The sequence below is a fragment of the Silene latifolia genome, chromosome 9 (genome assembly GCF_048544455.1).
Source record: "Silene latifolia isolate original U9 population chromosome 9, ASM4854445v1, whole genome shotgun sequence".
Taxonomy (NCBI): domain Eukaryota; kingdom Viridiplantae; phylum Streptophyta; class Magnoliopsida; order Caryophyllales; family Caryophyllaceae; genus Silene; species Silene latifolia.
This window is the reverse complement of record NC_133534.1, coordinates 177,986,762-178,058,850: the sequence shown is the minus strand read 5'-3', so window position 1 is coordinate 178,058,850 and position 72,089 is coordinate 177,986,762. Positions and strand designations below refer to the sequence as shown.

At 40.5% G+C, this 72,089-nt stretch overlaps 2 protein-coding genes across 2 annotated transcripts; one reads left to right on the top strand and one right to left on the bottom strand.

The window, feature by feature from the left end:
- Nucleotides 1-14,902: 14,902 nt before the first annotated feature.
- Nucleotides 14,903-15,493, top strand: LOC141601935 (uncharacterized). Its single transcript, XM_074422242.1, has one exon. The coding sequence runs from the start codon at nt 14,903-14,905 to the stop codon at nt 15,491-15,493; it is 591 nt and encodes a 196-aa protein (XP_074278343.1).
- A 17,029-nt stretch (nt 15,494-32,522) lies between these two features.
- On the bottom strand, nt 32,523-34,205 carry LOC141601934 (uncharacterized). The gene is made up of 5 exons (XM_074422241.1): nt 33,947-34,205; nt 33,673-33,829; nt 33,479-33,569; nt 33,199-33,413; nt 32,523-33,144 (listed from the first exon to the last, which is right to left on the bottom strand). The coding sequence occupies exons 1-5, from the start codon at nt 34,203-34,205 to the stop codon at nt 32,523-32,525; spliced, it is 1,344 nt and encodes a 447-aa protein (XP_074278342.1).
- Nucleotides 34,206-72,089: the final 37,884 nt, after the last annotated feature.

Genomic DNA, 72,089 nt, shown 5'->3' with positions numbered 1-72,089 from the left:
AAAGACTAGCAAAAAGGAGACCCACATCTTTTCTTGAGAGCAGCGATTCCTATAGGACTTAATCGTCATTTAAGCCCTTAGTAACCCTGATTTGTGCACCTAATCCCCACTATAAATACCCCATTAGTCTAATTAGGTTATCATGTTCATCTTATCAATCTTTAGTGTAGTTTATATCATTCTAATCTCTCCTTAATCTTGTAATCAACTTCTAATCAAATATTAATACAAATCTCATTTCCTTAATCTCTCTTTTGTTCATCTTTTATTTTGGGTAATTGAAGATTATTTGGGTTTATTTGGAGATTGACAACCTTCCATCAATCATCAAGTATTTCTTTTATTCTTTGCATTATTATTTTGAAATCATCATTAGGTATAACTCTCTTAATCTCTTTTTAATTATTGTTAATCATCTTCATTTATTCATCATGTTTTGCTTTGTTAATATGATTGACAACCTTGTTAACATGTTAAACTTGATAATGAGTGAGTAGTTTCCTTCACTAGGGTTAATGGGTAATTAGGGGAAACCAACATGGGGGATGATTCATGCTTAAGTTAATATATTTTCATAATTTATTTGCTTGTTTGTTGTTATCTCAACTTATGCACATGTTATGTTTGATGAAATGCGAGTCTATGAATCCTTGCATTTTTTACCCATCACTTACCTTTTCAATGAGACTTGTAAGACATAAACCATCTCGAGTCTCATTAGATCATGCATATAGTTGAGTAGGGAGGATTAAGTCGACTTGTATGTGTTGTACAATCTAATGGATTCGGCTCCGGGACCCAAACCTTCCTAGGATTGTAAGACATAAACCAACTCGATCCTATCACAACAATAATTGCTTGTTTATAATTTGAGAATATGTTTGTATGATCAATTCCCATGAATCCCCTATGACCCCATGACACCCTAGTGCTTTTAATCAATTGTTTACATCTCATTTTAATCATCTTGCTTGTTTACTTTAATTGCTATTTAGTTTAGTGATCTTCTTATCTCAACCCAAACTGTGACACCCCTAGACACCGCTACTTGCAATCGAAAATCCTACATCAATACCCGTCCCTTGGGATCCGACCTTTAATTGCCTCTTTACTAATAGTAGAGTTGTATGTGAAGTTATAAATATTGTTTTGGTCTAGGTGCTCCTAACGACAAGTAACCGAAATCTAAGCTCAAATCGGACCGACCAGGTATTCAGTTGGTGCTTATATGGGAGTAGACACGTGTGAGCTAGCGAGTACCTTGACCATCGGATTAGTTTTGCCTATTTTTACCCTTAGACTCACCTATTAAACATGTTTATTCGTGGGATATCTTTTCCCCTCGTTTACTAAGCTTGGTTTGTAATAACCTAAATTTACACTTTTAACTTGTTTATTTATGTGGTGTGACTCGGTGAAAACTAGGTCGTTAAAATACTAGAATTAACCTATCAAATTAACAATTTATAAACCAAACTCAACCCTACACTATGCTTTTAAGGATAGTACTAAAGGGAAGTAAGGGTCGAACCCAAGAGAAGGGATTTAAGACTAAAAACTTGAATTGTAAACTATTGACTACTAAGTAGGTCTTTACTACTAATCAAGATCCTAATAACAATTTAAACTTAACAAAAGGCAATAATCACACACAATGGCTATTAACAAAGATCAACTAGTAGGAAACATAGATGGAAAAGGATTGGTTTTGGGAAACAAACATGGGAATATGAGTAAAGATTGAAGATCTTCCTATTGAGACAATTTCACAAACAACTAGTATGCAAGATTCAATATAGAGGGGAAAACTTGATGTAATTCTCTCTTAGTAACCCAACAATGGTAAAGCTTGACTCTTTTTACTCTCTTACAATTATCTGCCCAATACTATCACCTCAAGATGTTGATACATGTAAATTAAACCATCTACATATACCCTTCAAGCTTAAGCAACAAATCATTAAACCATGAAAAGAGACTAAGCATGAGCATTAAGAATTTACCAAAAGATGAAGCTAGGATCGATTCCTCATAAGATTAAACCATACAAATGTTGGAAATCTATATCTCATTATTACAACATATTCATATATGTTTCAAAATTAATTTAGTCATAAAATTAATTAGATCTTATGCATGCAAACATAAGTAAATATTAAGGAGAAATCATCATTCTTACATTGATATTTCGGATTATTGGGCACAAGTGAGTTCTCCTACTCACTTGTTCTTGAGCACTCCAAAATGGATGAACAAAAGGATTCAAGTATAGAATCCCTCCCAAGTAATAATACCCAAGGTAACCACTTAATAAAATTAATATTATTAATACTAGAACAATATTAATTTAAATAAAATTGACCCAAAAATCTTTTTTTGTTCTCTTAATTTCGGTTAAGCGAAGGAGAAGAAGGAAGAAGTTTTTATCTCTCTAAAACTCAATATTTTAGATAATGAATGAATGAATAATTACCTTCACATTTGATGTAGTGTATAAGGTAAAATGAAAAAAGAAAACTCTTGGTCTCTTTTACTAGAAAAACCGGGTAGGGTGGGGTAGAAGGGGCCAATGCATGAGCAAGGTGCTCTTTACAAGAGGCACTAGGTTTGCATGGCTAGGTTTAGGAAAAATGATTATGTTTTCCACTTAATCAATCAACATAATATTTTCCTAATATCACCCCATTATTTCGGTCCATTTTAAGATAAAATGGATTCCATTTTATCTTTGTCAATTTGTCAATTTGTCACATATCACATGTCATGTAAAATTGTTATGCATTTTTAACATATTAAAAATCAACGCATTAATAAAAATACGTCATATACAAAATTGACTGATTAATTCATAATCACTTGTACCAAAATAATTTACCAATTATAAATCACAACATCTTGTGTTTATAATAAATTATTCATTCAAATGCAATTGTTTCTTTAAACAATAATTTCATCTAAGCAATAAAACAATTCGATCACTTAGACCGTATCTTATTTAATCAAATTATAATGAGATACGTAAATATTACTTCCAAAATCGTCCGTCAATTTTAAGTAATTTAATTGACCCGTATCGTCATACGATCAATTAAATAATCAATTAAGAGTGTTACCCTTTAGGTATGACCTAAGGGGATCAACTGATCACCACCGTCGCACGACAGTAATGTCAAACTCTAGTCAGTCAATCATTACCGATATGTGTGGACCAGTTGACACTAAAATATTACTTCCCAATTGTATCCTTTAAAATGAGACTTAAACATATGATCATCATGATCGACAGTTGTGATCGCATTATTGTCGGAGGACACATATTCCAACAATCTCCCACTTGTCCTCGACAAGTGTGCGTCACCAATTCTCTTGTCCTATTACTATCTCCCACTCAATACAAGGTGTCTTTCAGGCCGTACTTGCAAGTGATCATATCGAGAGTGGTTTCCTCGATCTGGAGAATAACTGATTGACCGGATTTATCTACCATAGATATCTTCCGAGCGTGGCCACGCATTTCCTGTTCATTGCTCCTCGAGTGGCACTGAGATATTGTTATAACCCTGACTAGGGGTGGACAATTCCTATCGCACTCATTCCCTTCAACTAGCCATAGCCATCATAACCCAAAATGTGCCCATTTGACCCCATTTACGAAGGTCGCAGTAACACAAATCAAAGTTAATCTGAAACTGTGCCATCTTAGGCGAACAGTCTTTAGTCAAAAGAATCGATTCATTAGAATACTATAGTAGCTCTCGCCACGACCAGGCTATATAAATTTGCCATAACTCTATAAGCGGTCATAAGGCCCGACAAAGTGTTCCTAACAGTCTGCCTATGTGATCGACTAGTCATTCTCATATGAATCCATGGCACTTGAACTTGCCATCAATCGCATCACATTTTAGTCACTTCGAGACGTCACCTCATCTAAGTAACTATGGGCGAATACAATGCTAATCCGTGTTCACTTTAACGGGGTTCAATTGTCACTACAACCCGTTTGGATATAACAATGTATAAAGAAAAGATAAAAGACAAATTCGATTATGAACATGAACAAAAACAACACTTTTATTTCATTTCAAAATCTAACATAAACTTGGTACACGTTTAAGTCCCATGGACGCAACATGTCCATCATTCTTGGCCTGCGATAAAGGTTTGGTGAGTGGATCGGCTATGTTGTCATCCGTCCCAACCTTACAAATCGCAATTTCCTTTCTTTCAATGAAATCTCTTATTACATGATATTTTCTAAGTACATGTCTAGATCTATTACTAGACTTTGGCTCTTTCGCTTGGAAGATCGTCCCACTATTATCACAATAGAGAGTGATAGGATCATTGGCGGTAGGTACTACTCTTAGACCTTCCGTGAATTGCCTGATCCACACAGCTTCCTTGGCAGCTTCTGATGCTGCAATGTACTCAGCCTCCGTTGTTGAATCCGCAGTCATAGCTTCCTTGAAGCTTCTCCAGCTAATGGCACCACCATTGAGCATGAAAACGAAACCAGCTTGTGATTTCTTGTCATCTCTATCCGTTTGAAAACTCGAGTCCGTGTATCCATTAAAACGTAGCTTGGTGTCTCCTCCAAACACTAAGATAGAATACTTAGTTATTCTCAAGTACTTAAGGATGTTCTTGACGGCTATCCAGTGACTCTTACCTGGATTTCCTTGATATCTAGTCGTCATGCTCAAGGCATACGAGACATCAGGACGTGTGCATATCATGGCGTACATGATTGATCCAACAGCGGAAGCATAAGGGATCATCTTCATGCGTTCAACATCATGGGGTTCGGAGGGAGATTGAGACTTGCTCAATATTATCCCAGTTACCATAGGTACAAATCCCCTTTTGGATTTGTCCATGCTGAACCGTCGAAGAATCTTATCAACATAAGACTCTTGACTTAGTGCCAATATCCTCTTGGATCTATCTCTATGGATCCGGATACCTAATATGCGTTGTGCCTCTCCTAAATCCTTCATTTGGAAATGGTTACCTAACCACTTCTTAACAGAAGACAACATTGGAATCTCATTTCCAATGAGTAGTATGTCATCCACATACAATATTAGGAACACAACATTGCTCCCACTAAATTTCATGTATAAACATGGTTCCTCAACACTTCGAGTGAAACCATTCTCTTTTATCAAATGATCGAATAGATGATTCCAACTTCTTGATGCTTGCTGAAGTCCATAAATGGATCTCTTAAGTTTGCATACCTTGTTAGGATTTTTAGAATCAACAAAACCTTCGGGTTGTATCATGTACACCTCCTCTTCTAAATGCCAATTTAGAAAAGCGGTTTTGACATCCATTTGCCATATTTCATAATCATGAAATGCGGCAATCGCTAACAAAATCCGTATGGATCTTAGCATGACTACGGGGGCGAAGGTATCATCATAATGGAGACCTTGGACTTGGGTAAATCCTTTTGCCACTAGCCTAGCTTTGTTGACATCATCATGTCCTTCAATGCCATTCTTGACTTTGAAAATCCATTTGTATTGAAGAGGTCTTGCTCCTTTAGGCAAATCTACCAAGTCCCAAACTTGGTTTTCATGCATAGAATCCATTTCGGACTTCATGGCTTCAAGCCATAAGGAGGAATTGGGACTAGAGATTGCGGCCTTGTAGGTGGCGGGCTCGTCACTTTCTAAAAGCAACACATCGAGTGTTCCATCTTCTTCGATAAGTCCCACATATCGATCGGGATGGCGTATAACTCGGCCCGTTCTTCTAAGAGGAGGAGGGACAACCGCACTAGACGACGAAGGAACATCTTCTTGCGTCTCTACATCGGTTTGTGGCTCTTGAATTTCATCAAGTTCAAAATTTCTCCCACTCTGTCTCTTAGAAATAAAACCCCTTTCTAAGAAGACAGCCTCAGAAGACACAAACACTTTGTTTTCTTGAGGTTTATAGAAGTAATAACCTCGGGTGTTAGAATAGCCTACAAAGGTGCATTTTTCAGATCGTGGGGTTAGCTTATTGTCATTTTTGGTTTTGACATAAGCATTACAACCCCAAATTTTCATGTAGGATAGATTAGGAACTCTTCCTTTCCATATCTCAAATGGAGTTTTCTCGGTGGCTTTGGTGGGACAGTTGTTCAAGGATCTTATTGCGGTTGGAATCGCAAATCCCCAAAAGGAGTTTGGTAACTCGGTTTGACTCATCATGGATCGAACCATATCAAGTAGGGTTCGATTTCTCCTTTCAGCAACACCATTAAGTTGTGGTGTTCCGGGTGGAGTAAGTTGTGAAATAATACCACAACCTTTCAAGTGTGAATCGAATTCAAGGCTAAGATATTCTCCACCACGATCGGATCGTAGTGCCTTAATTCTTTTGTTCAATTGGTTCTCTACTTCATTTTGAAATTCCTTGAATTTCTCAAACGCTTCACTTTTATGCTTCATTAAATAGATATACCCATACCTACTTAAGTCATCGGTGAAGGTTATGAAGTAGTCATAATTTCCACGAGCGGTGATACTCATTGGTCCACATACATCGGTATGTATGAGTCCCAATAGTTCACTAGCTCGTGTTCCTTTACCGCTAAAAGGATTACCAGTCATCTTGCCAAGCAGGCAATATTCGCATGTTCCATATGATTGAAAATCAAATGGTGTAATCACATTACTCGAAATTAATCTTTTGATGCGATTCTCGTTTATGTGACCTAATCGACAATGCCAAATGAACGATTCATTTGGGTCACTTGATTTGAGTTTCTTTGATTGAATGTTATAGATATCATTAGTCGGATTCGAGGTTTCTAAAATGTAAATGCCATTAATGGAAGAAGCTTGGCCTATAACCAAATAATTCCTAGAAATAGTACAACGATTGTTCTTAATGACAAAACAAAATCTGTCCATGTCTAACATAGCGATAGAAATAATGTTTTTAGAGAGTGTAGGCACATAAAAACAATTATGTAAATACAACTCAAATCCATTAGGCAAAGCTAATACATAAGTTCCTTTGGATTCGGCCGGTACTCGAGCTCCACTTCCAAGGTGTAGATCCACATCTCCTTTGCTAAGCCTCTTCATGTCTCTTAAACCCTATAAATGATTATAAAGGTGAGAACCACAACCGGTATCCAGTACCCATGTCGTAGTGGAAGTATAATTTATATCAATAACATAAATTTCCTTAGGAATTTTACCTTTTGGAACGATGATTCCTTCCCTTATATTTCGCAAATATACGGGACAATTCCTAAGTCAATGTCCCATGCCATAGCAATAATGCCACTCATCTTCAACTTGCTTGAAGTTTTTCCCTTTCTTTCCCTTCTTCTTGAACCTTTTGCCCTTTGAAGCAAGAACTTGATTGCTTGAGCTCCCACTAGTTTTGGCATCTTTATCTTCCAAAGACAAAGATCTTATAGATTTTATGAGGCGGTCTTCCTGAGACCGGCTCACAAGAGATCTTGTAGGAGGATTAGAATAAGTGATAAAGTTTAGGTTTCCATCCGAACCAATCCCAAAATGAAGTTCTCTAGTAGTGTCGAAATCATTGTTGAAGCAAACGTCGTCAAAAACATTGTGACATGACTCAATAGTTATCGGTGCGGTAGCGTTTGATGGATTCATTGTAATGAACTACAAGTATGGAGGAAAAGGAAATATTAACATTTGTCTTTTTAAATCATACTTGTAAATAAATTTAACAAGATATGAACATTTATATAGTGACCTCTACCCAACTATTATAAATGATTCCAAGACCCAAATTCATATTAACTTAGGCATCAGTAAAGCCGAAAACAACCCTTATCAATATAACTCGGTGGATTAACTTTTTAATCGATTCTACTTTTAGAACTCTTGGTCGATAAATTTACATTAAAATTCATCTCTAGCCTGAAACACATCCGGCAACCGTCGAGAATACTTTCGTTGAGTTCAACCCAAATTTCGAATAAATGTGTCCATGATCCAAATTTACATCAACTTGGGCATCGGTAAAGCCGAAAACAACCCTCATCTTTATAAACTCGGTGGGTAGACATTTATCACCCACTTCCCCTATGTAACAAGGTTTGTACCCCAGTAAAGCCGAGTGCACTCCCTCACGAAATAGGTTTTCATGGTTTTTACTTTTTGGTAAGGCTATGTCTCAATTGTTTATTTTAGCGAGAGGTCATGTCAATTTATTATCTATCACGTTTTAAGTGAACTAAAGCGGTGAACTACGATAATTATAATTGACATGGTCGATAAACTCGATTAAAAGATGATGCATGTTTTAGTTATGGCGATTTAGCGATGCATGAGACATATAAATAAAATGCAAAGCATAAATTAAATCCTAGTATGGCCTTCTTAAAATGGAAAAATCTAATTAACTATTACATATTCGGAAACCAAGTCCATTGGTCCCTTGAACATCGGTTTTGGCACGCATCTCGAGGTAACACCGTCTTTAATGTATCGCCTTCTTTAGTGGCACCGTCTTCAAGAAACTCCGGAATAAATAAATTACATAACAAATTACATAATTTCCTATTATACATTGGTAATTAAAATAAGATAAATCCATTAAATTACAAAACGGTGATACGAGATCACAATAAATTACAACCGAATCGATATTCCCATACATTTCGGGTAATACCAATTAAAAAACTAAGGCCATACTAAGTAAAAATTACATAATTCAAAAATTACATAAAATAAAATTATGACAATCATAAATAAAATGCAGCATTATAATATGTATGAACATGCCCAATTTTATGCTAAATCGCCTTTAAGGAGCCAATATCGTATATTAAACGGTTTATAAGGATTTGCGTGATTCAACCTTTTAAAATCACAATAAATTACATAAAATCATATTTATGCACAAGTTAATTACCCTAACCAACTTAGGACTCAAAATTAGTCTCCACTAATATATTGACAATAATTAACTTATATTTCTCAAAATTTGTTCATTAATGGACTCAAAATTACAAAAAAAAAAACCATAAACACCAAATAAATCATAAAAATTTCAAATAAATTCAAAATTTGAAATTTAAACTCATGAACATTCTGGAAAAATACCATGACACTCATAATGTTCAAAAAATTTAGGTTAAAAATTTCAAAATTTATCGGGAAAAACAATGTTGCGGTTTATCGGATTTAGCAAATATAATCATAAGAATATGAGAAAAATTATATTTATCAACTTTTCAATTTTAGATCTGAAATATATGATAAAATGCAACATGTGACGTTTTTCCTTAGTCATGATGTATGTTTTAGCAATTATTCACTAATTAAAGTCACTATTTATGCTATTTTTAATCAAAAATTCATAAATCATGCATAAAGACTTAATTATAGCCTATTATTCTACACACATCTTATAAAATTTCATGTGACAACATACTAAATATCAATGATCAGAATCGATATATTTCTCATATTAACCCATTTTATATTTAAATTCGATTTTTATCATGAAAAATCCATATTTTGAGCATAAGAACTCAAAAAATTATGAAACTTTACAGGTCATCTTAGAATAAAATATGTGAAAACATATCCAAAAATCACAGAAAAATTCGAAGTTTAGCTAATTTTAGTCCGAAAATGACATTTTTATCATAAAATCACATTTTAATTCCATTATTATATAAAATGAACAATAAAAATCCATAAATTAACCAAAATATCCTAAATACATTTTAGGACCAGAAACTTTAACATGCATAATGATTTCGTGATATATCATAATAAACACAAATTTATAAGTTTTATATGTTAATCGTATAACTCGGAAAAATTATAACCGATTTGCATGCAAACAACCTAAGGCTCTGATACCACTTGTTGGAAATCTATATCTCATTATTACAACATATTCATATATGTTTCAAAATTAATTTAGTCATAAAATTAATTAGATCTTATGCATGCAAACATAAGTAAATATTAAGAAGAAATCATCATTCTTACATTGATAATTCGGATTATTGGGCACAAGTGAGTTCTCCTACTCACTTGTTCTTGAGCACCCCAAAATGGATGAACAAAAGGATTCAAGTATAGAATCCCTCCCAAGGAATAATACCCAAGGTAACCACTTAATAAAATAATATTATTAATACTAGAACAATATTAATTTAAATAAAATTGACCCAAAAATCTTTATTTGTTCTCTTAATTTCGGTTAAGAGAAGGAGAAGAAGGAAGAAGTTTTTATCTCTCTAAAACTCAATATTTTAGTTGGTGAATGAATGAATAATTACCTTCACATTTGATGTAGTGTATAAGGTAAAATAAAAAAGAAAACCCTTGGTCTCTTTTACTAGAAAAACCGGGTAGGGTGGGGTGGAAGGGGCCAATGCATGAGCAAGGTGCTCTTCACAAGAGGCACTAGGTTTGCATGGCTAGGTTTAGGAAAAATTATTATGTTTTCCACTTAATCAATCAACATAATATTTTTCTAATATCACCCCATTATTTCGGTCCATTTTAAGATAAAATGGATTCCATTTTATCTTTGTCAATTTGTCACATGTCACATGTCATGTAAAATTGTTATGCATTTTTAACATATTAAAAATCAACGCATTAATAAAAATACGTCATATACAAAATCGACTTAGTAATTCATAATCACTTGTACCAAAATAATTTACCAATTATAAATCACAACATCTTGTGTTTATAATAAATTATTCATTCAAATGCAATTGTTTCTTTAAACAATAATTTCATCTATGCAATAAAACAATTCGATCACTTAGACCGTATCTTATTTAATCAAATTATAATGAGATACGTAAATATTACTTCCAAAATCGTCCGTCAATTTTAAGTAATTTAATTGACCCGTATCGTCATACGATCCATTAAATAATCAATTAAGAGTGTTACCGTTTAGGTATGACCTAAGGGGATCAACTGATCACCACCGTCGCACGACAGTAATGTCAAAGTCTAGTCAGCCAATCATTACCGATATGTGTGGACCAGTTGACACTAAAATATTACTTCCCAATTGTATCCTTTAAAATGAGACTTAAACATGTGATCATCATGATCGACAGTTGTGATCGCATTATTGTCGGAGGACACATATTCCAACAACAAATGAGCAAAAGACATGAACTTTCCTATTTGTTGTATGAATCCTTTAAACCAAATCAACAAACAACAAACTTGCTTCAACAATCCCAACTAAATTAAACCATTTCCTTAGGATTTGCACTAGTCAAGTAAACAACATGCAAGGATGATCAAACCAAACATACAATTACTCAACATAAGAATTCAAGCACAAGAAAAGAGCATTAGATAAATTAAGAGAGGTTTAAGAGTCTTACAATACCAAAGTTGGATACTTTGATCAAATTACATCAAGCAAAGGGAAGATTAGCCTTCCATCTTCTTAGAAAAAACCCAAGAAATGAAGAAAGATTAACATCCAAAGCTAAAAGATTACAACTTTTACCCAAAATAAAGTGTTCTTCCTACTACAAGTTTCTAGAGACTATTCAATAATTAGATGATAACTAGGTCTTCAAAATGAGGAGTATATATAGGGGTGCACTCCTTTCTAGGTTAAATCCTCCAAAAACAAGCCCAAAACCTGATTTGCTTAACTAAGCCCGTCTTTAAAATAACCTGGCGCAGAAAACTCTGGTAGCGGCGCAGGCTGCGCAGGAATGTGGCGCAGGCTGCGCCCCAGCTCGGGACTCCCCTATCAACTTCCAAGTTTTGCTTGCTTCTTTACTTTCCAAACTTCACTCATCATTGCTTGCTTGAGACGGACTTCTTATCTTGGTTGAAACAACATGAAATCTTCACCTTGACTCTTTGATACGGTTGCTTCCTTTGCCTCAAAAGGTGATCAATTCAAGACTAAGTCCTTTGTGACCCAAACTACAAAGAAATCGAGTAAGCCGGTATGTCCGAGATTAACGCATAAATTGGCTCCAACATTTGAATAAACAACCTAAAATTATCATACTAGACACGACTTATTTGATACTATCAAATACCCCCACACTTTGACTTTTGCTTGTCCCGAGCAAAACCCGAAACAAGCAATTGCACAAGCCCAAAGGTGAGTACGAGGGTAAATGACCGCTCTTCCTTCACCACGACCTTCTTATGTCTTCCTCATTGATAACCACCTATGAAAAGAAAAACAAAGACTAAAAGTTATCACACTCTCTCTTCTCTCACACGCCCTCCTTATGTCATCCCTTTAAACAAGATACAACACACCTTCAACTCCGACTCATCAACTTCACCCCCTTCTTGTCTCTCCAAAATAGCAATGGTCACCCTTGCCTTATCCCAAGACAAAAGCAAGGTGACCTACACAATCCTCCAAATCATTCATGCTCCCCTTATATCACCCCCTTATCACTCCAAGCAATGCAAGTCATGCTACTAAGTTGGCCAAACACCAATAAAGATCAACAACTTAGTAGCAAACACGAAACACCAATTTGAAACAATTTTCTTTGACTCAAAAAGAAATTAAATTCTATATCTAGCCTCCTTCCTAAATCCTCCTTATCGCTCCCTTCGTATCCCTCCATCTTTTTGGTGTTGCAATTTTTCAATTTTTCAATTTTTTTTTGGTGAAAATCCTTCATTTTGCCTAAGGTGCCCTTTCGGGTTTTCACCTTAGCTTTTCCTTTCCTCTCATCGGTGGCTCGCAACTCGATTCTTCATTTTGCCAGGAATGCCCTTTCGGGTTTTCATTCCGTCCTCGGCCACCTTTCCCAATCTTGCCTAGGCGCCCACCCTTGTGGGTTTTCACCTAGCCGGGATTTTCATTTTTTTTTTAGCACACATTCAATGGAAACGTAAATAAATGTACATATATTACAAATTCAATCATCTTACTCCCCCACACTTAGATTCCACATTGTCCTCAATGTGGAGGAGTACTCTCATCCTCTCATGGTTGGTAGTTGGAGGGACCCGAGCCTTCCCCTTGCTCATATGTCCCTTGATTTCTCCTTCTCCTGTCTCTTGCTTGCCTCACTCTCTTGGCCCTCTCATAGGCCTCCTCAACTTGTGGCTCAGTGATGGTTGGTTCGTAGTGGGGGTAATTTTGGTGGAGGGTCATGCCGAAACGGCCACGGATGAGCCCAAAAGAATCCTCTTGAGCTTGAGCATCTTCAAAGGAGTCTTCAACATATTGGTGGTGCCCCTCATTTTGCACCCCAAATTGTTGAATTGCTTGCTCTCTCCACGCATTTTGGGCCTTCCACATGGCTTGTTGTTCTTCCATGTACTTGGCTTGTTGTTGTTGCCAAGCATAGGCCTCATCTTGCCTTTTAGCCATCTCTTGAATCATCTTCATTTGGGCCCTTTCGGCCTCTGCACTCAATCTTTGGTGCTCCATGCTAGCTACCCTCCATTGATCTAAACTCTCAAGTCTTGGCGTTTGTTGTTGTTGCCAAGCATGAGAGCTATCAACTCTCCCACTAATTGCCTCCAAAGTCCCTCGAGTCTCCGTGCATTTGTTGTTGCCATGGGGCAATTGGTGGATTAGAGCTTCCCACCCCCCCCCCCGCCTCAAACATTGGTGTGTCATGGATGGGTGGGTCACGCTCTATGTTCCCTATCTCCCTCCCCTCTTCACTATCAAGATGGACAACCGAGCGTGTCGGGTGGGCAATAAAAGTGAATGGCATGGGTACCATGAGGAATCGGGCCATTCTTTGGTAGAATCATGTAAGGAGCTTTCCCCACTCCCAACCAATTGCATCGAAAATTCACGTTATCAAGGACTTTGATCATGTGTGTTTCCTCAAGTCCTTGGGTGTTGTAAAAATTATTTCCCCAAACGGGGAGTTGGTCATCCGACGTCGAGCCCACAAACTTCTCCACAAAAAGGGTGATTAAACCCCCACTATTGATGTTACCTCCCCTCCTCTTCTTATGCTTCAAACAAGAATCAACAAAAAGTCTTGCCCAATCCGGCACACCATTCCCTTCCGGGAGCATGGCCCAAATGCACTCCCTCACCGCATCGCTAACTTTTGTTGGCTCTCCCATGGATAAGAACCAACAAGCTAAACATCTTGTCAAAAGGCGGATCGCGGGATTGGTAATGGCGGAAAGTTTGTCATTATGATCTTGTGCTCGGCTCCCCGTGAGATGACACCACACCTCATGTAATAATTTATATTCTTCCCGTAAATATTGTCTTCTATTATTGTATATATACCCCATGTATTGTGTAATCTAACTTCATATTTGAATATATGGAAATATATCGACCCTTATACTCGAGATATGCTAGGAATATTATGGATACTCTTAGTTTATCTTACTGTTAAGCTTTGTATCTTTTAGCTTATTTAGTTTCCTTGTTTATAGGATATTCTCTAGGGTTCTTTGACTATTATCATATGTAGAATTGTATATATACCTGGCCTTGTATATTGTTCTCCATTATCAGAAATATACGGCCACAGAGCCAATCTTTCGACAACCATTATTTTCACATTTTATCATGGTATCATCGAAGCAGGTTTGATCCTTGCATCGTTTTTTTTATCTTCCGCAATTCATATATTTCATTCTTTTATATATAATGACCAAGATTGGAGATGACGGTAGTCTTGATAGAGGCAAAGGCAATGTAAAGGACATCATGGTTATACCCATGTCATCACCTTTATACCTATATCCTTCCGACAGTCCGAGTATTAAACTGACTCACACGATTTTTAATGGTGATAACTACGAACTTTGGGCTGATGCGGTAAAGAATGGACTTGACGCAAAGAACAAGTTGGGTCTTATTGATGGCACCGTGAAGAAACCCGAAGGATCCCCAAGGATCCGAAGCAGACAATTACCAAGTAGTCGCCTGGCGTCAATGTAACGCCATGATTAAGGCTTGGTTGCGGAATGTGATCGATGAAAAACTGCATCCAAGCATAGCTTTCAATGCTACTGTCGTCGAGATATGGAAAGAGCTTAAGGAACGATATGCCACAGGAAATGCACCCCGAGTGCATCAACTCAAGAGTGACTTGGCCGAGTGCAAGCAAGGTAATCGTTCTGTGGTTGATTATTATACTGATCTAAAATCACTGTGGGATGAGTTAACTACCTACAGTCACGTCCCTGCATGCACTTGCGGAGCCGCCACAGAATTTCTCAAAGAGAAAGAAGAGGAAAAGGTGCATCAATTCATCATTGGACTCAATACGGCTTTGTACGATAATCTACGTTCCAATTTATTGATGGACGATGACCTGACTTTCTTGAACCGTGTATATGACCTCGTGCTGCGAGAAGAACGCCACAAAGCCGTGACCCGTATTAGAGAAGAGCCGTCAACTGAAGTGGCTATGAGTGCTCGAAATGGAGCAGGTCGTGGTCATGGAAACTTCACCAATCCAGACCAACAGGAATACGAACCTCCGAAGTGCACACATTGTAAAAAGTGGTACCACACAGAGGAAAACTTTTAAGAGAAATTAGGGATTAATAGTAGAGGACGTGGCATGGGCAGGCATGGAGGCCGCGGTGGAGGCCGAGGTGGGAAGGGACCTGGTAATGCTTACAACCAGGTTGTTAATTCCTTATCCACTAGCAAAGGAGAGCCGTCAAAGAAAGAGTTTACCCTTGATGAGATGGAGCAGCTAAGAAGCCTTCTCACTGCTAAAGCCGAAGGTAACGAAAAATTAAAAGGTGTGCACCATGTTAATCTTACCGAATGGATGTTTTATAGTGGTGATTTGCATCACATCACATGTAGTCGGGAATTACTTTTGGAGTCATGGGCAGGAGCACCATCCACCGTCGGATTGCCGGATGGATCCACCATCATAGCAAAGGACCACGACAAAGTTGTACTTCATAAATTTTTCGAGTTACGGGACGTCTTATACGTTCCAAAATTGACCTGTCATTTAATATCCATACCTCAACTCATCCGAGAAAATAATTGCTTCGTGACTTTTAATGCTAATTATTGTATAATACAGAACCAGTCTACGAAGACGGAGATTGGACGGGGTGAGCTGAGAGATGGAGTATATTACATGGCACGAGTCGAAGAATTGGCAGCCCGTGTTGGTGTTAATGAAGGACGGATGTGGCATCAACGATTAGGTCACCCTTCCAGTCATATTTATCCATTCTTAAGCAATTTAATTAAGAAACCTTTATCTTTTGATTCCGAGTTTATTTATGATCCTTGTTGCCGTGCCAAACAAACACGTTCAAATTTTGCTCTTAATAATAAAAGGCATGCGATTTTATTTCATTTAATTTATTGTGACATATGGGGGCCATATCATGCCAGTAGCTTATCCTGGGCAGATTATTTTTTAACTATCGTTGATGACCATAGTATGAGTGTTTGGGTTCATCTCATGAAAGACAAAGGGGAAGTATGTGATTTAATCAAATATTTTTGCAAGATGGTTTACACGCAGTTTGGAAAACAAGTCAAGATCGTTCAAAGTGACAGTGGGACCGAATTTCTTTCGGGACCATTGAAACATTTTTACAATGAGAATGGAATTCTTTTTCAAACTAGTGCTATAGACACTCCTCAACAAAATGGGCGGGTAGAACGGAAACATAGACACCTCTTAGAGAAGGCAAGGGCTCTTCGTTTTCAAGCTAGCCTACCTATCAAATTCTGGGGGGAATGTGTTTTAACAGCTGCTTACCTTATTAATCGTACCCCTACAAAGATTTTAGATGGATGAACACCCTATGAGCTATTGCATGGTCATGCTCCTAATCTCGACAATTTACGAGTTTTAGGCTGTCTTGCTTATGCCCATAATAAGCAAAGACCGAAAGATAAATTTAAGGAACGGGGGACTCGATGTGTTTTTATATGATATCCTAAAACTCAAAAGGGATGGTGTATGTACGATTTAAAGACACACAGATAATTCGTTTCAAGAGATGTCCAATTTTATGAAAATGTTTACCCTTATGCTATTACAAATGACGACAATTCTCTTCAAACACCATCCTTAAATAATGATGTTTTAGAGCACGTGGACACTAGCATTCCTTCTTTTGTTGATGAATTTATTACTCATTCATCCCCACCTGATAATGAGAGGGGACCACGCGATGACCAGTCCGTACAGGACACATCCGACCAGGAAGTAGAGGAAGTCTCGGTCGATATTGATGTTAATGTCGCTCCTGATGATGACGTTGGTATTGAGGAGGAGACTCACACAGTATATGACGAGACTAGACTCGGACGAGGGAAAAGACAAAAAAATTGAGCCTGCTTGGCGAAAGCATTATATTTGCAAATCGACTCGTGTCCTACCCACAAAGATTGCTCACCCGTCTCAAACTCCGTCATCCATGACAGGTACTCGTTATCCAATGATTAATCATGTCACAAGTAGTTGTTTTTATTTGTGTCACAGAAATTTCCTTGCGGCCATAGACAAAGTTCGAGAACCCAGAACTTTCTTCGAAGCTATGAAAAACAAAGAATGGAGGAAAGCAATGGCAACTGAGATTGAGGCACTCGAAAGGAATGTGACTTGGAATATTGTTGATTTACCGAATGAAAAGAAGCCAATTGGGTGCAAATGGGTTTACAAAATTAAGCACAAGGCTGACGGGACCATAGAGCGATACAAGGCTCGATTGGTAGCCCAAGGTTTCACTCAAATTGAGGGAGTGGATTACCATGAAACTTTTGCACCGGTGGCCAAAATGACAAGTGTTAGGCTCTTACTGGCAGTAGCAGTTGCTAAGAATTGGAACATTGCTCAACTCGACATCAATAATGTTTTTCTTCATGGCGACTTAAATGAAGAAGTCTACATGAAGTTTCCTCAAGGGTTAGAAGCAACTGGGAAAGGAAAGGTATGTCGTCTTTTGAAGTCTTTGTATGGTTTAAAACAGGCATCGAGAAATTGGTTCGCCAAGTTAATGGATGCATTTAAGGGATATAGCTTCACACAATCACTAGAATATTATTCTCTTTTTACAATGAACAAGGAAGGTATTTTTCTTGGTATTTTGGTTTACGTAGATGATATGATCATTGTAAGTGTTCCGGGTGTAATTCCAGAGCAAGTATTGTTACCACCCGTGGCTTGTAGAATAATGTCTTGAGTTGAACCCTTCTTGTCTTTATCGTTCCTCTCGGCCTCTCCTGCAACAATAAACGAACTGAGGGCTTGGCTTTGTGCCAAGCGTACTCACTCCGACGCTCAAGTCAGTAAACTTAAAGGATTAAGTTGTGTTACTTGGCTAGGTATGTATTGTAGAGAGATAAGGAAGATATTACCAGATGAATAGTGTATTTAGGTTAAGTTGTGGATCCTTTCCTCAATGAAGGTTGAGGAGTATTTATAGGCTTTTACCTTTTGTCACGTAGTGGCCAAGTGGCCAAGTGGCTAGCAGGTGGAAAGACTGATCTACCCCTCGGCCGAGGGACCTATGGCAGGCCGGCGGGCCCTGTTGACTCACCGCCGAGGGGTCTTGGATATGAGTACGCGGGTATGTGTCCCGGCTGGCAAGTTGCCATGCCGAGACCCAGGCTGACAGGCCGATGGGCTGTATCGGCTAGGCGGTCTAAGTCGTTGACCTGCTGTGGGTATCTTTGACCTTGCTCAATATGTTGACTTGGTCAGCGGTGCAGAATATGCCCCATCAATTTGCCCCCAGCGTAGTCTATGCCGTGGTATGGGCTTCGATGTTCGTTTGAGCGTATATTCTGCGTAAGTAATTTGTAAAAAAATTTCTGCATCGGCTTCTTCTGCGGCGGCTTCTTTTACCTCGGCCTGGTTTTTCTTAGGCCGTACCATATCCCCCCTCCACATGGATGTGTAAAGGGCATCCGATGTGGAAAAGAAAGTGACGCTTGTCGAGACCAGGGTTGAGAGTGCCGGTTGTTTTTGATTGCCCAAGGCCGGCGCTACTTAGCTTGGTTGATCATGTGGCCGGCGGAGAACAGATGCTTGAGAATTTGTTGAGGAAGGTGAATAGGCGGAGAGATATGAATGGGCGTGTTGAAGACGCTTGGTCACTGTTGCATTGATTGACGTCTAACTGTTGCAACGATTGACATCCCGTGGTTGCATGTCCGACACGTGTCTGCACGCTGATTGGTTGACGCTTCATGGGCTGTTCGCTGATTGGTCCTTCTTTATGGGCTTTTCCCCATAAATAGGGCAGTTATTCCGTGAAATTGGCCACCAATTTCATTCTCCAAAATTTTTCTTCTCTCTAAACTCTCAAGGGCTTCCTTGTCTTCTAATTTTCAGAGTTGTTACTCCGGCGAGTGTTTTTCTTCAAGGTAAACAAACAAATTTCTTCACTTTTTATTTTGTTAAATAATTATTGCTATTATGTCTTCTGCTGACGCCGGAACTAGCACTTCTGCGCCGGAGGGTTCCCCGTCGCGTCTTGATGGGGAGGGGATACTAGACGCCATCCCGATAAGGTTTGGGGGCCCTAGGTCTCCTTCTCCCGTAGTCGATCCACCAATTTTGGAGGAAAGGGAGGATGAGGATGACGATGCTGATGAGGATGAGAGGACTCCTTCTGATGGTGGGAGGCTGTCTATCCCGGATCATGGCGAGCCCTGCACGACTGGTCTTGACCGTGCTTAGTCCCATAAGTTCGCCAGTTGTTCCGGCGAGACATTTTTCGGAGGCCATTTCTCCCTCGGTGAGGGGTACAAGATCGTTATCCCTAAGAAGGGTCAGGTGGTCTGTTGCCCTCCACCGGGTCACACCGGCGTGTATATCAGGCACCTGGAGTATGGGCTGCGGTTTCCTCTGAATAAATATGTCATGGCCATCATCAACGCTATGAACGTTGCTGTGGCCCAACTACATCCGCTGGCCATGAGGACGATAGTTGGCTTTGTGTGGCTCTGTCTTTTTAGGGGGGAGATCCCGACAGTCAACTTATTCCGCCGCCTTCATCATCTACGGCCGTCAATTGCCGGTAAAGTGGGGTGGTACAGCGTGCAGACGGAGCCTGGCTATATCTCCGTGAACAAGCTTACTTCTTGCAAAGACTGGCAACGGCGATGGGTGTACGTTCAAGTGCCGGAGGACTACCCATTGCCTCGGTCTTTCCAGAGCCCTGTTTACTTACGGTGTGAGAACCGAGAAGAGTATGAGGAGTGTATCTCCCGGGGTAAGGCAAAGATGGATGCTTCGTTGGTCCCTCTTACTGCGGATGAGCAGCGGGCGATGCAACTGTTCGATGCTGGGAAGGGATGGCTGCCCCCGACTCAGATTATTCTCCAAGATGAGCTGCTTTGCCGCGTCGGCCTCATACCGGCCCTCAACCAGGGTGAGTGGGGTCGGTGTGAGGCCCATCTTTGCCTGCTATGTTTCTGTTTTGGAGCTTTGTTTTACTTCTCGTGTAACCTTTGTTTGATTTCTTGCAGACCGGTTTGGCCAGGATCTGTCTGAGAGGACCTTGCAGAGGTTAGGGCTTGACAAGGACAGGAAGGTCGTTGAACAGCATCCTACGGCTGACTTGCGTGATCGTAGACCGTCTCCCAACGAACTCATGGATAAACAGCTGAAGTCGCTGGATCCGGCGGCGGCCCAGGCAAGGGTTCTCGGGGGCGTGCCAAAGAGAACAAAGAAGGCAGCGTCCAGGTTGGCGGCGGCGTCTGTGCCAGCTCCCTCTTCGACCCCAGTGGTTCAGGAGCCTGTGGAGGTCATCGAAATCGCTGATGGGGCGGTGACCGTTGCTAAGGCCTTTTCTCCTTCGAAGAAGAGAAAAGAGCCTCCGTCTGCTTCCATCGCTGCCGGGGAGAAGACTGACTCAGCCGGCCCTCAAACGAAGAGGGTCCAGACTGGTACGGATCTAACTTGTGGTTCGGATTTAGCTGGTTCGTTGGACATCCCAGATGACCGGCTTTCTGATGTGTCAATGCATGGTGACATAGATGCTCTGTGTAAATTTTTTGTAGATCCTCCTTCGGCAGCCGCCGTTCTCACTGAACGGCAATTAGGGAAGCAGCCTGAGAAGGTTATTGAGAAGGTTATTGAGAAGGGGGGTGACAGAAATGTCATCGTTGACTCCTCGGCTCAGAAGATTCCTCCCTCCGAGCTTGTGGCAGAGGGTGTGAAATTATATAAGAGGATGGCCAAGTGGACCCAACAAGCCGGCTCCTACATCTTGGAGCAGGAGAAGACCATGGGCCAAGCTGCGCCACTGATCGCAAAGCTTAAACTTGATCTCTCTGCCGCAAAGGGGGAAGCCGCGAAGGCTAAACTGGATCTCTTTGCTGCCAAGAAGCGCGTGGAGGAAATTGAGAAGCTGCTAGGGGCCGAGAGGGCCAAAGTTGAGGAAGCTGATGCCGCCACTGCCAAGATGATGGAGGAGCGGGACAGGTACAAGGGTGCTTATGACGCCGTGGCTGCCAAGGGAGAAAAGTGGAAGGATCTGTTCCACAACCAGGCGGAGGCGCTCAGGGACGCGCAGGCTGCCCTTGCTCAAAAGGAGAAGGATATTGAAATGCTTCAAGATGTTCTTCTCCCTAAAATGTGCGCCCAATTCCGGGACCAGGCCGAGGAGGCGACCAGGGAGGCAATAAAAAGACTCGTCCCCGAGGGCTCTTTTCCGTGGGATAAATTTGACCAGCTTCTGGACGAGATGGCTGATGCTGCGGAGGCAGCGGCTGCAGAGAAGGCGGCTCAGATAGCTGAGGCCAAGGCGGCCTACGATGCGAAGGTGAAGGAGGGTGAGAGGCTGAAGTTACTTGAAAATGTTGAGCCTTCCCCTAAGCCGGCCACCGAAAGATGCCATCGACGGAGGGCAAAGAACAGGCATAGGGAGACGGGCGGTCGTCACCAGACTCACCCGGCGTCTCGGATAGCTTTAGCTGTTCGGGGGCCAATTATTGAGCCTTCTCTCCCTGCCATCTTTTTGGCGCTTCAAATCCCAAGTCTGTAACCTTTTGTTTTTTTGTTTCCTCGCTTTTTGTAAAGCTTTGGTAGGTAGAGTTTAGGCTATCCTTATGGGGACGGCCGTCGTCTGTACTCTCCTTGCAATCATCTTCAATAAAGTTTTATCTTTTTGGTCCTCGGCTTGGCCGGGACTCTGATCACGATCCTTTACTTATCTTCTTGCGTTATTAATTGAGTGCCTTCGTTTTTACCGTCGGCATGGCCGAGTCAGTTAGAATGCACATCTCAACTGCGTAACGTCTTTAGCATTTCTTCTAGCGTATCGGTCATTGTGTCCCCGTCGCTCTCGGCTAAGGCCGAGGTAATCGGGGTTATGGCTCGATAGCAATTCTTCAAGCGTATCGGTCATTGTGTCCCCGTCGCTCTCGGCTAAGGCCGAGGTAATCGGGGTTATGGCTCGATAGCAATTCTTCTAGCGTATCGGTCATTGTGTCCCCGTCGCTCTCGGCTAAGGCCGAGGTAATCGGGGTTATGGCTCGATAGCAATTCTTCTAGCGTATCGGTCATTGTGTCCCCGTCGCTCTCGGCTAAGGCCGAGGTAATCGGGGTTATGGCTCGATAGCAATTCTTCAAGCGTATCGGTCATTGTGTCCCCGTCGCTCTCGGCTAAGGCCGAGGTAATCGGGGTTATGGCTCGATAGCAATTCTTCAAGCGTATCGGTCATTGTGTCCCCGTCGCTCTCGGCTAAGGCCGAGGTAATCGGGGTTATGGCTCGATAGCAATTCTTCTAGCGTATCGATCATTGTGTCCCCGTCGCTCTCGGCTAAGGTCGAGGTAATCGGGGTTATGGCTCGATAGCAATTCTTCTAGCGTATCGGTCATTGTGTCCCCGTCGCTCTCGGCTAAGGCCGAGGTAATCGGGGTTATGGCTCGATAGCAATTCTTCTCTTTGAGTTCCTGCCTGGTGGCAATTTGTGGAGGGGACAAAAACTTTGATGGAAAACTTGGGCGATTCATTTGTTTGTTATGATCGTGCGTTGGGGTGTCCACAATGGGTTTGGACACCTCCGCCGCTATACAAAGTATTTTCTCAAGTTATCGGTGTTCCAATGGCTCATCAAAGGCACACCTCCCATGTCTGTCAGCCGGTATGTACCCGGCCTCATCTCTTCGACCACTTTGTAGGGACCCTCCCAGTTGGTCGTCAGTTTACCATGAATATTTCCTTTGTTGGTGGCAGCCGACTTCCTTAGGACTAGGTCTCCCATTTTTAAGTCCCTTTTGTGGACTCTTCGGTTGTAGGCTCTCTTCATCCGGTTTTGATATACGGCCAAGTTGAGGCGTGTTGTATTTCGGCTTTCTTCGACCAGGTCTAGGGAGGCTTTTGTGCCTTCCTCGTTTTCAATCGGGTTAAAGGTAGCCGTTCGAATGTTGGTACCGTTGCTTCAATTGGTAGGATCGCTTCGGAACCGTAGACTAGGTGGAAGGGGTGTACCCCGTTGCTTCTTTCTCCGTGGTCGGAAGGGACCACGGGACGCCGGTAGTTCATCGGCCCACCTTCCTTAAGGTCTTCAACTGTCTTCTTCAAACCGTTGAGGATTGTTTTGTTGGTCGCCTCCGCCGCCCGTTGCTCGTGGGTGGCAGACGGAGGAGTACGCAAACTTGATGCCAAGCTCTTCTAACCAGTTCATTATCAGGTCGCTCCAAAACTCTCGGCCGTGGTCAAATACCATAACTTGGGGTAATCCAAAGCGAGTTATAACATTTTCCCAGCATTACCTTTCGACGGTCGCCGTGGTCTTCGCCTGCATCGCACAACTGAGCTTCAACCCATTTGGTGAAGTAATCAACGGCGACGATTAAGAACTTCCTTCCTCCGGAGGCCGTTGGGAACGGCCCTAGAATGTCCATCCCCCACTGTGCGAAAGGAAGGGGACTAAGCACCGGTTGTAGGTCCCTGGAGGGAGCGTGTATCACCGGGGCATGCATCGACGATTCGTGCACTTCTTGGTCTTTGTTCGGAATCTTGAAGCATGGTGGGCGAAGTAGCCAGCTCGGAGAGCTTTGTGGGCTAGTGTTCTTGCCCCCATGTGATGTCCACAGATGCCTTCGTGAATCTCTGTCGAGATCGATTCTGCGTACTGGACCGACACACTTCAAGAGTGGTCTTATTACGGATCTTCGTACAGTTCCCCTTCGAACACCAAGTACCGGCGGCGATCCTTTTTATTTTGGCCGAGGGATTGCGGCCCTCCCAAGCAATTCACCGTAAGTTTGTATTTCATTATCGGAGTCATCCACGTTGTCTCGGTCTCTATGTTACCCACCATGCCGACGGTCTCAGTGATGCTTTTCGCATTCCTGATATCTACCAGCACGGTTCGGCTGACATTCCTGATGGTTGAGCTGGCCAATTTGGAGAGAGCGTCGGCCCGGTTGTTCTCGGATCTGGGAACGCAATGGATTTGGAAAGATTTCAACTTTGCTATGTCGGCTTTTACCCTCTCTAGGTACCTTACCATTCCGTCGTCCCGAGCCTCAAACTCCCCCCTCGATTTGGTTAGTAACCAACAAAGTGAGTCTGTCTTCAACACAATGTGTTCTCGCTCGTGCAGCCCTAGCTAGCTCGACTCCGGTTATCACCGCCTCGTATTCGGATTCGTTGTTCGAGGCCGAGAAGGTGAATTTCAAGGCGTACTCAAACTCGTCCCCGTTTGGGCTGATGATAAGGATGCCGGCTCCTGAGCTGTTCGTCGTGGAGGAGCCGTCGGTGTAGACCTCCCATATGCCTGGGTTTGGCTCTTCCTGATATGTGCATTCGGCCAGGAAATCTGCAAGCGCTTGCCCCTTTATCGAAGGCCTTGGTTTGTACTTAATGCCGAAACCAGAGAGTTCCACCGCCCATTTGATGAGCCTGCCGGATTGTTCGAATTTTTCCAAAGCTTTCTCCAATGGCTGATCGGTTAGGACCGTCACGGGGTGTGCGTCGAAGTAGGGTTTTAACTTCCTTGTGGCAACGACGACGGCGAAGGCTGCTTTTTCAATTAGTGGGTAATTTCTCTCGGCGGGCAACAGAGTGTATGGTCGACAAAGTAGATTGGGTGTTCTTTGTTTGTCTTCTTCCCCGATGATCACGGGCGACCGTGGCCGAGGTAATCGCTATGTATAGGTATAGCGTCTCCCCAAGATCGGCACAGACGAGTTGGGAGAGTCTCAAGATGAGCTTTGATTGCTTGAAAGCCGTGCTCTGTTCCTCCCCCACTGAAGTCTTTATTTCCTTTCAACACTTTGAAGAATGGGGTGCTCTTGTCGGCTGACCGAGAGATGAAACGGGCGAGCGCCGCCATTCTCCCGTCAAGCATCATAACCTCTTTTCGATTCCTTGGTTCCGGCAGGTCTAGGATTGCTTGGATTTTGTCTGGATTTGCATCGATGCCTCTGGCACTGACAAGTACGCCGAGGAATTTACCTGCCCGGACACCGAAGTTGCATTTCATTGGGTTGAGCTTCATCTTGTATTTCCTTAGTGAACAAAATGTTTCGTGTAAATCGGCCGGATGCTCATTTGTCGGACTTGCTTTTCACAATAGCATCGTCGACGTAGGCCTCAATGTTTCGCCCTTTTTTATTTTGGAACACTTTGTCCACCAGCCTTGTATACGTTGCGCCGGCGTTTTTCAAACAAAATGGCATCATTTTGTACATGTATGTGCCGTTAGCGGTGATGAATGCGCACTTAGGCATGTCTTCCTCAGCCATGAATACCTGGTGGTACCCCGAGAAGGCGTCTAGCAGGCTCAGCATGGTGTAGCCTGCCGTGGCGTCGATTAAGCTATCTATCCGAGGCAAAGGGTAACAATCTTTGGGGCATGCTTTATTAAGGTTGGTAAAGTCTACACACATTCTCCATGCCCCCGATGACTTCCTCACCATCACAACATTGGCTAACCACTCAGGATAAGTGCAAGGCGTAATAAAGCCCGCCGTGAGTAGTTTATCTACCTCGGCCTTGATGGCCTCATCTTTCTCGACTGAGGAGTTCCTCATCCTCTGCTTGACAGGGCGAGCGGTGGAGAGTACGTTTAGTTTGTGAATAATTACTTCCCGGCTCACGCCTGGCATCTCGGCCGCCGAATAGGCGAAGACGTCCTTATTTTTCTTTAGCAGATCCAGGAGTTCGGCCCTGAATTTTGGTTCCAGGTTGACACCGACGGTTACGGTGCGGCCTGGATCAATCTCCACCTCCTCTGTCTCTGCTCCTTCAACCATGCTGATGGTTCGGTTGTTCTCGGACCTGGGGGTGTGCTGTATCTGGAAGGATTTTAATTTTGAAGCGCCGGCTCTCACCCTCTCTAGATACCTTGTCGTCCTATAGTCCCGAGCCTTGTACTCTCCTTTGATCTGGTTGGTCAATAAGAGCGAATTTGTTTTCACCACGACATGCTCCGCCCCGGCGGTTCTGGCTAGCTTGACTCCTGTTATCACTGCCTCGTACTTGGATTCGTTGTTTGAGGTCGAGGAGGTAAGCTTCAAGGCGTGCTCAAACACGTCTCCGTCCGGGCTAAAAATAATGATGCTGGCTTTCGAGCTATCCGTCATGGAAGGGCCGTTAGTGTGTATCTCCCATACGCCAGGATCCTTCTCGTTCTTCAAGACGATTTTATGTGCTTCCCCCCGGTCCGAGACGTATATCAATGTCAGGGCCCGGATGGATATCACAGCGTCGATTTCGCTCAAAGTGACCCGACCTTTGAGAACGTTGTAGGCAGACGTGCCGTCGATGACTACGAATTCAGACATAACATTCTTGGCTGCACCTCCCTCGCCGAACCTCACCGCAACTGACCGACCCTGGGGTACGGGACCGGCCCAGAAAAAGTCGTACAACGGGTTGGTGCGGGGGCTCAAATCTTCAACCCCGAGACCGAGGCCGAGAAAGCATTCTCTGTACATAATGTTCGTGTAGGCGCCTGTGTCAATCAGGCACCTCTTCACCAAGTGGTTGGCTATGTCCAGGCGGACTGTAAGTGGGTCGCTATGAAGAGCGATGACTCCCTCGTAGTCCTCCTGTCCGATGGTCATATCGGGGATGTTGGGAGCGGGGGTGGCTGTGTTGGGCACAAAGTTGATGGCCTGATATGGCTCATTCAGGTGCCGTTTGTGCCCATGAGCGGACCCATCGTTCCCGTTGCCCCTGATGACAACATGGATTACTCCTATCCGTTCAAAGACGGACTTGCTATTTGATCCGCCGACATCTGGTTTTTGGCCTCCGGCAACATATTTGCCGAGGCTCCCCTTCCGGATCAGTTCTTCAATGGCATCCTTCAGATGTCGGCAATCGTTGGTTAAGTGTCCGGTGTGGCCATGGTACTCACAGTACTGGCTCGTGTCACCGTCACTCCTCGGCCTAGGGGGTCTTTCCCACTTCTGGCCCTCGTTCTTGCTCAAAGCGAAGACCTCGGCGGCCGATACGACTAGGGGGGTGTGATCATCGTACCGTTTTTTGTAGTACGTTCCCGAGCTCCCCCCGGCATCCGCCGAGCTCTTTTCTGGCAGACTTGTCTGACCGTGACCTATTATTCTCACGGCGTCTTTCATCGGACCGTGACCCGTTGTTGTCACGGCGTCTTTCATCCGGGTTGTCCTCCCGGCGGCTCTTCTTTTCTGAGTGCTCGGCCTTGCTGGGGCCTACCCAAGTCTTGTGATAGTCCTCTACCTTGATGGCTTGGTCAGCCATCTTCCTGGCGGCGTCCAAGCCCAGGCCTCCGCACTTGATGAGCTCATTTTTTAATTCTCCCCTTGGGAGGCCTTTCATCAGCGCGAAAGCCGCCAATTCGGGATTAATTTCTCGAATCTGCTGAACCTTTCCGTCGAACCTCTTCACATAGCTTCGTAGAGACTCGCCCCCCTCCTGTTTGATAGTTAGGAGGTCCGACGTCTCCACGGCCCTCCTCTTATTGCAAGAGTACTGGGCTAGAAAGGCGTCCCTTAGGTCGGCGTAATAGTATACCAAGCCGTCGGGAAGCCCCTTGTACCAACTTTGAGCCATTCCATGCAGAGTTGTTAGGAAAACTCGGCACCAGACCTCATCGGGCTGCTCCCATACCGACATGTAAGACTCGAAAGCCTCAGCGTGGTCGGCTGGATCACTATCTCCTTTGTATGATAGATGTGGTAACTTGAGCTTGGTTGGCACCTGGATTTCTAGGACGTAGGCGTTGAGGGGCTGTATGACCACGTGTCGAACGACACGCGGCGATCGGCTCCTCGCATTCCTAATCCGGCTCCTCCCCTCGTAGCGGGAAGGACTCCTTCTTCGACTCGGACTTCTCCTCCAACTCTGCTGAGTCGGACTCCTCTGGCTCCTTTGGGGTAAGCCTCGTTCGTGCTGCGGGGACGCTGTCCTCCCACGAGTGCGGGAAGGACTTAGGTCTACCGCGCCCACTTTGGGCTCCCCCGGCGACTTGACTGGGTCAGCTTCTCCTAGTGCTCCGTTCAAATTTCTCGGAGTCACGTTTTGGGCCCCTGGTCTCTCCTGGGACGGTTTTCGCCGCTCTTGTCGGCGTGACAGTGTGAGCAGGCGTATTACTAATTAGGTCCAGGAGCATTTTCAGTTTTGCTACGTCAACCACATGTCCCATGATGGTGACCTGGTTGGCTGGCAGCGGCGTGTCTGGTATTATTGGCATCCCGAACTCCGGTTGGATTACTCCGCCGGTGGAGGGCTGCACGACTCCAGAATTGTTGAAGGTATCATCTTGGTAGAATGCGGTTTCGTCGGTCACGACTGCGTCTTGTTGTTTCGACATCTTCTTAGCTTTTTGGGTGTGTTTGGGAATGAATGTGACTAGCTTCTAGTAGCGATCCCCACAGACGGCGCCAATTGTTCCGGGTGTAATTTCAGAGCAAGTATTGTTACCACCCGTGGCTTGTAGAATAATGTCTTGAGTTGAACCCTTCTTGTCTTTATCGTTCCTCTCGGCCTCTTCTGCAACAATGAACGAACTGAGGGCTTGGCTTTGTGCCAAGCGTACTCACTCCGACGCTCAAGTCAGTAAACTTAAAGGATTAAGTTGTGTTACTTGGCTAGGTATGTATTGTAGAGAGATAAGGAAGATATTACCAGATGAATAGTGTATTTAGGTTAAGTTGTGGATCCTTTCCTCAATGAAGGTTGAGGAGTATTTATAGGCTTTTACCTTTTGTCACGTAGTGGCCAAGTGGCCAAGTGGCTAGCAGGTGGAAAGACTGATCTACCCCTCGGCCGAGGGACCTATGGCAGGCCGGCGGGCCCTGTTGACTCACCGCCGAGGGGTCTTGGATATGAGTACGCGGGTATGTGTCCCGGCTGGCAGGTTGCCATGCCGAGACCCAGGTTGACAGGCCGATGGGCTGTATCGGCTAGGCGGTCTAAGTCGTTGACCTGCTGTGGGTATCTTTGACCTTGCTCAATATGTTGACTTGGTCAGCGGTGCAGAATATGCCCCATCAGTAAGCAATGATGTCAAAGCTAGTGACGACCTGAAGTTTTTCCTGGACCAGAAATTTGGGATTAAGGATCTCGAACGGTTACGATATTTTTTGGGTATCGAGGTGGCACATGGTGCAACGGGTTTGTTTCTTTGTCAACGGAAATATGCCATGGAACTTCTTAAGGAGGCCAAGATGGAAGGAGCCAGACCAATTCGCACACCTATCGCTCAAAATCACGAGTTGGCTCTTTTATCTAGTCCTCTGTTAAATGACCCAATGCCGTACAGAAGGATGGTCGGCCGTTTGGTTTACCTTACCATCACCCGACCAGATTTGCTATATGCCGTCCATACTTTGTCTCAGTTCGTTCAAACACCGCGTCGAGAACATTGGGATGCTGCACTCCGAGTCCTACGTTATTTGAAAGGTGATCCAGGAAAGGGGATTGTGATGAATAGAGAGACAATTTTTCAATTAAATGGTTACTCGGATTCCGACTATGCTCGTTGCCCGTTGACACGACGCTCTTTAACCGGGTATTTTGTCTCCCTTGGCCAAACACCAATTTCCTGGAAAGTTCGAAAACAGCCTATTGTTGAAAAATCCACTGCTGAGGCCGAATATAGAGCAATGGCGGCCGTCACAATTAGTGAGCTCTCATATGGTTGAAGTTTTTCCTTCGTTCACTTGGCATTTGTCATGACCATCCCATGCGTGTCCTATGCGATAATAAATCTGCCTTACACATCGCTAAAAACCCGGTATTTCATGATCGCACAAAACACATTGAAATTGATTGTCATTTCATTCGCCAACATTTGGTGAGCAAAAATATTGAAGCAAGCCATGTTCAAAGTAAAGAGCAAATAGCGGATCTCTTTACCAAATCTCTAGGTGGAGATGCGTTAGACTATTTACTACGTAAGTTGGGCATTCGGGCTCCCAATGCTCCAACTTAAGGGGGAGTATGGAAATATATCGACCCTTATACTCGAGATATGCTAGGAATATTATGGATACTCTTAGTTTATCTTATTGTTAAGCTTTGTATCTTTTAGCTTATTTAGTTTCCTTGTTTATAGGATATTCTCTAGGGTTCTTTGACTATTATCATATGTAGTATTGTATATATACCTAGCCTTGTATATTGTTCTCCATTATCAGAAATATACGGCCACAGAGCCAATCTTTCGACAACCATTATTTTCACAGTTTATCAGAATACAATAATAATCTTTCCCATACATTGATTTCTAATTGGCGATGTCAGTGGATGTTTCAGATGTGTACTTGTGGTGTAAGTGGTGGGGTCTTGGTGTTGAAAGGAGGAAATGGGGATGAAGAGTAAACCTGTTGGAAAAATGGATAAAGGGAATGCAAATTGGTAGTAAACAAATACGGAGTAATAGAAAAACGGATTGTGAAAATTTCATTGCCTTTTCCTTTCTTGAAAATACTTAACGCAATATCCCTAAATATGTTCACGAGTTATAAAGAAAACCAACTAGTAGCTATAAAACAAAGTAACGATGGTTAAGATGTCGTCCACAATTTTACACCCCAAATGAAAATTTTCGTATCATTACATAGTAAGGGGGGAACTAATGAAGTGTCTACATGTTAGTTTTAACATCAAATTATCAGGATCTCTTGTTCGAATTGTTAAATAAAAGCCATTCATGCGAAATAACATTGACTTAAAAAAAAACACAGGCTTTGTCTTTAGCGCAAGACTTGATTTGGGAGACAAAAATCGTCAACGTGAGAAAATGAAAAGTAAAACCGTGCAACAACCTTTGGTGACGTATTGCGATGGTGTGTAAGCACGAACGACGTCATCTTTAACATCAAATGATATCAACAATAACCAAATTGACTTAGGCCACGTTTATTAGGCATTTTCCTTAACCTTTCCAACAATTTGCCTACTTACATTTTATATTGATAACCACTTCCTTGGTTATAGCGAATAGTTTATATTTGCTTTATTCTGTGAGAAAGAAATAAAATAAGTGTAAATTATTGACTGGAAAGAAGGAAATAGTTAGTAAAACTAATAATAATATTAATATGTACTCTCTTCATGTTAGTCAATTGTTGTCAATTACTTTTTGGCCACTATTCATAAAAGAAGAAAATACTTAAAATAATTTTTAATGCATAATACAAAATATATATTCATAAATGATCTTGTTTGATTAGTCTTAATGGGCACGCTAAGAATATCAAATTTTTATAATTTTCACACTTATATAAGTAAAGATATTTACGAAATGAAATGAACATTGACAAACGTGCAAAAGACAAAGGATAATAATTGACCGCGACAGAGAAAGTATAACTGTATACTTGGTACTTGGGTTGATGTCCATTACGTCTCTGGTTTGTTTGATTGTTCTTAAACTCATTTTAGCTTTCATTGCAGCAAATTTCAATTCATTTCATCTCATTCTAGTTTAATTTAGTTTAGTTCAGTTTCATTCAGACTAAAAAAATAGAGCCATAATTATATATTCAAGATAAAAAAAAAATGCATGATCGAGACTTTGAGTAGTCTTTCTTCAAGTCTTATTTTATGTGCACGAAGCCTAGATAAAACAACTCCCCATGACATTCTTACATGCCATATTAATAAATAATTTTAAATTACCAATGACAACTGACAATGAGTTACAATGAATCAATTAGTCTAATTATAGGTGGGTATATCCGTCTAAAGAAGTAGACGGGTCAAATAATCTCATTTTGCATGAAAAGTAACCTCCACCATCCCACTTATTGTTTGTCTTATTATGTAAGTGGTCACATATATGACCCGTCTACAACTTTAGACGGACACTGTCCGTCTAAAGTGAAATTTTGGGACAATGAATAATTTGTTGCGTATGGGATGTACTATATATAAAGTGAAGAATGTCAATTGACTTTACTAAAATCGAGAATTATAATCGAAACTATTTTTCTTGACGAGTATTTCTACCAAATTAAAGTTCACTAAAAAAAACTTTCATAGCATCAAATTGATCAGTTTTCCTCTTGTTTTAGACTTAAACTAGGAGAATATTCGTGAAATTTGTGATTTATTTATTAGGATTATTTCATGGGATAATTAAATCCATCTTATTCACCTTTCTTCCCATAACAGACTCACTTACGATCATGATCGGTGGGATGTGCAGTAGCAGTATGGTGAGGGGTAGATGTTGAAGCCACACCTTCAGTCACTTCATTGTTCATCCTTGGCCGTCCCCTGTCCCTTTTTGTTGGTGGTTCAACAACCTTGTCTTTAACAGGACATCTTCTTTTGTTGTGGGTCTTTGACTTGCAAACTGAGCAAGTCACTTGTAACCCATGTTTAGTCAGTTTGCCGCTCCTTTTTGGATCCTCATGTGGATCCCTTCTCTTCTTCTTTCTTGGCCTACCAGGACCAACTTTTATTGGAGGTGGATTTAGAGTAAGGATAACCTTTGGCCAATGTCTTTGGCTAGGACATGGAGCAATTGAACCACCATATGCTCTTAGATAGGCATCTTTCTTATACATATCATCCACATATTCTTCAGTCTGGCCATGAGCATTGAAGATAGCAGCCACTGCATGACTACATGGGATCCCAGTCAAGTCCCATTTCCTGCAAGTACTTGTCTTTCCAACCAAGTCAACTGAGACCTCATCTATGCGTTGTTTCACTTGAAACCTTGTGGTGGATGAAGGGAAGACTTCATAGGTAGAAAATTTATCCTTCTCAATTTCTAATCTGGCCCGAGCTCTATGATAGTTTGTCAAATCTCTATTCTACATTTCAGCCTTTGTCAAGGCCAACCTTTGCATCATAGCTGTCCTGATGTCTTCAACCATATATATCACATGCTTTGCTCTAGCATCTATGATATATGCATTGAATGTTTCTGTCATATTGTTCACAATTACATCAGTTTTAGTGGTGGTATTGATGAAATCCATGCAGAAGACTGTAGGATTATAAGCTAAGAAGGCTTCAGCTGCCTTGTGATCAACTTTTCTCATGTCAGTTAGAGCCTAATAAAAATCAGCTTGATTGTATGATTTAGCACAATTCCAGAACATCATCTTCATTTCATCACCTTTATAAGACTTGTGCCAGTTTGCAAAGATATGCTTGGCACAATGTCTATGTCTGGCTTTAGGAGTTCCTGTGCAACCATTGTGAGGATACTTGGCATTCACAAGTACAATCAAGTAAATAAAGATGTTTATAGCTGATGTTGATCAAGTTAAGTGCTAAAAAACATGCACAAGTTAATAAAGTGGCTAATACCTGATATTGATCTGATATAATAGTCCAGCCATCACCATCTTCAATTTCTTAAAGAACCACTCATAGCTGTCATTGTTTTCCCCTTCCACCACAGCCCTTGCTACTGGATACATTTGCTCATTAGCATCTCTACCAGTTGCAGCAATTAGTTGACCTCCTAAAAATGTTTTCAGAAAGGAGGAGTCAACACACAACAGTCTCCTACATCCTTCGAGCCACCCTTTTTTCAGAGCATCAAAGCAAAAAAAATGCCTTTAAAATACAGGTACTTTACCAGGAATGGTAGTTAGGCTGAATACACTGTTTGGCTCTTCATTAGTCAAAACTTGGATGTAGCTCCCAATCTTACTATAGTGCTCTTTCATTGAACCATGAAGCATTCTATGAGTAAAATATTTGACCTTGTAGGAAAAATTTTTCTTGATGAGGACCTTGTTGGCCCTCCTTAATGTCTCAATAATATCAGCAGCTAGCCAATGAGGCCTTGTTTTGAACACCTCCAAGAATTGCTTGTCTAACCATGTTAACTTCATCTGCCTATTTTTCTTTCCATGTTTCTGTGGCAGGTATGATTTGGGTTAACTGATTTCACCAACATACATGCACTTGTGTTATCCCAACTAGCATACAACTTAAAGGGACAACCAGAAACACATCTCACGCCACGCCTTCGGCGTCTTGCTTTGTCACTCTTATCAAATGTAAGATTTCTACCTTGTGCTATAGCATACCTGGTCACACAATCCCTAAAAAACTTCTTATTTGAAAACTTGATGCCTACACACCATCTTAGCTTGCTGAAGTCAGACTTATCATCAACTTCTGGTATCCTTTTCTTCTTTCTCTTACCTGGTATGGGATCTTCATGACTTTCAGCAGGGTTGTCAATTTCATCACCACTATTATCGTAGTCACTTACCCTACCTTCATCACCCTTACTCTCCTGACCAGCAATTGTTTTCTCACCTTCAACTTCCTTCTCTTGTCCAGGTAACAAGATAGAGGCAGCTTCTATTTGTAGTTTCCTTGCAATCTTCAAGGCATTAACATTCCAGCACTTAACCTTATCCCTTGCTAGCTGCAACTCTTCATCAGAGTCACCATCTAAGTCTATTTCTTTCTCAATAAAATTCTCTACCTCCTCATTCAAGACTTCAATTTCAATTAACTCATAATCAGTTAAATTGACCTCACTAGAACTATCAACATCACTAACATCATCCTCACCAGGATCATATCCAGGATCCTCACTCTTACTCAAATCAGCCCACTCAACCTCATCAAATATACTTAACCCAACATTATTGTCAGCTTCAGCTTCATAGCTGTCAAACAGATCTGTTATTCTTGTGTCATTGTAGTCATAGAATGATTCAGAGGGTTGCTTAAAAGATTCAGGAAGTATGGAGCATACTTCAAATGGCTTTTCAGGTACTATTTTAGTGGTATAATTGTGAAAGGGGGCAGTTTGTTTTTATGGGCGGTTTGTTTTGATGGTTTGGATGGGGCTTCTTGTTTGGAGGAGGCACTTTGTTTAGATGTGGTACATGTCTTTAGGGTTTAAGGAGCATTTACACCTTCTTTACAAGAAGTGCTTTTCATTTGTGGTCTCTTTTGTACAACAACATTTACCCTTATGCCCTTAGATTCTTCTTTCCTCCTTGGTGTGAACTTCTGTAGTAATTGAATAATAGTTTTCAACATACCCTCATTTATCAATTCCATAACCTTAGGAATATCCCTCTCAGAAACAAGATAACACTCAACAACTCTTTTCCCAACTGCCACTTTAGTCATAACCCCTACATCTTTATCATCTTCAACCTTCTACAAGCCAATCTCAGGGTGCATATAGAAAATACCATATGCATTTCTCCTAAACCTGTCACACTTCTCAACCTCTTCAAGTAATGTAAACCAACAAACCTCGTCAAGGTCCACACCCATAGTTCTAAAAGACCTACTGCCATAAATCAAATGTAATTGAACTTTCCTAATGGAACCTCCATGCCACAATTTCAGTGTAACAATGTCCCAAGGACTTGCTTAAATAAACAATATAAACATAAAAATCAAATTACAATAAAATAACCGATTTTACTACTGGAGAAATAAACAATATAAGCATAAAAGAATTTAGATTTATGAAGATTAATGGAGAAATTTGAAGTTGAATGATGAAGATTGGTACCAAAATTTGATTATAAAAGAATGTATCATCGAAATTATACTACACTAACACATACATTATTAACACAGTATAACTAGATTAAACATTTAAAATAAATCAAATTAAAAAAGTCTTTTAAGTAAGGGAGAGACTTACAATACCCATTGCTGCTGAAGATCCCGATGATAAAGAGAAGATGACGAACAACCAAATGTAAATTGATGATATTGATGAAGATTAATGGAGAAATTACAAGTTGAATAATGAAGATTAAGAATGGCGGGTTTTTGGAAGATGAACAGCCAAAGAGATGAAAAGGTAAGAGATGGAGTGTGTTTGGTGTGTTTAAAGTGTGTTGAACACACTTCATTTCTATTATAACCTAAAAATTACACGATTCCCATGTTGTTCAAGTTTCCGGTCTTCTGAGTCTGTTATGGGAAGAAAGGTTAATATGATGGATTTAATTGGAATTATAGATAGGATGGAGTGTAATTTGCAGGACATCTATATGATGGATTATTACCATGAAATAATCCTATTTATTATACCAAGGTTGACATTTTTGGTTTGAATTTTTTAAAAAGTTAACCTCCCCTCTCTTTTCTAGTTGTTTCTCTCTCTAAGTTCTAGAGAGCTTTTTTCTCTCTTTTGTGAGAGCACGTCTTATTTCCTTTTCCCCAAAAAATTAATCATTCCTTCCCTTTTCATGTATTGGGTGTACAGTAACCCTAAATCTTCCACCTGCAAAAACAAAAGATTTATTGCTTCTAAATCTATCTTTAATATTATTAATCATTGCATTATCCATTTAAACATTGGGGGTTTCTGCTTTTGGGAATTCCAATCGTCCATCCCCAATCCAATTTATGTTCCTTATTTTCAATTGGGGATTTGAAGGGTTTGTGTGTGGTGCCTGGGATCCCTGTTTTTTTTTTATTAATACCCTGCGATGGCTAGGGTTTATTCATCAACTCATCCCTCTTCTTTTATCTTCCTGTGTTTAAGTAAAAAAATCAAACCAAAAAAATCAATCTCTAAAAAACCTAGAAAATTTAACGTTCCTCCAAAGATCACCCTGATGGATTTTGAAACTCAGTTAGGGAGATTTGCTAATGGGATGACAAGCGATGGTCAGGAGGGTGGGCCTGATGTCCATCAAAACATTTATAATCATCAACCCTTTCATCAACCCCACCAAAATGTAGAATTCAATCCTGTGAATCCCTTGCATACAAACTTATGGCGTTATCCTCGTAGTGGGGGGTGATGAATATTGATCCTGGGTCTTTGGGTCAATCTAGGGAGTATTGGGATAAGTGTATTTTGGGGTTTTTAGTTGATTATCGTTTGTTTGAAGTTGCTTTGCTAAATGATGTCATCAGAAAGAAATGGAAGACGAAGGGTCGGGTCAAAGCTCGTAAGATGGGGGACATATATGTCCTTCACTGTGATGAGGAGGATGACAAAGAGGGTTTGTTAAGGAGAAGCACCACTACTATTGATGGAGCTGTTATGGTGTTTGCTCGGTGGTACACGAATACTGTCCCACGCACTATATGCTTCCCTTATGCTGAACTTAAGGTACGTGTGTGCGGGCTGCCGTTTGAGTATCTAACCATGCATGTAGTTCAATTGGCTGGTAAGCTTCTTAGCCACAATTTCCAAGTGGAACCTTTTGACATGGTTGTGACACCCCGCGCTAAAGCGGAAAATATAACTTATAAATTCAAGCGGAAAAATGGGAAATTTTTTTAAAACTTTTAAAATTTAAAGCGCGAGTTCATTAAAATCCAAAACACAATTAAAGATTGCGAAAATAAAGATTTAAATTATACAAACGTGATAGTCAAGGTGAGGGAAATATATCCCTCGAATGACAATACAATAAAAGTTGAGTCTAAACAATCCTAAGAAACCAACTTCTAGGCCAAAGTGATCGCTAGCTCACATAAGTCTTCACCCCATGAATGCATCACTAATACCTGTCATTTATGTAAACATGAACGTCACAGTCAGTGGGGAGTAACTCAAGGTTCTCCCAGCCACAAAATGTCGAAAAGAACATAACAAAGAACTAAAACAGGTAAGTCATGTAAGATACTTTCAAAAGATATGATTATAAAGTTTATAATTAATCATGACAATTAAATGAGATGGAACAAGATAGATAACATCAGCATATTAAAGATTCAACTAATCATGTGAGACAACTAAGAAAATATATAAGACAAGACTACGGTCATTTATACGAAAGCACGCATTTCAAGGAAATACAACATAGATATGTGATTAGAATCCGAATCATGTGAAGCAGTTAAGTAAGATATCAACGAATGCAAATTACAAGAATAGAAATCGTAGCCATTATTTGGAAAACCACTTAGCAAACATTGCACGGGACGTGGCTACTAATGTCACATTCATACTTATGGCTTGCATCTCACCATAAGAACGGATGGGAACATCAATCCCGACGATCATATCGCAACTAGAGAGCTTATAGCTCACCCCTAGTATCCGATAGGACCAAGACAAACAACACCAGGCATAACTCTTACCTTGAAAGACAAACACCGATATCTATAACCAAGCAAGACCTTTACTACTCATATATAAATATATAATTCCCCTGGTAGGACGACAATGGTACTCCCAAGACTCAGTCCTAGTCTAAATCGCCGAGACTCTCGGCGAACGGTCCCCGATTCGACATGCGGCAGAACAGTCCGCATCCAAGACTCGATCGACAGAACGGAAGTCGAGAACCCACAATCGACAGAACAGTCCGAAAGAGGCGGAAAATATGAGCTAAACCCACAATCGGCAGAACAGTCCGAAAGAGGCGTAAAGACAAGTCAAGCAAAATGTATAGCATAAAGGCATTGTCACCAGAATACGATATGAGGTAACCCGCAATCGGCAGAACAGTCCGAAAGGGGCGGGTAAACCTAAACCAACCAACTCCCGGCAGAACGGTACGAGAGCGGCGTAAACCAATACTTGGCAGAAGGGCACAAGTAAGACGTAAAGGTATATCATAAGGTTACGACTCAACCAAGCGATACGAATCAACTTGGACAGAGACTACTACATATAATGAACCGATGATAATCCAAGTAAGACATTTCCTGCTAAAGTATATTCATGCACATGAATAAGTAACCCATCTCTTCAATATTTGTCACTTGAATAAAAATGTAAATAAACGGAAATGAACCATTTATAATGAGCAAAGCAAGAATTTAATTATAAATTACTCAAATGTAAGATAGACCATTTACTACTTACAAAGCATAAATAATTGAATTAGATGCGTATTATGATGAAAGCATGTCATTATATATATAAATGAGATGATCAAATAATGAATTCCATAATTATAATTCATGTGAGAAAAATATATAAATAAACTATATTTAACGGATTACGTTATATAAAACATGAGACGGTTATTTAATCATATTTTAAATAAACCAAACTAGCGTCAAAAACAATTTATAACCATGACTCATGAGCTATTATGGCAACCTCAACTCGACCTCACAACACCACACGCGGCCTCAACCCGTAACTAGCTAGGCCACTGCCTAGGCCACGGCCACGCCGCTGCCAGGCCACAGCCAGGCCACTGCCGAGCCATTGCCAGGCCACAGCAGGCCAACAGCAGGCCACCGCCAGGCCAACAGTAGGCCACGGCCAGGCCATAACTCAACAACTGCCCAACTCAGCCATGTAACTACCCGAATCAGCCACCTAAACCCATGCTCGACTGTCTCAAAACAACCCACATTTCTGCCTAGAACCCGTGCCAAAACAGTCCCAATAAACGGTCCAATGAACAGACATAAAAGGTCCCAAAACTCAGCATGTAGTCATCTCAAAATTTCATCACAAAACCTGTATTTTTAAGCACCAAAACCGGTCCCAACAAGGTACCATTTTCACAACTAAAAACAGTCCCGAATGCCCTATAAAATCGTCTCAAGGACAACCTAAAAACAGCCCCGACAACTTACCCAAAGCTATCCCAAAACAAAGTAATGAGCCGTCCCATATTGGCACCAAAAAGCCGGCTAAATTTCAGGATGAAAGTCAGTATAAAGCAACTGGTAAATTCATTGCGTTTCGAGAAATCTAATGTAGTAAAATGATCATCTTGCCCCGTCCAAAGAAGTTGTGGTAAAAGAAAAGATGTGCCTTTTTTACTACCAACTCAATTGTGGATAATTTTATGCCTTGATGCTTAAGCTTACCCTATTCATCCTCAGACTCAACAGTACTCCCAAAATAAATCAAAACTAAATTGAATACAACTTCTGAAATAAATTAAGAACAGCGAGAACAAGCAGTGATACGGTTTAGTGAAACCAAGAGTCAGCTCTTTCCTTGCTTCAATTGGACAGATTAGAGTATGAGACAATGAAATCCCTGCGACAAGCTCAACTTGATTCGTGTTCCACTAAATTTCAGCACAAAATCCGTCTAAAAGAAGAGCGCATAAAAACAGCCTAATTCAAACATTTACTTTGAGATGGAATTTAGCATACAAATGAGAAAAACATAAAGGATCAAACTTTATCAAACAAGAGCATATAAAATGACACAAAAGACAGAAATTTCGACATTTGTCGAGTAACCTATCACCGTTACCTTTTTGCTCTCCTAAACGAGTGAGGAATTGCCCAAGGATGACTTTAAACCCAAAAATGAAAGAAAGTAGACCAAAATCCGAATCCCTTGTAAGACGGTCGTTCTGAAATAGGACGAAAGGTTGGCTCTTTCTTACATACAGAGAAGGAGGACGAGATGAGGAAGCAATTGGTGTAAAATTTATCGAATTTGGTTGAGAAAGGAGACGGGATCTGAGGTTGGGGGTGACGAAAATGGTGCTTTGGTCCATTTTTGTGTTGTTGCAGGGATGTTGTTGCTGGTTTCGAATGAAGAAGAAGAAGAAAAAAGGGGTGCAGGGTGGGTCACGGTTTTTCAACCACTTGAACCACAACCCGGATAATAATAATAATAATAATAATAATAATAATAATAATAATAATAATAATAATAATAATAATAATAATAATAATAATAATAATAATAATAATAATAATAATAATAATAATAATAATAATAATAATAATAATAATGATAATAATAATAATAATAATAGTAATAATAATAATAATTAAGTTAGAGTGTAAGAGTGAGTGTTGTCGGAATCGGGTTGGTCCGAATTGAAATAGCTTTATAAGGGAAATGCGACGATCTTTGCTTGACGGAAATGTGACTATAAATTAAGACGGAAAACTATTATTATCTTCACAATTGTTATTATCCGACTGAAATATTTATTTTATATAAACAAGCTTGTAAGAATGTAACTTTTATAAAATTTATGCTCAAAAGGAGGTTATTTAAATTAAATAATTTAAAAATATGAAATAAAGTAATCGAACGGTTAAATAAATTTTAAATGTCAGAATGAGAAATTTGCGGGTGTTACAATCACCCCATCTTTTAAAAAGTTTCGTCCTCGAAACTTGAAAGTAGAAATGAAAAGTTATATAAAATAAAACTGGAATTTTGGATTCGGTAACCAAAGCATTTAAAAAGGTTACAAATAGTAAGAATTAAAATTCTTTCAAAAGTTTCAAATAAAATTTTTCGATAGAACTAGATTCTCATCAAAGGAACGAAAGTGTTCTCGTTACGTATTCAAGAGCATCACATTCCAAATCAATGATAAGGTCAAAAGGCAAATCATTTGTATAAATCGAAAATCAAAATACTTTCAAAAACATTAATGAAGAGTTTTCAAAAGTACAAGTCTCATTCATGGAACGAAATTGCTCTTGTCGTGCACACAAGAACGCTAACTTTCCAAGTCAAAGACAAACAAAAATCATTCGCCGACAAGCGTAGAACAAGTTATTAAACGTCTCTAATAACGAGTTCTAACATCCGATCAACGTTAAAATCAAAAGAAAAGGTAATCCATTCAAATTTCCTTTTGCAAAAGCCAAAATGGAAATAAAGGTTTCACCTTTTAAACTCAAAAAGGAGTTAAATTCCTGAAAATATAATATTAAACTTTGACAAAGAAATCATAAATAGATCAAAGTTAACAGAAATTGGATAAAATTTAAAGAAATCTCGGGTTTAGCAATTAAACTCATGATAAATAATTTTACACTCAAGGAACAGATAGGGAACTAAATCAAATTTTCATTTTCAAACCTTTTAAAATAGGTAAAGTTTTGAAAAAAATAATGTAAATTTTTAACAATGAACCAAAAATGATAACTTGAAAGTTTAAAAGTTGTACGATATGAAAAGTAACTTAGACACCATAAATACAAGGTACGCTAAGATAGTCAAAACTTAACTAACCAAAGACCTAGGATGAACTTCTTAGGGGTAAGTGTCGAAGTAAGGTCAACAAGGATGTCAAAGATAGAGTTTTACAGGTTACGAGTATCAAACTTAAAGGAGGAGCATGATGAAGCGAGGAAGGGAGGTATGAACGGTAACGTTTATGGTCAAAGAAGAAAGGGAATTAGACAACAAGGAAACGCCAAGTACTCAAACCTCAAACAACAACATCATCCTAAGCGGTTCCGAAAGCTTCCTAACAACAAAACTTATAACCACATAACTCCAAAAGATTTTCTCAGAACACTCGTGTTACTTCATCCTAAGTCATTTCATGAAACAAGGTACTCCACAATAAGTGTGATCTCCTCACTCTAAATCCTCAAACATCCACAAACAACTTCCACAAGGTCAAAGTTAAGGTTTCCAACAAAGCTATACTCATATCCAACTAGTGTCAACTACGAGTTTCTCAAAATGGTAAACCATCAATCAAAAATCCAAATTCAAAAATTCTTTTGTACATTCTATCATCCCAAAGAGATCTTGTTATACTCTTGAAACCTAAAGCCTAAACGGTGACATTCTCTGATCTACGAGACAGCTATCAAAAACATCTAACTCATCTCAGTTCAATATCTATCGATCCCAACTTATAATCACATCTCAAGAACTCTGGCTGCCAATCCTCATTACCGCAAAGTGGATACCTAAAAGAGATTCTAAAACTAGCAACAACTCTCGCCTAACATGGTTCCTATGTAACCATCACAACACTCACCAAAAATATACCGCCTATGCTAATCTCGAGCTCGACTCAAACTTCCAAGTATAAACAATAAGGCCAAGTTCCAAAACCTTAGTATCATAGGCAACTTACACTTAACACACAGAATCCACCAATCAAATATACTCACTTTATCAAGGAATTAGGTATAAAAATCACTAAGTATGTCTCATCACATACCTAAGTCTTCCCAACATCACAACCTCTCAAAAGTAGGGTTATGGGTCAACCACAAACAATCTCCTCAAAAGTCAAAATATCCAACCAAGACTAACATCCCACAAAAGAAGGAGAATTATCAAAAAGGCGTTAAGGGAGGATAAGTAAGGAACAAAGAACAAGTTGGGAGAGTACAAGAGTAACTTCCAAGGAAGAAGAAAAGAGAGTTTAGAAGAAGGATAGGCACCAAGAGGTAAAGAATAAGACAAGATACACCAAGAATAAGGAACATCTTCGAGGAAGAAAAAGCATTCTTGAAAACTTGGACAAAGCTTCAATCTTCGGCAATAGGCACCTAGTCTTGATCACAACACGGGTAAGCTCATGGTTTGTCAATCCAAGGCCACAAAAACAGATGACAATCAACAAACATATTAGAACCTACCACGAAGCATACACATAGAGACTACCAACTTAGGTCCTTAGTTCTACCCATCTCTCATTCATTATTCGAGGTCAAGTTCAAGTTTAGATCTGGGGTACACGTGTGTGCGTCGGGAGCAACATAGGCTCTGATACCAACTGTGACACCCCGCGCTAAAGTGGAAAATATAACTTATAAATTCAAGCGGAAAAATGGGAATTTTTTTTAAAACTTTTAAAATTTAAAGCGCGAGTTCATTAAAATCCAAAACACAATTAAAGATTGCGAAAATAAAGATTTAAATTATACAAACGTGATAGTCAAGGTGAGGGAAATATATCCCTCGAATGACAATACAATAAAAGGTGAGTCTAAACAATCCTAAGAAACCAACTTCTAGGCCAAAGTGCTCGCTAGCTCACACAAGTATTCACCCCATGAATACATCACTAATACCTGTCATTCATGTAAACATGAACGCCACAGTCAGTGGGGAGTAACTCAAGGTTCTCCCAGCCACAAAATGTCGAAAAGAACATAACAAAGAACTAAAACATGTAAGTCATGTAAGATACTTTCAAAAGATATGATTATCAAGTTTATAATTAATCATGGCAATTAAATGAGATGGAACAAGATAGATAACATCAGCATGATAAAGATTCAACTAATCATGTGAGACAACTAAGAAAATATGAAAGACAAGAATACGGTCATTTATACGAAAGCACGCATTTCAAGGAAATACAACATAGATATGTGATTAGAATCCGAATCATGTGAAGCAGTTAAGTAAGAGATCAACGAATACAAATTACAAGAATAGAAATCGTAGCCATTATTTGGAAAACCACTTAGCAAACATTGCACGGGACGTGGCTACTAATGTCACATTCATACTTATGGCTTGCATCTCACCATAAGAACGGATGGGAACATCAATCCCGACGATCATATCGCAACTAGAGAGCTTATAGCTCAACCCTAGTATCCGATAGGACCAAGACAAACAACATTAGGCATAACTCTTACCTTGAAAGACAAACACCGATATCTATAACCAAGCAAGACCTTTACTACTCATATATAAATATATAATTCCCCTGGTAGGACGACAATGGTACTCCCAAGACTCAGTCCTAGTCTAAATCTGGCCAGATACTCAGGGCAGAACGGTCCCCGATTCGACATGCGGCAGAACAGTCCGCATCCAAGACTCGATCGACAGAACGGAAGTCGAGAACCCGCAATCGGCAGAACAATCCGAAAGAGGCGAAAAATATGAGCTAAACCCACAATCGGCAGAACAGTCCGAAAGAGGCGTAAAGACAAGTCAAGCAAAATGTATAGCATAAAGGCCTTGTCACCAGAATACGATATGAGGTAACCCGCAATCGGCAGAACAGTCCGAAAGGGGCGGGTAAACCTAAACCAACCAACTCCCGGCAGAACGGTACGAGAGCGGCGTAAACCAATACTTGGCAGAAGGGCACAAGTAAGACGTAAAGGTATATCATAAGGTTACGACTCAACCAAGCGATACGAATCAACTTGGACAGAGACTACTACATATAATGAACCGATGATAATCCAAGTAAGACATTTCCTGCTAAAGTATATTCATGCACATGAATAAGTAACCCATCTCTTCAATATTTGTCACTTGAATAAAAATGTAAATAAACGGAAATGAACCATTTATAATGAGCAAAGCAAGAATTTAATTATAAATTACTCAAATGTAAGATAGACCATTTACTACTTACAAAGCATAAATAATTGAATTAGATGCGTATTATGATGAAAGCATGTCATTATATATATAAATGAGATGATCAAATAATGAATTCCATAATTATAATTCATGTGAGAAAAATATATAAATAAACTATATTTAACGGATTACGTTATATAAAACATGAGACGGTTATTTAATCATATTTTAAATAAACCAAACTAGCGTCAAAAACAATTTATAACCATGACTCATGAGCTATTATGGCAACCTCAACTCGACCTCACAACACCACACGCGGCCTCAACCCGTAACTAGCTAGGCCACTGCCTAGGCCACGGCCAGGCCGCTGCCAGGCCACAGCCAGGCCACTGCCAAGCCATTGTCAGGCTGCTGCCAGGCCACAGCAGGCCAACAGCAGGCCACGGCCAGGCCAACAGTAGGCCACGGCCAGGCCATAACTGAAAAACTGCCCAACTCAGCCATGTAACTACCCGAATCAGCCACCTAAACCCATGCTCGACTGTCTCAAAACAACCCACATTTCTGCCTAGAACCCGTGCCAAAACAGTCCCAATAAACGGTCCAATGAACACACACAAAAGGTCCCAAAACTCAGCATGTAGTCGTCTCAAAATTTCATCACAAAACCTGTATTTTTAAGCACCAAAACCTGTCCCAACAAGGTACCATTTTCACAACTAAAAACAGTCCCGAATGCCCTATAAAAGCGTCTCAAGGACAACCTAAAAACAGTCCCAACAACTTACCCAAAGCTATCCCAAAATAAAGTAATGAGCCGTCCCATATTGGCACCAAAAAGGTGGCTAAATTTCAGGATGAAAGTCAGTATAAAGCAACTGGTAAATTCATTGCGTTTCGAGAAATCTAATGTAGTAAAATGATCATCTTGCCCCGTCTAAAGAAGTTGTGGTAAAAGAAAAGATGTGCCTTTTTTTCTACCAACTCAATTGTGGATAATGGAAACCGATGTTGTCATTATAATTTTATGCCTTGATGCTTAAGCTTACCCTATTCATCCTCAGACTCAACAGTACTCCCAAAATAAATCAAAACTAAATTGAATACAACTTCTGAAATACATTAAGAACAGCGAGAACAAGCAGCGATACGGTTTAGTGAAACCAAGAGTCAGCTCTTTCCTTGCTACAATTGGACAGATTAGAGTATGAGACAATGAAATCCCTGCGACAAGCTCAACTTGATTCGTGTTCAACTAAATTTCAGCACAAAATCCGTCTAAAAGAAGAGCGCATAAAAACAGCCTAATTCAAACATTTACTTTGAGATGGAATTTATCATACAAATGAGAAAAACATATAGGATCAAACTTTATCAAACAAGAGCATATAAAATGACACAAAAGACAGAAATTTCGACATTTGTCGAGTAACCTATCACCGTTACCTTTTTGCTCTCCTAAACGATTGAGGAATTGCCCAAGGATGACTTTAAACCCAAAAATGAAAGAAAGTAGACCAAAATCCGAATCCCTTGTAAGACGGTCGTTCTGAAATAGGACGAAAGGTTGGCTCTTTCTTACATACAGAGAAGGAGGACGAGATGAGGAGGCTATTGGTGTAAAATTTTTCGAATTTGGTTGAGAAAGGAGACGGGATCTGAGGTTGGGGGTGACGAAAATGGTGCTTTGGTCCATTTTTGTGTTGTTGCAGGGATGTTGTTGTTGCTGGTTTCGAATGAAGAAGAAGAAAAAGGGGGTGCAGGGTGGGTCACGGTTTTTCAACCACTTGAACCACAACCCGGATATTAATAATAATAATAATAATAATAATAATAATAATAATAATAATAATAATAATAATAATAATAATAATAATAATAATAATAATAATAATAATAATAATAATAATAATAAAAATAACAATAATAATAATAATAATAATAATAATAATAATAATAATAATAATAATAATAATAATAATAATAATAATAATAATAATAATAATTGTTAGGCCCAGTTTAGCCTGGTCTGACCATAACCTGGCCTGACTCGACAAGGCTGATTGATCAAGACAAGAACCGGACAAATCTGACCACTATTTAGTATTTGAAGAGTATTGTGGCAAGAAGACTACTAATTCTCGGAATAGAAGCCGATAGTCAAGTATATCCTAGCTTGGCGGATTACTAAAAACGACTGGATTAAGCGAGATAAACAAGAAATACGATTATATAAGCCGAGATAACCACACCCTATTCTCAAGGAAGACCAAGTCCAAACCTAAAACTATCTAATCCATGAATCTGGACGGAAAGAGGAGAAGAAGCTAAGGATTGGTTGATTTGGGAACGGGTCAAGCGAACTAATAGGAAGATTGCCCTATTATTCCGGCAACAACTCCTACCTTTGGGGAGAACGTTATGCATTTATAACGTTATTCATTGTAACGTTGGGAAGGGGGTAGAGAACTATAAATAAGAGAATTTAACAATTGTAAAGGAGATTCATTATCAGTCAATCTTACATATACTTTATCTATCTATTCTTGAGCAATCAGATATCCGTACAATATTGTGCCAGGTCTATCAAAATAATAACAACATTATACTTTATACTTATTTTTCTCTTTATCATTTATTTACACTATTCTAATCTTATAGAGCTAGATACCCTGATCACTACATAACTAAGCCGGATCCCTTCAGGAAAATCCTGCTAAAACAATTGGCGCCCACCGTGGGGCATCTAGTTCTTCAACCAATAAAATTCTCCTTATTATCTTTCAATTAATATCCACACACAAAAATGGTAGAACTCACCATTTGAACAACAACTAGCGGCGCTCTGCCAAAATCAAGGAATTGGAAACAATCCAAGAGAAAGCAGCTCAGTCAAGGTAAATCGATAGTCAAGGAGTCTGAGTCTAGCCTGAAGAAGAAATTGGAAAATCAGGCTTCGGGCTCCAGGACCAGATTCGAACCAGGAACCCCATTCTCCTCCATCATCAAAAACATAGACTTCTCTAATTTTGGAACCCCGGAGAAGGATACATTATCCGGCACTCCAACTATCCCCAATGATGAGACAAACAAAACTGAAGCCGCAATAATGATGGCTATGCTTCAGAAATCCAACTCCACAACAAAATAGAAAATATACCCGGAGTACCGGACCGTGGTGAAGTAGAAGTTGAATGACTTTGCGGATTCACCTTTGCGGATGAAATTGCAAAGATTGATCTACCCAAGAAATTTCTTGTCCCATCCATGAGAACCTATGATGGAACTTCGATTCACAAAATCATGTTGCCATATTCAAACAAAAAATGTTGGTTGCCTCAATACCCGGTGAACTCGGCAAGTCCGTATGTGCAAAGGCTTTGGCACAACCCCGATGGGGCAGCACTACAATGGTTCATCAATCTCCCAAATGGAGGTATCAAGAATTTTGCAGAATTGATCAATGCCTTCAATCAACAATTCGCAAGTAGCGGAGATATGGCCAAGAGACCAAGCAACCTGTTCAGGATAAAGCGCTTCGAAGAATCTCTCAAGGAATTCCTGGCCGATTTGTCAAAGAAAAGGTGGCCATTCCAAGATGCGATGAAGAAACAGCAGTAGAGAAGCATTGAGGCAAGGAGTCCCGCTCGATGGTGATATTTATGCAGATCGACCAAGAAAGCATGTCCAACCTTTGCCACCGTTCAATCCATCGCCTTAGAGCATGTCAGATTAGAAGAAGACCTCAACTTCGGGGACGAACTCATCCGGAGGAAAGGGCTACGGACATACTAACAGGAAAAGCTCCTACCAGAAAGGAAGCAATCCCAGATCAGCACCATATTCCAGGCCTGAACGATCCGAAGTCAATATGGCACAAGAACATAAAGGTAACCTCTCTAGCCTCCCAACTATTCCTGAATATAACTTCTCTATTAATACTGCAGGATTAATCAAACGCCTGGAAAACCTGGGAGATGCAGTCAGATGGCCAAAGAAGTCCGACAATCCCAGGAAGGATCCAACAAGATGGTGTGACTTCCATCAGGACATCGGACACACCACAGAAGAATGCATTCAGCTCAGGAAACAAGTGGCATATCTTCTAAAGAAAGGCTACTTAAAGGATATAATCCAGCAGTCAAAGAATAAAGATGAAGGACAAAATAAGAGAGATCCAGGAAGCAGCAGAGACCCTCCTCCTCCTCCTCCCATCTATGAAGTTAAATTCATAAATGGAGGATCAGAAATCTGTGGTCTGACCAGCTCTGCAGCCAAGAGGATATCCAGGGAATCCAGACTTCAACCTCCTCCCAAGCCCGTGTCATTGCCTGCTATCACCTTTGATGACTCGGATCTACAAGGAATATCAGGTCTACACCATGACAGCCTGGTAATCACTATGCAAATCGGCACAGCCAAAGTATCAAGAATCCTGATAGATGGAGGAAGCTCAATCAACCTGGTGATGCTTGACGTCCTTAAAGCTATGAAGATAGACGAAAGCAAGATCATAAAGAAATCCAGCGTCCTGGTTGGATTCAGTGGAGAAACAAAAAACACCCTGGGAGAAATCAGCCTGCCTACCTATGTGGAGGGCGTGGCTTCATATGAAAGATTTGGAGTAATGGATTGCTTATCCTCGTATAATGTAATCCTGGGCAGACCATGGATCCACAATGTCAAAGCAATCCCATCAACATATCATCAATGCGTGAAAATTCCAACAGAATGGGGGATAACCACCATCAGAGGAGAACAAAGGACTGCTCAGGAATGTTACACTCAGGCTTTGAAACCCTCAAAGTCAGGTAAGTCTCTTGCATAGCAATTAAAGTCACCTGTCAGGGAAGAGTACATAGCACAAACACAGATGGAAACAGGAGAAGTCATATTAGACCCAGAATCCCCTGACAGGAAAGTACTTGTAGGGTCAGATGCACCCGACTCAATCAGACCAAATCTGGTCAGCTTTCTTAAAACTAAAATGTCTTGTTTTGCTTGGTCACATTTTGATATGACTGGTATAGATGCTGATGTTATTACTCATAAGTTGAACATTGACAAATCCTTTAAGCTGTACAAAGAAAAAGAGAAGAAAATTTTTGCTGCAGAAAGGCACGAAATTATCAACCAAGAAGTTGACAAGCTACTGGACATGGGAATGATCAGGGAAGTGATGTACCCTGACTGGCTTGCAAACGTGGTAGTCGTCCAAAAGAAAAATGGCAAATGGAGAGTCTGTGTAGATTACACTGACTTAAACAAAGCCTGCCCAAAAGACCCATTTCCCCTACCACACATCGATGCAATGGTAGATGCCACGCAGCCACGAAATGTTGACATTCATGGATGCCTCCCGGATTCAATCAAATAAAAATGCATCCAGCAGACCAGGAAAGCACAGCTTTCATCACTGAAAGAGGTATATATTGTTATCTTTGCTATGCCCTTTGGATTAAAAAATGCAGGTGCAACCTACCAAAGGCTAGTCAACATGATGTTCAAAGATCAGATAGGAGACACCATGGAAGTCTATATAGATGACATGGTAGTCAAATCAAAAAAAGCAGAAGACCATGTCAAAGACCTGGAAGTAGCCTTTCAAATATTGGAAAAATTCAATATGAAGCTCAACCCACAAAAATGCCACTTGAGTCTCAAAGCAAATTCTTGGGCTACATGGTGACAAAGAGAGGAATAGAAGCCAGCCCTGAGCAGATCAAAGCTATCCTGGAGCTAGAACCACCAAAGACAGTCAAAGATATACAAAAACTGACTGGAAGGATAGCAGCCCTGAACAGGTTCATTTCAAGATCATCAGAAAGATGCAAATCGTTTTATAACCTGCTAAGGAAAAACAAAGACTTCCAGTGGACCCCTGATCATCAGGCTGCCTTTGAAGACCTGAAAATATACCTATCCTCTCCACCCTTGCTGGCTAAACCAGTCAAAGATGAACCCCTGACAGTATATCTGTCAGTCACAGAAACTGCTCTCAGTGCAGTCCTGGTCAAAGAAGCAGACGGACAACAGCACCCTGTCTATTATGTAAGTAAAAGTCTGCTGGATGCAGAGATCAGGTATGGCCTACTAGAAAAATATGTTTTAGCTTTAATAATGAGTTGCACAAAATTAAGGCCATATTTTGAAAGTCACCCTATAATAGTCAGAACAAATCTTCCTATTAAATCTGTACTTAGGAGACCAGAATTGTCCGGACGAATGTGCAAATGGTCAGTCCAGCTAAGCACATACAATATAACATTTGAACCAAGGACAGCAATTAAGTCACAAGCACTAGCAGATTTTGTGGCTGATTTTAGTCCGACCCTAGAACCTGACCTGATAAAAGAAGTAAATAAACTGACCAGCGACCAAACAGACCTAGAATGGACCTTATTTGTCGATGGAGCAGCCAACACAAGGGGCACAGGCCTAGGTGTAGTACTAAAATCACCACAGGGGGATAAGATAGTACAGGCTATAAGCTGTGCATTTGAGGCCACCAACAATGAGCGAGAATATGAAGCCCTGATAGCCGGGTTAAAGGTATGTATTGATCTTGGTGTGCAAAATCTAAAGGTACGCACTGATTCCCTTCTCGTCTCCAACCAGGTAAATGGCATATATACTGCAAAAGACCCCAAAATGATGCTTTATCTAGATGTTGTTCAAATGCTAAAATCAAAGTTTAAATACTTTGATATTGACCAAATTTCCAGGGACTTAAATACCCAGGCCGATGCTCTAGCCGGCCTAGGATCCAACTTTAGTCCCCTTGATTTTGACAAAATACCCATTGTGCATTTATTAGAACCTGCAATAAACAAACAAAATGAAAGTTTCCCAATCTACATTGCTAATTCTTGGACGAAACCTTACTATGACTGGCTACAACAGGGAACCCTACCCTTAAATAAGCAAGATGCCAGAGCACTGAAAATAAAAGTCGCTTCGTATACTATTATTGACAACGTGCTTTTTAAGAAATCGCAGGCCGGACCTTACCTCAGATGCCTGGAACCACGGGAAGGCGAGCAGATATTATCGAAATCCATGAAGGATCTTGTGGAAATCACAAAGGTGGAAGAAGCCTGGCAAGCAAAGTGCTCAGAACAGGATATTATTGGCCCACCTTAAGAGCCGATTGCCTGGATTTCAGCTCTAAATGCAAAGCCCGTCGATTCACGGACCATATATCCATCACCATCCGAGGAACTACATTCCATATCCGCACCTGGCCGTTCATGAAGTGGGGCATGGATATAGTAGGAAAACTACCTCAAGCACCCGGACAGAAAGTTTTCATGCTAGCAATGACTGATTACTTCTCCAAATGGATAGTTTGAATCATACAGGCAAGTCAAGGAGAAAGATGTCATAGCATTCATCAAACATAATATCATATGTAGATATGGCATCCCCTCCGAAATAGTATGCGACAATGGCACACAATTTGTGGGAAAAAGAACAAGACCTTTCCGTGCTCAATGGAACATCAAACTGTAACATCCACGCCAGGATATCCAAAAGCCAATGGTCAAGTGAATCCAGAACAAAGTGGTAATCACTGCATAAAGAAAAAAACTGGAAAGAAGAAAAGGTAGATGGGTGAGGAGCTCCCCCTGGTCCTTTGGGGTGAGAACCACGCCTAAAACATCCACTGGCCAAACCCCTATTCCTTGGTCTATGGATGTGAAGCGATAATTCCGGCCGAGGTGGACATTCCATCGCCGGATGTAGCTTGAACACAACAACAAACAACATACCTCTAATGGAGGATAGCCTGGACTTAACAGAGGAGCTAAGAGATGCAGCAAGCATCAGATTAGCAGCATACCAGCAAAGAGTTGCGAGAAGCTACAACAAAACTGTCAAGGCCAGGGTATTCAGGGTAGGAGATCTCGTTCTCAGGAAAGTTTTCCAAAATACAAAAGAAAAGAATCTTTGGCAAGTTGGCCCCAACCGGGAAGGCCCCTATCCGATTGATTCGATTGTTGGCCGGGGAGCTTATAGACTACAAACCCGGACGGCGAAATGATCCCGAGAGCCTGGAATATTACACATTTAAAACTATTCCACATATAGAATATATCGCACAATCCAGGTATAACTTTTTACTTCAAATACTTCTTGCCTGGAACCTATATGTATGATACTTGCAATTACATGAATAAATGCCGTATATGATTTCTTCAATTTATATGTCCAAACACTTATTTATACTCTCATAATTACTTAGTGAAATCTTCAACACTTGTTTTACATATTGCATTTTAGTTAAAACAAATCTCAAAGATTGGGGGCCACCCCCACCAAATATCCAACTGATACCCAAAATTCAGTTGCAAAATAGGCCTTTAAATACTGAGCTCAACATACAAATCCGGAAAATCTATTCCTGAATTGTATGACATAGGTGGGTCATAAGCCCTCCAGATGTGCAACAACCCCACCCATAACACATTAAATCGCTCGATCATCGAATAATCGCTCGATCGATCGAATAATCGCTGATCCATCGGAAAATCGCTCGATCGATCGAATAATCGCTTTGATCGATCGAAAATCGCTTTGATCGGTCGAATAAGCGCCAGATCCAGTACATATCCAACATCAAAACCTTATCAAAACACAAAAAGAAACAAAACAAAGACCAAATATTTATTCACCCAAAATACTGGTCCCACCTAATAATCATCCATCCCAGGGACATTCCCCCTGGATGGGCCAAAAAATTCCTTAAAACTCTAAATATTCATTCCAGGGACATTCCCCCTGGATAGACCAAAACCCAAAAGAAAAAACTAAGTTACTTTTGAGCCAGTAACCGACTCACAACCATCCACCATCTCCTGATCACCAGACTTTGCCTTGGAAGGAGGGGAATCCACTTCTTCTTCTTGACCCATATTGGCCAAATCAGGATACTGAGCATCCAGAGCGGTCTCATCTCGGTCCGGATTCCAATCAGCCCGATCAGATTCTGGGTCCCTCATAGCATCAACCCGACCTTTTCCGAAGAAATACTGAGCTGCATCGGCCAACCTCGCCTCCACTAACTCCTTTTCAGCAGCAAGCTCTTCATTCTTTTTCAACTGATCCTGCATTGCCTGCTTCTCAGCCTCCAACTCCAGCCTGACAGCCTTCTCAGCATTTTTTGCAGCCACCTCACAAACTATAGCAGCCCTGGTTGACTCCTTAGCTGCCGCCAACTGAGATTGGAGCACCACTTCATTGCCCCTGGATGAGTGCAGGTCATGGTTTAGCCTATCCAGCTTTTCCTCCAAGCTGCTAACCTTGGCCTGGGCGTCCCTAAGTTGACAAGCAAGAGCGTGCCCAAAGATCCAACCCCTGCATACATACAAAATCAATTAGGCAAATACAAGGTAAAACAAAAAGCATACAAACTATAAACAGATCCCTCTACAACTAACCTCCCTAGCCTGGGAAGCGAGTTCAGCAGCCCTTGTTACAAGAGAAGTCAGAATAGAAACCACCCTGGTAGATGAATCAAGGGTACTAGCAGACAACAGTTGATCGCTCATCCTTGCAGAAAACTCATCTATCCGAGCCCGGGCATCATCCATGTCATCAATCCTAGCAGGCACCTGCCTTATACTCCTAAGTGGCTGAGCCGGGATAGGCTGTTTCCCTCCTTCCTCCTCTTCCAGAATATCATCCTCTCTCTTCCTTTTTTGAGCCTGGACGATCTCTGGTGACACTATCCTGGGCGGATCTTGAGGAGGCTGGACATCGAAATCGGGATATCCAAAGTCTTGTCACTCCCACTAGTTTCTGGCTCTTGACTGCATTCAAAGCAATCCTAGCCACCCCAGCCTTCAAATCCTTGGCAGAAAAGCTAGCCAGCCTAGCAGAAGACCTAAACACTGGATACATAAAAAATATACGTAAATATCAAACCAAAAAGCAACAAGAAGACAACAGCCAAAATAAAAGCATGCGAGAAGACGTGACGGAAGAAAGAGCAAAGAGAACTAGGCTTGCCTTTGGGTACTCTAACCCCAGTCAGCTTGGTCTTCATATACCGGGGCAACAATTCCCTGCCCAAGCAGGCTGGCCAGGTCCTCTCTTCCTCAGGAATGGCAAGGAAAGCATCTATCCTTGCAATAGCCTCCTCATCCAGAGGATCGTGATTCCAATCAGGAGCTACAAACAAAGATGAAAACAAAATACACAGGTAAGATTTATATACTTCACTCTCACTCAATATAACTGCAAAATAAAAATACAGGAAACCTACCACTCTCCAAAGGAGGATATCTCAGGTAATCAAAGCCTGATCCCAGAGTCTCAGTCCGGATAAACAGGAAAGTCTTTGCCCAACTCTTGTCATCTCCGGAATCCAGGTTAGTAATTAATGGAGTCATCTTTGACTTAATTCTCAAATTAAAACGACCAACAGAAGGATTTTTAAAATGATATAATGCCTTAATATCATTGAGAGTAATCACAAGATTGTGTTTAGCGCATAAATTTTCTATGGAATGAACAAGTTTCCAAACCATCGGCATAATTTGAAAAGGTGACACTTCCATAGCACGGATGGTGTCAATCATTAAGGGAGTAAAAGGTAACTTACAGCCTGCTTTGAATGCCCATTCAAAAATACAGAACCAACCAGGTGATACCCAGTTAGCCCTAACTGGACAAGACTCAGGAATCCATACCTCAGTCGATTCAGGGATTATTTTCTTCTCCCTTAATATCTTGTCATAATTTGTTTTCAACAAGTTTTCTTCAGGAAAGTACGGATCCAAAGATTGAAGGGCAGTGAATACAGAATCCTGATACTTGAAAGCCACAGCCCGAGCAGGAGGATCAATTACCCTTACCTCCTCCTCTTGAATATCTGTGGGTTCAGGCTCAACAGTAGCAGCAGCAGCTCTCTGGGAAGCAGGGCGTCTTTTGGCTCCCATATTTTCAGGTTGTTTGATTTATTGAAATTGTCGAGAATATGCAAAGTAACAGAACAAGAAGAAGGGAAGAAATTCAGAAGAATTTTAGAAGAGTTTCAGAAGAATATTCAGCAAAGAAAGTGGAGGAAAATTGATCTTGCCCTAGATACCGTATTTATAGAGAAATAAATAACGGCATGAAAAACCTAGGAATTGTAAAACTGTCAGCATGATGTCATGTAGCCGTTGCAGTCTTCAACGGTAAATAGGAGTCTAAGAGTCACTAGATGAATGTGATTCTCTTTAATTAGTTAACCCGGTAAATTTGACATCTCACCCCTGGCCGGATCCAGCACGGGTAAAATGTCAAGGGGCAATTGTTAGGCCCAGTTTAGCCTGGTCTGACCATAACCTGGCCTGACTCGACAAGGCTGATTGATCAAGACAAGAACCGGACAAATCTGACCACTATTTAGCTGCTGAAGAGTATTGTGGCAAGAAGACTACTAATTCCTGGAATAGAAGCCTGATAGTCAGTATATCCTAGCTTGGCGGATTACTAAAAACAGCCTGGATTAAGCAGATAAACAAGAAATACGATTATATAAGCCAGATAACCACACCCTATTCTCAAGGAAGACCAAGTCCAAACCTAAAACTATCTAATCCATGAATCTGGACGGAAAGAGGAGAAGAAGCTAAGGATTGGTTGATTTGGGAACGGGTCAAGCGAACTAATAGGAAGATTGCCCTATTATTCCGGCAACAACTCCTACCTTTGGGGAGAACGTTATGCATTTATAACGTTATTCATTGTAACGTTGGGAAGGGGGTAGAGAACTATAAATAAGAGAATTTAACAATTGTAAAGGAGATTCATTATCAGTCAATCTTACATATACTTTATCTATCTATTCTTGAGCAATCAGATATCCGTACAATATTGTGCCAGGTCTATCAAAATAATAACAACATTATACTTTATACTTATTTTTCTCTTTATCATTTATTTACACTATTCTAATCTTATAGAGCTAGATACCCTGATCACTACATAACTAAGCCGGATCCCTTCAGGAAAATCCTGCTAAAACAATAATAATAATAATAATAATAATAATTAAGTTAGAGTGTAAGAGTGAGTGTTGTCGGAATCGGGTTGGTCCGAATTGAAATAGCTTTATAAGGGAAATGCGACGATCTTTGCTAGACGGAAATGTGACTATAAATTAAGACGGAAAACTATTATTATCATCACAATTGTTATTATCCGACTGAAATATTTATTTTATATAAACAAGCTTATAAGAATGTAACTTTTATAAAATTTATGCTCAAAAGGAGGTTATTTAAATTAAATAATTTAAAAATATGAAATAAAGTAATCGAACGGTTAAATAAATTTTAAATGTCAGAATGAGAAATTTGCGCGTGTTACACTGGTAACTTCTAATGACTATTTGAGGTTGAAAGTTGTGTGAAGTTGAATGAACCGCTGATGCCGGGGTTTTTTATGGCTATGGAGGGAGGGTACTTGTTGTGGATCCAGTTTTGGTATTAAGAGATCTTCAAATATTGTGTGAAGTGTGGGAAGGTGGGTCACCGGGGGGCTCAGTGTAGGGAGAGTCTTATGACCATTGTTTCAGGTATTAATGGGATGATTGATAGGTCTATAGAGAAAAGGTTTGTTGTTTTTCATTCTCAGAGTAATCATATTATGTTCAACTTGGACCTTAGGGCTACGCCATCAACCACGCATTATATATCTTCGCGTGTTCGGTTAGTGAGTGAGGGGGAGAATAGGGTGCGTCAGAGGGAGGAACCAAAAATATTTGTGGATTTTGAGTTGGGTCTAACCCCAGGGGGTAGAGTGTACCCTGGGACGAGTTTTGTTGTTACTGATCAGCCTTTTGCTGGTCCGGTCGTTTTTCAAGTGGGTAATGGTAACGTGGGGGTGGCTGCTGATGGGCCACAGACTGCTCAGGGTGCTTTTGGGGGAGTGAATTCTGGGGGTGATGCTGTTATGAAAGATGTTTAGGCGCAGACTATGAATATGGTGGGTGTGGATGGGTATGGTCCCCAGGCTTCTCATATGCAGGTTGAGCAGGGAACAGTACCAAGGGGTGTAGGGGGAGATATTGGGCAGTCAAGTGGAATGGCAGGCCAGGGAGTGAATGGTTTGGGTGGCTGGTTATCTGGGAATGACAATGGATCTCAGGCGGTAAATGCTGAAGCTATAGGTAATGGTAAGAATCCTAATTCTAATATTGGGAACAACAACAACAACAATAACTCTGAGGAATTTCATAGTGTGGGTGAAGAGTTTCAGAATTAGGGGGAACCTGTGGTGGGACAACCTAGTTTCTTGCATCAGGTTCAAGCAGCTGATCCTTATTTGCCTTATACTGGTGCTGGTGGGTCTGGGGGGGAGGGGGGGGGATCCTGGATCGTGATGTCAAAATTCAAGAAGCTATTCTTAATAGGGTTGAAGCTGATGTGGACTGGGCTAGGTTAGAGGAGGACGATCATGGCTATAATCAGACTTTTGATCTACCTCCTATGGGTTTACCTGTGGTCTATCATTACCCTGATGATGGTCATGTTCAGCCTGGGGTGGGAGAAGAAGGGTCTGCTGATATGGATCTGGGTACACCAACTGATAATATGGAAGAGCCTGTTCCACCTTACTCTTGGGTCATTCATTTGGCGGTGTTGGGTCCTGAATCTGAAGACTCTTCTAACTTCCACCATAGTGCAGCTATTAATCTGATCTCCACATCTAAGGATACTACTGAAGTAAGTCCTGCTTTGCAGATCAACAAGGATGGATGTGAGGAGGTTGGGAAGGGGAAGGGTGTTGTTAAGGGGGTGGCTGCAGGAGTTGGGTCCTCTCTGTCATCTACTGCTATAGCTAGGGTGGGTGCAAAGTTGGAAGCTAGTACGGCTGCTGCTATGCAGAGGATGGAGAGGCAGGTTGATGTTGTTTCTACGACAAAGGATAGGGCACTTAAGGGTAAGCAGGTTGTGGATGGGATGCCTGTTCAGGATGAGGCCTTCTTTATTAAGTCTTGTACTGGTCCTTCTGCAACTTTGATTGCTAACATGGATGAGGGTATTGGTCCTAAAAATGGTGTATCTGATGGCTTTATGGGGTTGGCTGACTTGTATCACAAGTCCGAGTTTTTGGAAGTGAATAGGGATGTTGTTGTACGTGCAAAGAAAAGAAAATGTTGTACTGAGGTTCTGGAGGGTTTGGTTCCTGAGACTGCCATGGTCACTATTGAGCATGCTAAGGAGTATCTTACTCATCTGGCTAAGAAATCGTGTGTGGGCTTGGGTATTAGGAAGGATAAAGGAGCTGCTGTTGGGATTGATTTTCGTGTGAATGTTGCTGGGCTGGACATAGAAGAGTCCTCTGATTCTTCTGTTAATTTTGGAGCTACTGATGCTGATGTTGAGGGTTTTGGGAGGTTGGGCCTGCACAACCTCCTATTGCACCATGATTGGATTGTCTTGGAATTGTAGGGGCCTTAATAATACGCTCTCCCCTACAATTCCTAAACTAAGAGCGTTATTAGGGAATAAATATTATGATTTTGTTTTTCTTATGGAATCGAAATGTAATGTTAGTTCTATTAGCCCTATTTTTCGACCTTTTGGTTTTAATAAGTGTACGGGGGTTGATGCGGTTGGTTCATCCGGTGGTTTATGGGTAGGGTGGCGTAATGAGGCTAGGATGAGCCATGTCTTTTCTTGTATGAATTTTGTAATCCTCCTTGTCGGGAAATTTAATGGGCGTTTGTGGTATTTGGTTTTGTTCTATGGAGCTCCTAAGACTTCTATGCGAGCTTCCATGTTGAAGGATTTGGAGTCTTACTTTGCTACTCTCTCGTACCCGTTTTTAATTCTTGGTGATTTCAATCAAGTAGAATGCTCTGATGATAAGTGGAGTACCACTACTTCCTCGATTAATGGCGCAATGGTATTTAATGAGTGGCGTGTACGGAATGATTTAGTTGATATCCCGTTCAAGGGGCCTCGCTTTACTTGGTGTAATAATCGTAGAGGATATCAACGTGTGTATGAACGATTGGAAAAGGCGATGGGTTTTAATGATTGGTTGTCTCTTTTTCCTAATACTGGTTTACGTCATTACCTGATCCAGATCTCTGATCACGCGCCGATTGAGCTTGATCTTAATCTTGTAAGTAACACAAACAAGAAGCCGTATAAAATTGATGCTTGGGCTCTTGACCATGAGGAATGTCTGTTGGAGATCAAGAAGGCGTGGGATTTAAATGTTACGGGTTTGTCTGCTTTTAGGGTCACACGGAAGTTAGCGTGTGTGAACACGAGTTAAATCTTGGACACTTGATAAATAACTTTCATGGCGACAAAAGTGGGATGATTTTGATGATAGACTGGAAAAGGGTATTGAACTTGCTATTCGTGAAGGAAAGGAGGACGAGCACATTAAAGTAAATAAGGAAGTATGGGAATTTGCTATTGCAGCTGCTCACTTTTGGAAACAAAGGGCTAAGTTGCGGTGGGCCGTGGATGGTGATACTTGTACTAGGTATTTCTTCGATTGGGTAAAAGGTAGAGAGGGGAGGAAATTTATTCATGGGATAAAAAATAATGATGGCTCTTGGTCTTATGACCCGGGAGAGGTAAGCATGGCGTTTCAACATTACTTTAGGAACTTGTATGGGGTTAATGAGATGGAGGTGTATCTTAATGTCGATGATGAGATTTTTGGGGGTATTGTTAACCGTATTAGCGAGGACGATGTGGATTGGCTACATATAGGCCCTTCTCTGCAAAGGAAGTGAGGGGTGCGGTTTTCCAGATGGGGGCTTTAAAATCTCCAGGGCCAGATGGGGTTCCAGCCGTGTTCTTCCAAAAGTGTTGGGGTCTCATAAAGAAGGACTTTACAAAGGATATTTTGTCCATTTTAAACTTTGGGCGGGTCCTAACGGAAAGTAATCGGACTTTTATTGCACTAGTGCCGAAATGTGGAAACCCGGAAGTGGTTCAAGACTATCGGCCAATTAGCCTCTGTAATGTTTTCATGAGAATTGTCTCTAAATGTATTGCGAACCGGCTTGCTAAGATTATGGGGTCTTTGGTTGGAGAGGTTCAAAATGCTTTTGTACCAGGAAGACTTATTAGCGATAATATTCTTTTGGCTCATGAGCTTATCCATAACATCAACTCCCATAAAAGGGGTAGACATGGTAAATTTGCATTCAAGGCGGATATGAGTAAAGCTTATGATAGGGTCCGATGGCCTTTTCTTGAGGCCACCCTATGTAAGTTTGATTTCCCAGAAAGCATTATTCGACTTATTATGAGCTGTGTGACCTCGGTGTCGTATGAAGTTTTATTTAATGGGTCTCCTCTTCCGTATTTTAAGCCGAAGTGTGGGCTTCGTTAGGGGGATCTGTTGTCTCCATTCTTATTTATCTTATGTATGTAGGTTCTCTCCGGGAAGATTATTCAGGCGCAGGCACAAGGCTTACTACAAGGGATTAGACTGTGTCGTGTGGTACCGCCTCTAACGCATCTGTTCTTTGCGGATGATGCGGTATTATTTCTTCAATCTAGTGGACACTCTATGCATGGGCTGAAGGCCATTCTGGATGCCTATTGTAAGGCTTCTGGAGAAAGGATTAATGATTCAAAATCAGGAATTTTATTTAGTCCAAGTACTACTTTGGCTCAGGCGAAGGTTTGTCTTCAAGTTCTCAACATTAGAAATAATAAGGGCTTTGGAAAGTATTTAGGCCTGCCCACGGATTTTAATGGGTCGAAGCGCGAGTTGTTTAAAGGTCTCATTGATATGGTGACCAAGTGTATCTCTTCTTGGAATGAGATTTTTCTGTCTCCAGCTGAAAGGCTTACCTTGATTACGTCCGTCCTATCAAATATTTCAAATCGGTTTTTAAAATTCCGGTAAGTGTGACTCTTAAGATTAAGTCTTTATTGTCACATTTTTGGTGGGCTGGATGTAGGGCGAGTAAGAATATCCATTGGTGTAGTAGGAATTTCTTAAGCTTGCCAAAGAGTGCGGGTGGTCTTGGTCTGCGTAATATTGAATGTTTAAATCAAGCCATGCTAGCCAAACACGCTTGGCGAATTGTTTCGGATGATAAATCCGCTTTCTGCAGGATTTTTCGGGCTAAGATGTTTGGGGAATGTGGGTTTATGCATGAGTTGGTTTGTTCGCAGAAGAGTAATATGTTGTGGGGTAAGCGGAGTCTTCGATATAAATTTGCGCTTCTTTCTCAACATATTGCGTGGAAACCAGGGGTGGATTCTAATCTTAATGTTTGGACGACGAAGTGGGTGAAGGGAGAGGTGCCTGACCCGAGTAATGAGGCAATGTTGCCGATGAATACGGGTTACATGGATCTGAAAGTGCGTGATCTACAATTGGAAGATGGAAGGTGGAATGCCGGACTTATTCGACACTTATTTAAGAAGGATGTAGCCGATAATATCTTAGCTATACCACACTGCGATTCCACAATCCACGATAGCATCTACTGGAAGTATACTTCTTGCGGCAAATACTCAGTCAAGAGTGGTTATGGGTTGGCTTTTTGTTCCTTCATGAACATTCATGGGACTATGAAGGATAGGTCTCGGATAAGTACGAAGGGTATTGCTTTCTGTAGGAGGAAACTTTGGAAGCTCCCGGGACCAGCGACTTGGAGGGTTCTTATGTGGAGAATTTTGAGTGATTCGTTGTCCTTGGGGTGTGGGTTTGCTAGGAGAAGTATTCCTGTGGATTTGCATTGCAAGCTTTATAATCTGTCTGATGGAATTATTGAAACTAGAGAGCATCTTTTCGGTGACTGTAGCATTGCACAGCGTATATTGGCTTGTAGTGACCTGGGCATTCATACTTTTGGTTGCTCATCCATTTAGATTGGCGATTGGATTATCAATTGGGTGAATTTGTTGGAAAAAATGGAGAATGCTACGGAAAACATTGTTAAGTTCATGGCTACGTTGTGGTGTTTGTGGGTTGTTCGTAATGGAATCTTGTTTAAAGGCGAGCCCTTTAATCCCCATTGGTTTATCTCATTGTGGTCTTACAATGTGGATACGGCTCTGAGGGCATTGGATAAAGATGTGGGTACTCGACAAATGGTAAAGGAGGATGGGAGTAGCCTAGTTTCACAAAATTTTAGGGATGGCCAACCTCTTTATGTGGTGGGAGGGGAACATACTTTGTGCGCTACTATGAAGGTTATGGTAGATGCAGGTTGGAAGACTCCAAGGAATGCGGCTATTGGTTGGGTGGTTTATGGTCATTTGGGTGAGACGGTGTGTTCAAGGGGGGTTAAGGTACGAGTGGAGTCCGCTCTTCAAGCTGAGGCTTTGGGTCTTCGGGAGGTTCTACGGAAGGCCACGGGAATGGGATACCTTCATCTGGAGATCATGACCGATTGTCTGCAAGTAATTCATCAGTTAGCGGGAGTGGAGATGGAACATCATCTTACGAAGGGGCTCCTTGATGATATGTGGCTAATGTTTCCATTTTTTCATTGTTTACGCTTTTCTTATATTCCTAGGAGTTCTAATGTGGTGGCTCATGATCTTGCTAAAAGTGTCATAACCACCCAGTTGTTTTCTTTTGTTTTTTTTTATGTTAAACCCTTTATTTACTGCTGTCAAAAAAAAAGAAAAAAAATCTTAAATTTTTATATTTGATTATACAAACTGATGTGTCATTTCCTGTACTCACCAAAAAAATCTTAAAATGAATTTCACAATATATATTTACTGTACTCACCAAAAAAATGATATTTCATTTCCTCATTAAACCGCCTTGGACGAGTAGAAAAACCCATGTACGATCGCCAAGTCCTAGACGAAGACGCAAGAGCCATTTATCCTAGCAAATATTTTTTTTCTTTTGTAAAATCCATACTTTTAATTGTCAAATAAATCTTACACATAGATTTCTCGTGTGTATGTGACCCGAACACTATCCTACCCACATTATACCGAACAAAGTATACACTTTGATTTCGTTTGGATAAGGACGATTGCACTTCAAAGATCCGACGATTCAGTTAAATCACCTACTTAACTTTCTGTTATGCAATCATAACGAGAAATCTAAAAATGCAACTTAACAAATTGAATTGGGAGTTAATAAAATGAATTAAATTAGCAACCCTTTCAATTCTTAGAGTAAATATAATGGGAGTTTTTATTCTTGAGTTTGTCAATAATAACTTCAAAAATAAAGTTCCACATTGTGGAAGACATTGGGATTGTCAAAATAAAAACATGCGTTCTTTGTTAGTTTCCAAAATATTAATTAGGTTGATAGAGATAAGATAATTAATAGTGGGTCCTAATTAAGAACTAAGAAAAAGTTTTTCCATTGTGGTGTCAAGTTCTTAAATTTAGTAATTAGTAAAAAAAATGACTTGAGAATAAGAAGAACTTTATGTGAATTTCTTCCATTGCACTTGCTCTTAGCTATCGATGTAAGCATATAGTAATAACTTTTTCCGTTCAACTTGATTGTATACATTTTTCAAAATAAGTTAAATAAATTTTAGAAGAAATGTATAATAATGAAATAAATTTTAAAGCTGTTGCAAAGAAACCGTTCTTAAATTAGGTTTTAAGAACGGTTTTACAAAAAAAAACGTTCTGAAAAGATTACTATTGTGGACACGCCATGTCGGCCTGACTTTTTTTATGTGTTCGTTGCTTTCGAATCGAGGTGAGACTTTCAAATCGGACCCAAAATTTTTGAGTAACCACCAAACTTTGTGGGAGTTTGGATCCGAACGAACCTAATTCACTTTTTTTAGTCAAGAGAGCACAAAGCAAAATTAACTTCGGAATAATAAGCTTTTAGATTCGTCCCTACTCATCCTAAAGTAGAAATAACTCTCGCGACCCATGTAATCGACATCTCAAAACCATAAATTTTGAGTAAGGAGTGAAGGCATGTCTTGGAAAGGCCTTTAATCAGAGATCTGACCCGCACATACGACGCCCTCTACTAAGTCAATTGTCGTTTGTTTAAAGTGAAAAGTGTAGCTAGTAAAGATGGAATGCAAATCGTCATTAGCCCCTTAACTTAGTCTAATCGTGAGATTCAATCCCTTAAGTTTAAATTAGGGTGATTAAGCCCCTTAACTTTTACAAAAAGTGAAATTAAGCCCATATCAAAATCTCATGAGAAATTCATTTTCTCATATTGTAAAAACCGAAATTAGTTATGTTTTATTTAAAAAAAAAGATAGGATTTTTTAAATGTAAATAAAATTATGCTTTTAAATTCTAAAAAAAAAATTATTTTATATTTTTCGAGAAAAAAACATTTTTTATAAAACATTTCTTTGCTACCTAAGAAAGCTTTAGACAACTAAAATCTGGCACATATATTTTTAGAATATCCAACCTTTTTTCAAAAGAAAAAAATGCTAAATGATATATTATTGTTAAGGAATTGTTAACAGTTTTATGAAAATGATTTAGTTATTTTATTAAATTTAAATATTATTTTTTATAAAATAATTTAAAATCTTCTCTAATTGATGTTAATTCATTTTAGATTATGATTTCATATGTTAATTGTTTTTTGAATTCTGATTGTATATTTTGTAACAAGTATAATCAATTTCACTTTTTAAAATGATATATTGAATTTCTCATGAGATTTTGGGTACGGGGTTTAATTTCACCTTTTATATAACTTATGGGGCCTAATCACTACATTCTAAACTTAAAGGGTTTAATTTTACAATCAGGCAAAGTAATGAGGCTCAATTACCACTTTCACGGGTACCCGAATGCATATTAAAACAAATACGACTCAAATTGGTACACAACGAAATAAACTATAACTCAGTATTATTTACTATGACCCTACAACAATCAAGCCTAAACAACTTTATGAACCATCCTCAAAAATCGTGCTAAAAGAGAAAACACACGTTTTATTTTTATTTTTTTATTGGACGGAATGAACATATATGTTAAGACGGTATAATTGATTGAATGACTTGACTTATTGTTAATGAAATCGGTTACATATATAATGGACCGTCTTGGATAACAATCCAAGAATATTCCTAAACTATTCTATAGGATATTATTATGATACCCATAATAATATCTTTCGTAATATCTCAATATATCTATATTCTCTAATACATCCCCTCAGTCAAAACGATAGGTAATGAACGCTTTGATTGGAACAAAGATAGTTGATTAGACCGTTGTAGATGAGCCAAGCTGATGTTTGTCGACGCTTGAACCAGGTTAGTGTCTTGCGCTTGTATTGATCATGCCATTAGAAGAGCCACACATAATTAACACTAAGGAAACTAATCGTGCACGAGCGCCGAAACAACTCGTAAGACACAAACTAAATTAACATAAAGGTGCACGAGCGCCAAAGCAAATTCGTGAAACACCGACAACATAAAAGGAAACAAATGGTGCACAAGGCCGAAGAAAACTCGTGAAACACCGAAACTGTGAGGGCCGACGAAAACTCAACAGTACAATTAAAATTAAAGAAAAAAAACAATCATATTAAACCAAGTTAAGGAACACATCCGAGAGGCACTTCGATCCGATTGCGACTGCTGGTACTACCGACGATGTCAGTCCACCCGGCCCGTTAGGCAGGGGTGGTGGCTAGGCAAACCCGAGGCGGACGAGGAGAAGGCAATGACGGGACATGGCACAGGTTTAGAGCGGTGGCGGTTGCCAAAGCAACAAGGCAGACAAGGTTGTTTTAGCAACCACAGACAATGCGACAAGAATGATGGTGACACGGCGTAGACTGACTCAATCGAGCTATACAGGGGCGGCATAACAACAAGATTAACAGAAGGGTGGAGAATTTTATTTATTCCTAATATCTTAATATAGTCCTAGGGTTCCGATGGTGGTGGGACTGGTGGGGGATCGGTTCGGGGTTGTCGGTTTTAGTGGGGTTTGGGTCGGTAGCGGCTGGACATGGTGGTCGACAGGGAGGGAGAGGCGTGGGTGAGAGGTGACGGTAATGGCGGGTGTTGGTGGCAGGAGATCCGGCGGCTGGTTGGTGATGGTTAGGATATGGGTGATTTTTAACAAATGGTTTGTAGGTGGGGGAGATGAATGGTTACGGGGTTTGGAAAATGGGTAGAAATACTAGGATTGTACTTTATTGATGAAAAAATAAACTAACGAAAGCTATCTATGCCTTGGTTATGGACGGGATACCCACCAGATGTGGTATAAGACGACCATCTCCGGCCGGCGGTTAACACACGGGATTGTAGCAAGCGGAAGAAATTTTGAGAGAATCGATTTAAGGCTAATACCATGTTAAGGCGGTATAATTGACTGAATGACTTGACTTATTATTACTGAAATCGGTTACATATACAGTGGACCGTCTTGGATAACAATCCAAGAATATTCGTAAACTATTCTATCTAATATTATTATGATACCCATAATAATATCTTCCTAATTTCTCAATATATCTATATTCTCTAATAATATATTAAAAGGAAAGGAAAAGGTTCAAATACATCATGAAGGGGGCTCGTGATTGAGCGACGTACATGCCGAAATAAAGTCTACCATACAAAGGTCTATTACAAATAAAGGGGCATTAATCCAAATAAAATAACCATCATAATGGCTAATGTCTTTGATAGCGAATTTGACGATTGCATCCGCTACTTAGTTGGTCGATCTTATCTCAAAAACAAGATTCAAATGAGGACATGCCTTTACTTGTTCCCTACACTAAAGAATATTGTTATTAAATTGACAACAAGGGGCGTCCCTCGTCAAAATTGCGTTAACGACATTGATACAATCAGGGGCAATCACAAAGTTGTTAGTGGACTTAATAGCAAAACGCAGGCCCTTTCTAATAGCAAGCACCTCACAATGAAAGGGTTAGAGGCAACCAAGCGAGTAGATCAACCCCGAACCCAAGAACCAATATTATTCCTAATAACACACCCACAACTAGCGAAAGGGGAGGAAGAAGAGAAAGCCGCATCGACATTGATCTTAGACCAATTGTGCAGGGGAGGGGCCCAGCTGCAAGAGCAAGAGGCAGAAAGACAAAGACCAAGGGACAAGGGTGAGGATTGGGAATTTTGGTTGGTAGAAACCCGCGAGGAGGCCAGGGAGGAAATGTTTACAGAGAGTCAAGATGTAGGAGGCAGGGGTTAGAAGAGAAAATAGGGTCATATCGCCTGAGCCACAATCGCCAGGCAATAAACATAAAAAGAGTGGTCCATGAGGTATCCACAAACGTGCAGTTTTCATATACCCTAGGCTGAAGATTGAGGGAAAAGAAGGAGGATTTAACATTAAATCGGGACCACACATCACTAGCAATATTACAATCGCGTAGGATGTGGAGAGAAGACTCGGTGAGAGAGGGGTTGTCACAATAGGGGCAGCAAGAGGAGGGAAGGATGGATGTCCTATGGAGGGTAAGGTTATGGGGGAGCTTGTGCCACCAAACCAACCTCATGGAGACCTTAATTTTTGGTTAAGTTGGTATGTCTAAAGGCCAAAACATATCAATTGAGATAGAATGGGGTGGGGGAGGGGTCGAGTAAAAAATTATAAGTGGCTCCTTGGTCGGTATTCGGAGCTATATTCTATTTTTCGGAACAATTGTCGATGGAAGCACCTAGACCAAAACACAATTTATAACTTCACAAACAACTCTACAATTAGTAAAGAAGCAAGTAAAGGTCGGATCCCAAGGTACGGGAATTGAGATGAGATTTCTATTGAGACTAGTGGTGTCTTAGGGGTGTCACAATTTGGGTTGATGTAGAAGGTCACTAAACTAAATAGCAATGAAAGTAAATAAGCAAGATGAATTGAAAGGGTTGTAAACAATTGATAAAAAGCACTAGGGTGTCATGGGGTCATAGGGGATTCATGGGAATTGATCATACAAACATGTTTTCAAATTATAAGCAAGCAATTATTGTTGTGATGGATTGAGTTGGGTTATATCTTACAATCCTAGGAAAGTTTGGGTCCCAGAGCCGAATCGATTAGATTGTACAACACCTACAAGTCGACTTAGTCTTCCCTACTCAACAACATGCATGGTCTAATGAGACTCAAGTTGGTTTATGTCTTACAAGTCCCATTGAAAAGATAAGTGATGGTTGTAAATGCAAGGATTCATAGGCTTAGCATTTCATCAAACATAACATGTGCATGAGTTGAGATCAAAACAAGCAAGCAAATAAACCATGAAAGCATATTAATTTAAGCATGAATCATTCCCCATGTTGGTTTCCCCTAATTACCCATTAACCCTAGCTATGGAACTACTCACTCATTATCATGTTGAACATGCTAGCAAGGTTGTCAATCATACCAACAAAGTGAAACATGATGAACAAATAAAGTAATTAGCAATAATTAAAAAGGGATTAAGAGAATTATACCTACTAATGATTCCAATAATAAAGCAAAGAATAATAGAAGTACTTGATGCTTGATTGAGAGGTTGTCAATCTCCCAATAATAACCCAAATAATCTTCAATTACCCAAAATAAAGGATGAACAAAAGAGAGATTAAGGAAATAAAACTTGTATTAAAACTTGATTAATTGTTGATTACAAAAATAAAGAGAGATTTGATTGATATTAACTACTCTAAGAATTGATAAGAAGAACATGCTCTTCTAATTAGACTAATGGGGTATTTATAGTGGAAATTAGGTGGATGCATTAGGGTTAACTAAGGGCTTAAATGACGATTAAGTCCCTACTTAGGGAAACGCCGGTATTTTCTGAAGGAAGGGCATCTTTCTTGAAGCTTGAAGAAACGAATTTGCGCTGTCTTGGAATCCGTGCGTCATAGGCACGGGACGGCCGGATTCAGGAGTCTCTGCCCGGGCGTCTTTGGGAGAAGACGGGCGTATTCTGGGTGCTGCTGCCCGGGCGTCTTTGATGGAAGACGCACGGATTGTGGTTCTGGGGACGGGCGTCTTCAGGTCAATCCGCACGGATTGCTGCTCAGCCGTGTTTCTTCTTCTTTTCTTCCCTTTTCTTCATAAAATCCTTGGGGATTTCCTTGGGGATGCAAGGATCTTTCCTCATCATTGCCCAACTACTATAATATGTACAAAGGCCTTCTAATCTTGTCTCTCCTTGATGCTTGGTCATTGGATTCAATCAATTTAGTCTCATTTTGCCATGAAAATGCAAGGTTTGCACTCCTTTCCTACCAAGGACACAAAACCTCAAATAATATGCAAAACAAAGAACTAAAGACAATAAATGACCCAAATATGCACTAAAAGGCATGGGAACAAGGCTAATTCAGGGACTAAATGTGCGCTAATTATGGTCACATCACTCCTAAGGAGAATTTGTTTTTCGCGGCGAGAGAAGTAGAAAGAATATCGGATCTAGTAGTGGAGGGGAGGGGTATGGAAAGAATGGTGTTGGTAATAAAATCAAGGAGGATGAAGTCGAGAGAGTCGAGGGACCACTGCCCATTAAAGATGATGGAGCACAGCTTAACATTGGAGGAGTTTAGGCTATGGGGACCAGAGATAGCGTTTCTTAGGGGTCCAAGACAAGACCAAGGGTCATTCCATAGACAAATGGACGAACCATCACCTATTGACTAAGTGAGATGGTTTTAAGTGTTGGAGCTTGTGTCCTCCACAAATTAGTGTGATAACATTTATAAATCTCTTAAAGGTTCACAAGGGTATACTTCGTATTTTATGAGTTGATTAACGATTACCTAATAACGGTTGGCTTGCTAGAAAGTTTGACGTTATTATCATACTGATGGCGGTGATCAACTGGTCCCTAAAGGTCACACCTAAAGGATGTGTTTGAGCGATGTGATTGTATGAAAATATAATCACATTGATGCCTGACTAAAAGGTTAGTCCAAGTAATTGACTAAACAGTTAGTCAACGTGTTGATGAGACGATTATTTAATGCCGATTAAATAATATTAGCTGAGACGAATTAACTGCCAATTCGTAAATTGAATATAATATGTTATATTTAATTAATGTATATAATGTTAGCTTAAATGAATTAAGATGTTAATTCGTAATTAAATGTAATCGGTTATATTTAATTAGCTAATTATAAATGTGCGATATTTATAATTAAAGTATATATTACACAATATTGTCATAATAAATTATTATTGACCCGTATTAATAAATCGACTGCAAGCTGTTGTATGTAGACTTATCAATACGGAATAAAATAAATGAATGACAATTTATAAATAATACACTTTATATACATTTTGTAAAATACAAAAATAAGAAGATTTAATCGCATTATTTTTGGTAGGTGACAAAAACCGAAACTAAGAAGAAATATCCTCTTATTTATTTCGGTTGAAATGGGCCGAAATTAGGAGAGTAAAAAATGTCCCCTTGACTTCTTTATTTCGGTGTAAATAAGACGAGAAGGGAGATTATTTTTCTACCCTAATTCACACCTATTTCTTGCCTCTCATTAAAACACAAAACGAAAAACCCTAAATAATTTACAGAAAATTGGGGATCGATTCTAGCAAAGAACAAAGGCATATCTCATATCATCTTGGGTGCAACTGATAGGAGAATATCATTGCGATATTGTTCATAAGCCATATTAGCTAGGACCGAAGGTTATTGCTTAATACTCTACTTTTTGTTTATGTAATTTACTTTATGACTCGTATTCATCATTATAAACTCGTTATAATCCTTAAATTTAAAGGGAAGCATACAGATAATTCCCACAAGTGGTATCAGAGCAAGGCCACGATTTTATTTTTGATGATTTTCATAAAATGAATTTAAACAAAAGGTTGTT

Bases quoted from the DNA above. Each gene is read 5' to 3' on its own strand.
- LOC141601935 (XM_074422242.1), top strand. From the start codon at position 14,903: ATGATTAAGGCTTGGTTGCGGAATGTGATCGATGAAAAACTGCATCCA.
- LOC141601934 (XM_074422241.1), bottom strand. From the start codon at position 34,205: ATGAAGTTAACATGGTTAGACAAGCAATTCTTGGAGGTGTTCAAAACA. The intron at 33,830-33,946 runs GTAAAGTACCTG...AAACATTTTTAG, and splicing joins CAGCCTAACTACCATTCCTG to GAGGTCAACTAATTGCTGCA. The intron at 33,414-33,478 runs GTGATGAAATGA...GATTTTTATTAG, and splicing joins CTGGCACAAGTCTTATAAAG to GCTCTAACTGACATGAGAAA.